Source organism: Juglans regia, chromosome 8 (genome assembly GCF_001411555.2).
Source record: "Juglans regia cultivar Chandler chromosome 8, Walnut 2.0, whole genome shotgun sequence".
NCBI classification, from domain to species: Eukaryota; Viridiplantae; Streptophyta; class Magnoliopsida; order Fagales; family Juglandaceae; genus Juglans; species Juglans regia.
The window spans coordinates 25,651,115-25,722,570 of record NC_049908.1 but is presented as its reverse complement, the minus strand read 5'-3'; the positions used below and the strand labels follow the sequence as shown (position 1 = coordinate 25,722,570).

The window sequence follows — 71,456 nt, the reverse complement described above, 5'->3', positions numbered from 1 at the left end:
ACAAATCTAAGGTAGAACTCCGTAATATATAGGCCTACTTAGAAATGAAACACCTAAATTCATAATAACTGCTCGAAAATCACTTACCAGGGCAAATACAAGAAGCAAGAGTATCTGTGGAATGCTGATTTCCACACAACTACCAGCTTGTGGAAACCCATAGCTAAAAAAGGCTAGACCTACTGCAGCAACAGTTGGTGCGACCACAATTGGGTTAATCAACCTGCAACGTATTCTTATTTATATGAATAATTTGGGAGCTTTTCTTTTCCAAATTTTCTATTTACTTCGATCACATGGAATCATTAGAACTATGAATGTACTGAGATATTTGCCAAATTGCCCATGTGAAAAGGAAGTTGAACATGATAGAAACTACATCTTAAAAGGTGTATTACGTTCTCATTAGTGGAGTATGACAGAACTCAAGAGTGGCAGAACTGATGCAATCAAGAAAGTGGATTTTTTTTCACAATACTTTTTAAAAATGTTTTTAAACAAGCATCAAATTTTGGGACAGTGACAACGAAGATGCCCTTTGATTTACCTTAAAAGAAGGGACATCAAACCACTGAACCCCAAAATGCTCTGAAATATTGAACCAACAATTATTGCCCCTTGCAGTTCCCTCATTATGTGCCTGAATTTCTGCAGTAAATGATACATTGAAACTAAAGGATGACTGGCATCCAACTGGAAAACATAGACATCCATTAATCTGATTCTTTGACTTGCAAATAAGCTTGCTATTATAAGAAAAAAAAAATATCATCAATGTATTTACAACATGCTTCAACAGAAAAATCATCTCGCTGATGCCTAGTTATTCATATCCAACTAGAAAGGTTTTCATCATCACGAGTGCCCTGGACATTTTTGTCCTAAACCTCGTGGGAAGTAAAAATGTCTTATAAACGCCAAACTTTTATCTGGAATTAAAAATGATCAGGGTGTTCCTTGCAAAGCTATAAAAGCTTACAGCTGATTGAATGAAACGTTTAATGGTTCGTATGAACTTACATTTTCTGTAAGATTTCGATACTCCCGAGCATTCATGACTACTAACGCCGGGGCCAGATATACAAATGAGCTCCCTTGAACTAAAGGAAGTCGGGTTCCAAAGTAGGAGTGTAGTATTGTAGTAATACCAGAAACCAGCAGCATCGTTGAAATCACAGTAGCAGTATCCTTCTGTCATGGTTTATGCATACATAAGTACCATCGACCTATTAAATTGAGGAATAGACATTAAAGGAACATAACATGCTTACATCCGTTCCGCCCATGGCCGGTACAATTATCAAGGGGATGAATATTAGTGAACCAGCCAAAGATAAATAGTGCTGCAGGCCATAATATACCGACGGTGCTGCAATTAAATAACCGGATTAGAAGCAGAAAATGGTACTCAATTCTAGCAAGTCACTCCAGAAGGATTCAAGTACCCCAACTCAAGTCTTCCAAAGATGTCAAACGGAAGAGAACAGTTTTCTGGCTACATAAAGAAGAATACACACTCACGCGCGCACACATACACGGATATATATATATATATATATAGAGAGAGAGAGAGAGAGAGAGAGAGAGAGAGTCCATTAGCCTTACTCCAAAACTTCGTTGTAATCTATATACAACCATTTCATCCCAAAAGAAACACATCAAGTTAGTGAAAATACGAACCAAAACCAGGATTCTCTCTGATCCCATAATTCATTCCCGAAAGCCTTTGCCACCCTCCTTGAGAAAATTCTTCACCATAAGGAACATCGATTTTCTCATCTCTTTCAGATACACCATCCTCTTTCTTTGGCTCAGCCGCTGGAGCAACTTCCGGGACTTCGTTTCTGTGCCCATTCCCATTCCCATTCGCAATTCCATGCGCATTCCCATGCCGACTCCCACTTGCATTCAGACCAACTTTCCTCTCATCGACTTTAGTCTCGTCCCTAGTCCTCCTCCTCTGATTTTCATTCTTCCCAGTTCCATCCCTCTCATTCTTCACCACAGGTTCGATTTCAATCCCTCGGCTGGGCCTGGTCCGGCCCAGAACCGGATCGATCTCTATTTTCGGCGACGTCCCGCCGTTTCCAGAGTCAAGGCCGTTCTCCAAATCAAACAAAGCACTATCATTCTTTTCACTGGCACTAGTCTCAGTGCCCCCAGAATAACCAGAGACAAAGCCAGTCCTCTTGGCCCAAGATCTCAGTTCATTGGGGTTGTGATCGATTCTTGGCACAAACGGCTCCACCTTTGGATTTGGAAGCACAGAGCCAAGTCTAGTCGTACCACCACCCTTCACTCTCTCGACCTTACCAAGGGAGTCTGAGCTCGACCCAGGTTTCATTTGAATTATTCCTCAAATGGTACCAGCTTTCCAGGAAAATCAACCAGGAGCAAAGAATTAAACCCACTTCGTCCCTTACAAGAGAACAGAGCTAAAACATAAAAAAGAAATTAAAAAACAGGGAAAAAAAAGTTCTTTGAAAGAGTGAAAGAGACAGATCAGAGTAGAAGCAAAGCAAACACAGGGGATTGGATAGCGAAGGTGTCAATGAGAGAGGAGCATTATTACATTTTATGATTTGGCAACTGCCAACGGCAGCTGGTGGGAGGGGAATTGTGAGAGTGAATGAGAGTAACTTCTTGAGGTATCTTTTCAATATTTTCTCGTCTTTTTCACCTTACAACCGTTCGCCATTCCAGAATTTTATGTTTATCCTCTTTCTTAAAGTCTTTTATCCTTATATTTTATTTTCCGTACTCCTTGGAGTCTTCTGAGTGGAAATGTATAGAAAGGGCTTTCTTCCATTTTAAGATGATCTCGTGGCAGATAGCGAGTGTGTGTGCATGAAAAGTGGAAAAGACAATCGATTAGGGGTTAGGTAGGGAGAGGATTGCATGGATAGTACACGTTATCATAATAATACCATGAAAGTTTATAAATCATGGAACCCAAGAGAAATGACAGAGGAAAAATAGATTGATGTTACAAATAGTAATGTGCTATGTAAGTATTAAGTCTTTTTTTTTTGTTAAGAGTGAAATTTTTTATATAAATATTATATTTATTTATATTAAGATATAAAATAAATAATAAAATTTATATATTTTCATTAATTTTAAATTTTAAAATAAATAGAAATGTTACATAATATTAGAGTAGATGTCCTGAATTTAAATCTTAACTCTATATTACATCAAATTTAATTAAATATTCAACGTATTAGACTTACTCGTTAAAAAAAAATCTATTCCACACATAAAAAAATATTAAAATATAAAATAAATAATAAAATTTATAACTAGAATTATATATTTAAAAAAGTCTTCAGTTAGTTTGACTCTGGGCTGTTTAGCTTAAAAAAATTGAAGTGAACTATTATTTAATAGCATTGTTGGATCAGGGCTCATGCAAATTATTCTGGTCAAGACTAGTGAGAAATAGATAAGATGGTTGGCGGGCAGTTTTTTTTTTTTTTTTGTGTGTAAGTACTAGTATATATTAAGCTGAGAGAGAAGTACGTAGCTTTCAATATTTAGGAGGTTGTTCTGTACATTTAGTAGGAAAATCACATTTCCACCTCCATGTCCCTACTCTCTTTGTGCGACTCCCATGGTTTACCAACTTGATTTACCTCCCTCGACTCGGATTCACATGATGTTTCACATTTCTTGCCTCAAGCGAAAACTTAGGAACCAAATCCAACCAATTCCTACACTTCCACCGGTGGACAAAAATGGAAAAATACAATCGAAACCAGAGCTCATAGTGGACAAACGCCTCATTTGTCGGAAAAATTGACTGGTAACAAAAGTGCTAGTCAAGTGGTTAGGGACAACCTCGGATGACAATATTTGGAAGACTCTTTGGAAAATGAAGGATCACAATGACTCATGTAAAATACATTTTTCTGTAAAATATAAAGAAAGTTGATCAAAAGACCATTCCAATTAATTTTGTATTTTATATTTTTCTCCGCTGCTTTTGTTTACCGGTATTTCATTTCAGCCCCTATCTTCCTCGAAGTGAAGCTGTTCCTCATCGAGTCCATCACCAAAAGCAAGCATTGCTTCAAGTTGTTCTCTCTCCGATTCAAGCATTCCATTGTCCCTACGATTGAGGTAAAGATTTTGAGAATTTTTCCTTCATTGATGCGGTTCTAAGTAGAACTAGGGTATTTGTGCAATCTTCTCTTTCAATCTCTCTATTCTGGACTCTATTCTCTCTCAAATCTAAGATTTTCTAGCATATCTCATAAGTAAGAGGTGCTTCCACATCATTAAATGAAAATCCTAGTTCCCACCATCAACATAATTAAAAACATCGTTTAGTTTAAGTAGCCTTTATCTTAAGGGGCCAGGAAGAGAGTTTGAATAAATTGCATATGTTTCTAGAAATACCCCGGGAAAAGAACAATGACTTCTCCATTGTAGGTGAAACAGCCAATAATTAAAAAAAAAAAAAATGTAGATTACTGTGTTGGGTAACTTTGGAAAATTATAGAAAATATTTCAGAATTAAAAAACCTATTTTTCATCATACTTTCAGCCACCAAATAATTGTTTGGGCTTTGAAGGAAAGGTCCGTATGTCTGGTAACATTAGTGACATCAAAGGATGGAGTTCTTCACACACTAACACACACATCTCTTATTGGATTGAAGTTTTTCAAATTTTTGCATCTCATAATACAAAGTAATGAAATGCAATTGATAAGGAAAATAAAGATATTACAAATGCAACAATGACAAAAATCTTAAGGTTTATATTTCTCTTTTGTTGAGTTTGTGTTGATACTTTGGTGATGCGTAGATATCAATATGGATATGGTTCAGTAGCAGTATAATTGAATGATATATGCAATCCATTAATGTCATGAAGACAATCATCTTTAGGTTGCGTTTGGATTTTGAGTTGAACTCAGTTGAATTGAGTTCTTTATGAATAGTAGTGAGTTGAGTAGTAAATAGAGTCATGTCCATCTAAACTAAGTTTAAAGTGTTTTTTGATATTAAGATGAGTTTAATACTTTTTATAGGAAATTGAAAAAGGTTGTGAATCCCACGTATAAAAATGTTTTAAGTTGAAAAAGGTTATGAGTCTCATGTGTAAGAAGGTTTTGAGTTGTGATGAGTTTAGTAATTTGATAGTTGGGTGTTTAGATGTTAGACTCAGTTTAAAATTAGACTGAACTCAACTGAATTTGAAAACCAAACGCAACTAGCATTCAAAGAATATTATGATGGCTTCGTATCTTGTTGCTACTGTTAGAACTTTGTAGTAAGTCATCTAGAAAATTGTTGCATAATTTATTATTTATTTTGAAGATTGCAATTGCATTTGTGTTTCTAACATATATCCAGCTTTGAAATCTAAAGTCAAAGGAAAAAAAGGCCAGAAAGGAAACCCAGAAAGCTTCTGCAAAGCCTTCAGGGTCTGCTAGTGCAACTAGTGGCATCCCTGCTAGTGCATACAATCCACTGTTGAGAACATTCCATAATTTTGAAGTTCCTCCAACATCCTCTGCTTCGCCTCTTCAAACTAATAGCCATTTCCAAAATATAGATGAGATAGATGAGCATCTTGAGGCTCACTTGTAGCTGGGATTGAGTATAAGCGTTGTACTGGCTATCTGATCATGTCAAGAAAGATTGAATCACTTGCTCAATAGATTGTGCAAATGGGATTTCCACACGAGTTGGCGACAATGGCCCTCGTAACGAATGAAGGAAAAGTATAGCAGTGAGTTAATTGGCTGTTTGAAGGTGGTGAAGAAGCAGAAAATCACTTGGATCAAAACCTTGTAATAGTGATTTGGCATTTAAATTTGGATTAATCTGAAATATGACATAATTATATAACATTATATACGAAAAGATATTGTGAATATCAAAAGATATAAAAATATTGTAAATTTATTGATAATTAGAATAAATATTTGAAATGAATAAAAAATGTTAAAAATAAATATTTAAATGATATAAAAAAAATAGATAAATTGATATATGATCTATTATAAAAATTAATATATAAAATAAAAAAAAAAAATTTTAATAATATATTTTAAAAAATAAGATAAATGCACTAATACTCTTACCTTTTAAGATGACCTCATGGTAGATAGCATGAGTGTGTGTGCATGAAAAGTGGAAAAGACAATCGATTAGGGGTTAGGTAGGGAGAGGACTTGTGGTTAGCACAAGTTATGATAATAATACCATGAAATTTATCAATCATGGGTCCCAAGAGAATTGACAGAGGAAACATAGATTAATGCTGCAAGCAGTAATGTGTTAGGTAAGTATTGTGCTTTTTTTTTTTAAAAGGAGTGTGGTTGATTATTAAAAAATTTAATTTTTTTATATAAATTTTATATTTATTGGTGTTATGAATTTATATATTTTTATCAGTTTAAATTAAGAAATAGATAAAATGGTTGGTGGGTAATTTTATTGCATGTGTAAGTACTGTATATATTAAGCTGAGAGAGAAGTATGTAGCTTTCAATATTTAGGAGGCTATTCATTTGTGTACATTTAGTAGAAAAATCACATTTCCACCTCCATGTCCTTGCTCTCTCTATGTGACTCCATGTGGTTTACCGACTTGATTTACTTCCCTTGGTTAGGATTCACTTGGTGTTTCACGTTTCTTACCTCAAGCGAAAACTTGAGAACCAAATTCAGCCCAATTCCTACACTTCTACCGGTGGACAAAAATGGAAAAATACAATCGGAACCAAAGCTCATAGTGGACAAACGCCTCATTAGCCGAGAAAACCGACTGGTAATGGAAGTGCTAGTCAAGTGGTCAGGGACAACCTTGATGACAATACTTGGGAGACTCTTTGGAAGATGAAGGAATTTTACCCACACCTTGTGGGCAAGGTTCTTTAAGAAAAAGGGATTGTTATGTTCCTGATCGAGACAATGTCGTTTGGGAGGAAGATAGTGGGGACTTAAGTGAACAAAGCGTTTTGGATGTAGAATTGAGGAATAAAAGGGCAGCTTAAAACACGGTCGTTTTGGATGGGACTTCCAGAAGCAATAGATCAGCAGTTTGTTATACCAGAATCCCTTAACGTTGGTCTGAGGACTAATAGAATTTTCATTCTATCTTTCCTTTCGGTTATTGTGATTTATGCTAGTTTTTTCTTTATCTTTTTGGTAATTGAAGGGAATTGTTTTTTTCCTAAAATATAAGTACTAGAAAAATAAGTGAAAAGGTTATGAAAAAAATCTAGTAGAACTTTGAACATTGGAGGTAGGATTGCCTCAAATCAATCACAATCATATGACGGTATATTTTCTATTCTTCTCTTTTGTGATTCTCTGAAATTACGAAACCATTATTTTCATTGTCACTGGAAAGTTGCTTACACAACCATTATTCTCTTTTGTGATTCCCTGTCTTCATTTTCCACAAGACATAGTCCTCTATTGTGTATCTCCGTTGTTGAGTCCTGGTCTTGAAGTGGTTTGTTTTTTCTTATTCCCGTCGTTGATTTGTGAAAAATCTGAAATGAGAAAAAATACTTGAAAAGAGAGGCATACCAACTAGGAAGATTACCAATAATATGTGTGCCTTTATCAGCGAACCAGACAAAGGAAAAAAGCATCAACAATAAACTTTTGACTATCTTATATATGGAGATGGTTTTGCCCTACTGAGTTTCCACCCAATTTGTGTAAAGTTGAAGAAACTTTTGACACTACTATAGACTGATGCCATCCAAATTATGTAAAGTTGCAGCTTTTGATCTTTAATTTTTTTCTTTAATTTTAATTTTTAAAGACCACCCTTGGGAGAGAAGGTGAGGTTCTGGGGTGAGAGAGGGTAACAGAAGAATGGGAGAGAGGGTCAGACAAGAGAAAACCTGTGTTGTGCGTCATTGGCTGAGAGGGTCACGGCTTCGAGGGTAACAGTTCATGGGTCTTGGACTCTTAGGCCTTATTTTGTTTCAAATGGCAGGGGCAACCTCGATGAAGGGAAGCTGCACTGAAGAACGGAAGTGAGGAAGTGGGCTATGGGCTTAGGCTTCCAAGCAGGGCTACTGGACTGGAGACCAAGTCCGTTTTAGTTACTACAATGGGCTTAGGACCCAATAGTATAATGATGTAAAGGGCTTCTTTTTATTTCTTTATTGTGCTTATGTTAGTTGTTTAAACCATGGTTGGTCCACGAGGCTCAATAGTTGGGAAGCCTTGATCTTTTAGGGAATTCCTACATATAGTTGTGGGGAGCATACTATTTGTTTTGTCCAGAAACTAATAGAATTTTTATTTTCGAATTTATCATTCTTCTTTCTCTCTCTTATTGTGGAGGTTCTCACATTCGAAGTGAGATTATTTATTTAATCCTTAGGGGTGTATTACATTGGCATGTCCGTCGAGGGTCTTGGGAGAAAATGTGAGGTTTTGGGGTTGCGAGTCTTGTGGGAGAAAGGGTCAAACAAGAGAAATCATGTGTTGTGCGGTTTAGTTTCGGTCAAAAAAGACGACTACGTGGCATCCTCCTATGGGAAGGTGTTATTTGAAATTTAATACCACATCCTATGGAAGGATTTTCTCTTAATACTTATTGAATTTCTATCTCAATTTATTAGATTTTTCTTTTGTTAATTTAAATTTTTGTAATTTTAATAGTTGACACGACTTGAATTTAATTATATATATAAAGAAAAATAATTTGTACAATGTTAAAATAGACAAGTTTCGTGTAAGTTTTTGTAAAAATGTAGACTCAATCTTAAAAAAATATATATAAAAAAACTATTTTTAATTAATGAGATCTATTTTTTATAAAGAATTTGTACAGAACTTATCTATTTAAGAGTTGTACCTAGCATTACTCATATATAAAATTATAAATATGGATAACATTTTGCTTATTTATACACAATCCCAATCACTTTCGAAAAAGTGATGTCTCCTCATAATAGGATTAGAGTGAAATAATATTTTCTGCTAGTAAAGCTTCCTTCATTACTTTGGGACTTCTGATTTATTTGTTGAGTCAAGGTTGAGATTAACATGATTTGGTTAAGAAAAAGATTCATTACTTTAATTTTATTTTAAAAAAATCTCATTAACAATTCATTAAATCTAGTTGAAATGGTCCCTTTTGATTTTAATCACTACTTCTCCATTAACCCCACTTGATTGCCTCAAATATGAAGGATGAAGAAAGCAATCGTGTTCAAAAAAGAAAAAAGTAATTCAATCACAATCGTCGATTTGATTTTAACTACATTATCAACATCTAGATAGAGGGAGGGGAAAGAGAAGCCTTTTTGTCTTGATTATCTCTTCCCTCCTTTATTATTAGGGTAACATTATAGCTATCAAGAATTTTCACTAAAGAATCCTTTCGATAAGGTCATTTCAACTCTCTCTCTCTTTTTTTTTTTTTTTTTTTGTATATTTTTGTATATTTTTAAATATTTTTTTATAAAAAAATTATAATATCATTAAAAAATACTTTCTTAATTATTAATTAAAAAAATTATATTAAAAAAATATTTCGGGACGACCCCTCGATGGCCCAAGCATTTTCCTTATTATTATGCCCATTTTACCCCATTATTATTTTTTTATAAATTTTTTTTCAATTTCTGTCCCCAACACAACTTTTCATAAGCTAATACACCAAGATTATACAGGTTTTGTTATCTTCCACATAGCATTTAAAAGCCCACCAAACTTGATGATGAACAAATTAATTAGGACATGCTTTATTATTAATTATATTTCAATATCGATTATATTTTCTTGTCATCCCTTTAACCAGCTGCAATTATGCGGGTCTTTTATGGAATAGTATTCTTCTGTTATCATTTTGTATTAATAAAGTTTTGTTCTCAATAAAAAATAATAGGTGATTTTTCATAAGCTTACATTTCATTCTAGTATTTAAGTCAGTTTATACAAGTTTTATATAAAATCTAGATATTTGTAACACATTAAGTATATAACACTATTTCATAAGCCCATATTTCATTCTGGTTTGTAAGTTAGTTTATACAAATTTCATATAAAATTTAAATATTTGTATCATATTAAGTATATAATACTACAATTAAAAACTCAAATAAATTTTTTCTTGTTCTTGAAATCTAAAAGAGAAAACTTCTCAACTACTTTTTTTTTTTTTTTTTATACAAAATGTCAACCTTAATGATTCTTCTAGTGTTTATTTCACTTCGAGTTTTATATTAAGAAGCTTCATATCGTATAGTCAATAACTAATTAATTTGGGATCCATATTAACAAGTTTATAATTCTCATAAATTTAATTCTAGTTTTCAATTTTGTTTTTAAATTTAACCATCAAGTTGAAAGAATTGTCGGGAAAAAAACTAATTTTGAAGTATTCACGTCATAGAAAACACATGATATATAGAAATTAAATATGATTTTAGGCCATATAGGAAAAAATGAGAGAGAGATATTTCTATTTATATAGAGATTTTAAAAAATTTTAGAGAGCACTTGAGGATTATAATTTTTTTGGGGGCCAATTTCTATGTATATAGAATTTTGAGAAAACAAAAATAGCATATGAGCAAGTGAGATAAGACCACTGAACACCTCAGCACAAAGAATAAATATGTATGGGGGATAAGGGGTCCCCCTGTCTAAGACTCCATGTAGGTTGGAACTTTTGTTGTGGTTCACCGTTCACTAAAATTAAGTAAGAAACAGAAGTGACACATTCCATAATCAAACTTATCTATCTCTGCCCAAAGCCCATTTTTTCTATTACTAGCTTGAGAAAATCTCATTTAACCCTATCATAAGTCTTGCTCATATCAAGTTTCACCACCTTAAAACCCTCTTTCCCTTTTAAAGAAGAATTATAGTATAGATTGTTTCATAGGTAGCCAACACATTATCAATAATGAAACAACCATGAATGAAAGTACTCTGATGAGTAGAAACAATCTGTGGGAGTATAAGTTTGAGTCTATTTGCTAAAACTTTGAATATGATCTTATAGACTACATTATACAAGTTTGATTGATAGAGGTTAGAGAAGTACCACAATTCAAAAATTCTAGCACCATTTTACACACCTTAGCTCCAATAGTTTCCCAATGAACTTGGAAAAAGGAGGCAGAATAACCATCCGGACTTGGTGATTTATAGGAGACATCAGAAAAAGAGCCTGCTTAACATCATTATCTGTGTAAGGCTTGAACAAAATAGAATTCATATCAGCTGTCACCGTCTCTTCCAAAGTTGATAAACAAGCACAAGCACTCTTAGGATTTGATGAAGTAAAAAGAGTAGAGAAGTATTGGGTAAAAGCAGCTTTGATGTCATTTTCATCTTGCAAAAGCCTCCCAGATATTGTTTCAATTTCCTTTATAAAATTAGTTCTTCTCCTTTGGTTAACATATGAATGATAAAACTGTGTTTCTATCACCAAATCTAAGCCAATTAACCTTAGCTCTCTGCTTCCACCTAATGTCATCCTTCTCCAATAATAGATTCATCTCTAACTGCAGTACCCTCAATTCATTCCAAGATTCCTTACAACATACATTCTGAAGAGCCTCCATCCTTGCTTCTACTTGCTGCAGGTTGTTCCTTTTGTTAACCATTCTATTTTTACTCCACCCTTGCAAAGCTACTCTACAGTTTTGCAATGAATTCTTAAGATCTGCCAACTTATCAGGAGATGATATACCAGTACCCCAACCACGTTTAATAACTTCCTTACAATTAGCATCCATGTACCAACTAGCCTCAAATCTCCATAATTTCCTTCGAAAAGGAGAAGCTTGACCATGACCTGAGAAGGACATAAAATAGGAGCATGATATGAACAAGAATTTGGTAGAATCTGTGCAGGAAATCTTCCAAATAAGTTAAGCCACTCTTTGTTAGCAAGGCTTCTAGCCAACCTCTCCCATGTAAAATTATCATCCATTCTATTATTTCACTATGTAAATTTAGAGTCCTGATAACCCATATCACACAAACCACTATCCAATAAAGAATGCTTAAAACCCTCCATTTATTTCATAGATCTGTTGGCTCCACCTTTCTTCTTAGAGAATGACAAGATTTCATTAAAATCACCAAGTCTCAACCCTCCATTCTATTATTAGCAATAGAATGGCCATCAAAACTAGTAAAAAACCAATTAGGGCTGGTGTTGTGATGTGCAACTTAAACATGAATATGTCGTAGATCATAAATTAATCAAACTGACATCAACAATATCATCTCAAAATAATGTTAAACCACCACCAAGTCCCACACTATCAACAATACTCAACAAATTATTATAACCCAATTTCACTTTCAGTGGCTGAATACGACTATAGGCAATTTGTTTTGAGAAAACATCTCATCTCATCTCATCTTATCTCATCATTACAACTTTCTCAACTTCCAATACAAAATAAAATAAACAATTCAACTTTTTCAAATCCCAAAACAAAAATAATATTAAAAAATATACTCTAACAATATTTTATTCAACTTTTTAACTTTAATCTCATCTTATCTCAACTCATCTCTGAAAACAAACGAGGCCTAGTTTCCATAAAAATACAATAGATTTGACTTATATATCTTTGTCAAATGGCAAAAGGCTAGGAACCGTTCGAGAGTTGTCAATCCCTTGACAGTTCCAACTTATAAAATTCATTTTTGACGACGGGAAAATGAGAGGTTAGAAGTACCAAACTTCTTATCACAAGATTTTTTAATAAATCCTTTGGAAACAACAGCACTATTTGAAGAGGACTTGTTCTTCCTCGCAACACAAATTGTGGATTTGAATTAGAACCTTGACGTGGGGAGATCCGAGCCTTCCATATTTCCAATACATAAACATAGAAAAACACACATACAAATATAATAATTTTTGAAAATTCTAAGAAAACTTAATGCCAAGTATTCGTGGTTTTGGTGACCATTCTCTATTTATAAGCTCACATCATGCATTTTTAACTTAAATGACTATATATAAACTTAAACAATCTGAGGTGTTATGTGAATAAAATATTAATCAAATTGAAATCTTAGTAGTTTTAAAATATTTCACAATAAAATTATAAATTAAAGAAAAATAAAATAAAATAAATTATAATAATTAATAATTATTTTTTCCACGAGTAGCGATGGTAGGTAGTATAATAGTATTGGTGATATGGCGTCCATAACTCTCTCATGGAATCTGAGTTGAAGCTGCCACTCAAAACCAGTCTCTATCATCGGAAGACACTTCCTTCTATTGGGGCTGCAACTGTATTTTTCTATTCAATCCTTATATCACATGTAATCCAGCGATTGATTCACTCGGATTTCACATTTGTTTGTGTCTTTTGTCCCTTTCCTTTGACCCTTGACTCCTTCGTCTTTCCTGCTCTTTCCTGCTTTCTTTTATTCTTCTTTTTTCTCTTCAGATTGGATTCTGTAGAGGGTTAGAAAGAGAATGGCTTCGTTGACGCTGAATTTGTTGAAGGACGAGCTCCCCGTGGAGCAGGAATCTCTGGTTTTGTCTGGGGAGGTCAAGACCGGTCTCGTTCTAGTCGACCTCGTTAATGGCTTCTGCACCGTCGGTGCTGGCAATATGGTAATTTTCACACCCACCACCAGTCCTATTCTTAATGACCTCCATAGATCGTGTATGCGTTTTAGGCTCGTTTGCTTTTACTCGGTTTTACGATGAAGAAAACTGAAACGTTCGTTTTTGGATTTTCTTGTCTTGTCTTGATCCTCTCTTTCTTTTCTTTTTTCTTTTTTTTTTTTTGTGCTTTTTTTCTTTTCTTTTCCCTGCTGCCTTCAAGCTTGTGTTATGAATCTTGGGGTTTATGTTTCAGGTGGGTTGGGTCTTTTCTATTGGAAGAACGTAATCCAGGTTTACCCCAACAACAGATCAACAGAATAATACATAGGAAACAATCTTATTTCACCAAAGAAAAAATTTGTGTTTTTATCTTGATATGGTTTTACATGCTTAATGCTTGATTAGTAGAAGGGATGACTGTGAAAATATGCTCTTACTAATGGATCGGCAAATATTCCTACATGGTTTTCGCATTTAACATTTTGTTGTTATTTTGGCGATTCCTATCTAGTCGCATGGGATTGTAATAAAGATACCATATGGTTGTACGGCATTTTACTTTTTTATAGGCTCCAAGACAACCTGATAAGCAAATTTCTGGGATGGTTGATGAGTCGGTGAGACTTGCCAGAGGGTTCTGTGAGAATAAATGGCCTGTTTTTGCTTTCCTTGACTCGCACCACCCAGATATTCCTGAACATCCGTATCCTCTTCATTGTATAGCTGGAACAGATGAAGCAAAACTGGTCCCCGGTACTTGATTTTCTTTCTTATTGTTATCTTTCTCGCATCAGCTATGACATGTTTTTTAGCACTTGCACTTGAACGATTTATGAATTTATTTATTTCAGTAACTAATGAAGGATTTTATTAATGAAGAATAACAGGCATAGCCCAAGTACACTAGATGTGTACGGGAGATACACCTATGCTTGATGAACAACTGTAACAATAAACTCATGGACACTGGCTGTCAAAATATATCCCTATTGACCATTGAAACAGAGTGTTGAAAGCTATAATTTCCTTGCTAAGGGCCTTTGCACCCCCAAGATTAGCTGAGACTTTGTTCCTGGACACTTGGTGCCAATAAAAAAAGAAAGCTCTAATTCATCCATTGTTCGCGATCTTCAAAACTCCTATAATTTGTTTACCTCCAAAGGCACCACAATAAACAAATGGGAGTCATTTTCCAAATTGCTGCGATTTGTGGATTGCCTTGAATTCTAAGCATCACCCATGTCCCACCTTATCAAAAAATTCATTCCATAGTGTCCTAGCTATCTTGCAGAAGTAGATGATCAACAGTTTCCCCACTCCTTTTGCACACTCAACACCAGTTCGTTATGATAATCCAGCACTTCCTTAGGTTATCAATGTTTAGAATCTACCCTAAGGATCTTTTCCATACAACAAAAACAAAGCTGCTTTTAGAGGTGCCTTGTCTTCCGTATACTCCTCTGAGGAAAAGAATTTGTATCTTGAGTAGTAAGAGCCGGATAATATGAACAGATGGTGGACTTTCTTTTTCTCATTGGTGTCCAAAACACCTTGTCTACTTTCCAATCTGTGCTGCTCTGGAAAAACTGACGTTACATTGAGCTATTAGATTTATGAATTTACTTCTCTCATTTTGATTTTCTCTATGATTTGCAGCCCTGCAATGGTTAGAGAATGAACCATTTGCAACGCTCAAGTGCAAAGACTGCATTGATGGCTTTGTTGGCTCAATTGAAAAAGATGGATCCAATTTGTTTGTAGATTGGGTAAAAAATAATCAAATAAAAAAGGTAATCATTTTCATGCACCAAAAGCGAGTGTTCTTTTGATGTGTCATTTTAATAATTATTAAAGGAAATTTGTGGTGTATATATGAACTTCAGTATTTTGAATAAGTACTGCAGCACTCAATCTGATTCGGGAAACTTTTTCTTGTTCATGGAGATTTTGGTGGTAGGGATATGCACGGATATATGTGTGCTCGATTTTGTGTGCACAACATTGTCTGCTAGAAATCGTGGTTTCCTTGCACCTTTGGAGGATGTGATCGTGTATTCCCATGGATGTGCTACTTTTGATCTTCCTGTTCATATTGCCAAAACTCTAAAAGATGCTATAGCTCATCCACAGGTAATTTGAATCATAACATTATAGGTTGTCTCTAAATTTTTTAAAATCCTTCTTTATGTAGAAATTTGTGTGTGGAAGGCCTTGTTACTTGATCTTGAAACCAACTTTTATTCTTCTGGGCCCAATAATGTCCATATGTTTGGTAAAACACTTCCAAAAAAGGCCAATAAAACCCGTATATTTTTTGTAAAGGAAATCAATTGTAATGTAATGCCTTGGATTAAATACAGGGGAATGGTGAATTAGGTCTTCACATTGTCTGGGAGGGAGAAACTCTTGCAGTTAATTATTCTAAGGGCTCTGATTGTGTCATTGGCTATTGCTTTTAGAATCCCAAATGTGGTTTGGACTTCTGTTATAATTGCTATTAGAGCCAATCTAGCCAAAAGTGGGAAACATGAGTCATGCCACCTACATTGCAATTGTCTGATGAGGACGTCAGATATTTAAAGAGGGGAGAGATTGTAATATCTCGTATATAGTATTGAAGGGTGATGAATGGGATCTCCATATTGACTGGGAGGGAGAACTCTTGCAGTTTATAATGATTCCAAAGACCATCAATTAAATCATATTGCCATTGACTAGTCCTATTGGAGTATAAGCCAGCCCATATGCTTGCCTCTTCTTCATTTTGTTTTTATTTACATTGTGGTTTTGTTTGTCATGGCAGGAGCTAATGCATCACGTAGGCCTTTATATTGCCAAGGGAAGGGGAGCCAAGGTAGTGTCAGAGGTAACATTTGGTGCACCAAAAGAGCCATGATCTTAATGGTTTGAGATTCAAGCTTTCTCATATGCAGTGAGTGAAAAATGTAGTGAAAATGGAGATGCTTTAGGTATATATGTTAATTTGTAATCATGCTATAATGTCACCATCTCAGTAGTATTATTATTATCAAAAAAATAAAAATATTTATCATTATAGAATAAAAGTTAATATATCTAATTAAATTACTTATTTGATTCAGAATTGAAATTACCAAATGAATAATGATATATTAATTTACTATATTTTATTTAAAATTATTAGTCTTTTAGTTTTTCTTGTACTTGTTTTGGAATTTTAGTTTTGGAATACTATATGAATAATTCGCCTCGTTCACTTTCACATAACTTTTTATCTCATCTAATCATTACAATTTTTTCAAATTTTTACATAAAATAAAATAAATAATTCAACTTTTTCAAATCTCGAAACAAAAATAATATTAAAAAAATATATTCTAATAGTATTTTATTCAACTTTTAACTTTTATCTCAACTTATCTCATCTCATTTGCGAAAACAAACGAGACCTAGTCTATTTTTTCACTCAGATAAAACTGTTAAGGTTTTAAGATATGCTAACTTGGCCTTGTTTGTTTTCACAGATGAGTTGAGACTAAAGTTAAAAGTTAAATAAAAGTTGTTAGAATATTTTTTTTTAATATTATTTTTATTTTGGAATTTGAAAAAGTTGAATTGTTTATTTTATTTTGTATTGGAATTTGAGAAAGTTATAATAATTAGATGAGATAAATTGAGAGGAGTTGTGAAAACAAACGAGGCAATTACATAAATAATTTTTCATTTAATAAATTTAGTATTGTTCTTTTGCAAAGCACAGGCTTAGGACTAAGGTTATATGATAGATAATGCACGATAACATGTCTATGTTAATCTTATGAGATTTTGACTCCTAAAAAGAATGTGAAGAAAAATCGATGCCATATGTATGAACTCCGAACTTGCACTTTTAAAATTAGCGGGAAAACTGTTGAACCTGAAGACATTTTGACTCCTAAAAGCTGTTGAAACTGTTGCATCTACATCAAGTTTATGAAAGAAAACTGCGGATTTCTTTTTCCAACTTGGCGATTAAAAGAAATAAAGAGACATATTTCATGCTCTTGGAGAGTTGAAGAACTCTTAAATTTTCCTGCAATCAATCCTTTATTTCATGTACTTGAACATATTTCATGCTCTTGGTTAGTTGAAGCTCTTAAATTTTCCTGCAATCAATCCTTAGCATCTTTCTTAAAAGCCAAACACAAACTTAAGAGGAAATTCCATGCCGTTTTGATAGTAAGAAACTACGAACATCTGAAATACATAGCAAATGTACTTTTACAGGTTCAAACCCAAAACTAGAACAAAGGAAATCCTTTATCTATTGTCAAAATAATGATAAAGAAAAGAAAAGAAAAGAAAAGAGTTCTGCAAGGGCATAAAAATGGATATGAGCAAAGGAGTTAGAACAATTTACATGTTGTGTCCTGGCCTTTGACCATGAAACTTCCTATCCATTGCTGGGCTCATGCAGAAAAAGATTGATGGCTTTTGTTTCTTTGGTTTTCCACCAAAGATAAATGAGCGCAAAGGAACGCGGGTGTGACTCTGTGTGTGTCTCAGCTGCGGATTCTGCTGCTTCTTCGATCCGGAAAGCATGAATTCCTCGTTCAATTTTATCAGTGTCTTCTCAACTTCAATTTGGAGTGTTGTCACGTGATCTAAACCTGCTTGTAATTCATCTGCAACCTTGTTATTCTCTTGTATCATGTTCAAAACCTCACCTTGGAACTTTGCAGCCTGATAGCTTGTAAACTTGAATTCGTCTTCTTCAGCACTCTCCTTTAATGCTGTCATTATTTCTTCTTGGATGTTGCACAAAGAGGTGAATCTGATCTGTAATTCATCTTTCAGTAATGCGCCTTGCTCTAGCCAGACAGTCAGTTCAGTCTGTATTTCTCTAAGGTGCTTGTAGATTGGCCTTGCATCTGACTTCAGAGAATGTTTTGCAGAACTACTTCCCTCTAGCGTTTTAGTTTTGTCCACAAGCTTCACTATCTCACCCTGTAAATCCTTGACTCCATTTTCGAATTTCTGTATCTGATGGAATGCGGTGCTGAACTTTAACCAAAAACCCAAGTTTTCCTCAAGCAGTTCATCAATGCTCATTCGGAGTTTTTCTTCAATTGCCGACATTGTTTCAGGTTGGACAAGTAGAATTGCCTGGATGTCGTCTTTCTCTGTAGCCTGTGTTATAAAGGTCTCAGTTCCTGCTTTAGATTCAAATTTTAGTTGATCCAATAAATTAGAGGTCTGCTGGAGTTTTGAATCTTCAGAGTCTCTCAAATCCTTGCTTTCATCCAAGCATTTCATCAGCAGGTTTATTTTCTGACGTAATGATTTGTTCTCTTCATCCTTCATCGCATTAGCACTCTTCAGTTCTTTTAGCTGTACCGACATGTCAAAATTGCCATCCCAAGTTTTCTTCTCAATTTCAGAAAGCTTTTTCTTGACATCCTTGTAATTGCGGAGACTTGTGGTGTACTGACTCAGTAGAACTTTTTCTCTATCCTCCAATCCATTCAAGAACAATTGCTTCCAGTCTGGCTCATCTTCTTGAACTGGTTTCTGTTCCTTTGGTTCAACATTGGGAAGATGATTCACAGTCTGTAATGATTCCTGTTCCTTTGGTTCAACATTGAGAAGATGATCCACTGTCTGTAATGAAGTGTGACTATCATCTTTGTCCAGTGATATCAGGATCTGACCTTTCTCTGATGAACTGTCAGGATCATGATTTGGCTGGGATTGACAACAATCTGCATTTACAACAGAAGTATTGAGTTCATTGTTAGCTTTTGCAATATCCTTGCCAGGATTCGATGTATCACTTTGTTCTGTCAACTTGTTTTGTGATATGATTTCTGCTGTAGATCCCTCTTCCTTTTGAAATGGACATGTAATGCCAAGCTCTTCATCTGCCTTCAAATCTGGCAGTTTCTTCGAACCATCATCACGATTCAATGCGTCCTCTTGTGCTTCAAACTCTTCTGACAACTTGGCTTTACCAAGAGATTCCTCTTCTGTTTGTGGTTGACCTGCAAGCTCAGGCGCTTCACCTGCCTTTAAATTCTGCAGTTTCATCGAACCCTCATCACGATTCAATGCATCTTCTTGTACTTTGAATTCTTCTGGCAATTTGGCTTCGCAGAGAGATTCCATTTCTATTTGTGATTGAGCTGCAAGCTCAAGCTCCTCATCTGCCTTTAAATTTTGTAGTTTCTTCGAACCCTCATCAGGATTCAATGCATCTTCTTCTACTTTGAACTCTTCTGGTAATTTGGCTTTACCGAGAGATTCCTTTTCTCTTTGTGATTGAGCTGCAAGCTTAAGTTCCTCATCTGGATTCTCGCTTTGCAGCTTCTCAGACAGGTGATCAAGATTACAACGTGCCTCAGTGAAATGTGTTTGGAGATTGTTATTCTTGTTTTCAAGACTCTGGCTTAGATCCTGTGCTTCATGAAACTTTTCCTCCATTTCTTTTATCTTGTTGCTCAAATTGTTTGATCCATCGATCAGATTTGCCTTGTCATCTTCCAATGTTCGAATCTGTGCTTGAAGCTCATCTGTCTCTGATCTCAATCTATTTACAAGAGCAGTCTGTGATGTAACCGCAGTTTCTAAGCTAATCACTTTATTTACAATCTCATCTATCTTCTCCACCATCTCTGTCACAGTAAGAGATGCATTGGACCCAACCTCAAACTGTTCCTTGATCTTCTCACGTAACAATTCCAGATCTTGTCTCTCTTGTGTCATGCCGCCGACTTGTTGGTCTATCTCCGGCATATTCTTAGATCTATCTCCGGTATATGGTTTTTCTTGACTGACCTGATTATAATGAAACTCACTCTTGAGATGTTCAAACTTCTCCCTGGCATCCTTAATCTTGTGGGACTCAACTCTTGCTTCATCAGCCGATCTCTCCTGTTTCTCCTGCAACTGGATTAATGTGTCTTGGCATGATTTTAAAGCTGCTGCTGCCATCAATCTTCGAGCCTCATCATCTTCAATGACCATGCCCTCACTGAATTCCTCTTGCAAATTAAAAACTCTCTCTTGCATTTCCTTAATTTGCTTCTCAATTTCCCAGTATTTTCCAAGCCCATTCTCATAAGAGCTCTTTACAAACTCTTTCTCAGTTTGCAGTGCCAGAATTTCTTTCTGAAGCTTGCCAATCTCTTCGAGCGCGTCGGGTTTGCTCAAACCAGATTTGACAACTGCAGTAGTAGCTGTAGTTTTGGCTGTCGTCTTGGGTTGGAATTTCTTCCTAGGTGATGTTATGGCATTCTTAAAATCCTTGGTTGGAACATTTGGAACCATCGGAATTTTTGATTTTAGGGCTTCCGTACGCTTTCTTGGTAATTTAGGTGTGCCTTCTTCGTCTTCTTCATCCATTGCGAATTGGACCTGTTCTGGGAAAACAGAAGCAATGGTGGTGTTGGCATTTTGTAGCTCTGTTGAAATGTGATCATACCGTTCAGCTAAAGCTCGATAAGCTCGGTATGATTCTTCCACAAAGTGAATGAGCTCTGGCCTCTTTTTGTAGTACATTTCTGCTCTCCTGGCAAAGGAGTCTCCATCCTCTTCGATCAGTTTAAGCACGCTGTGCACCTTTTCCTCCATATCTGCAACTCCCATAAAAATTTACTATCTTATCAAACACATACATCCATATCAGCCATTATTGTAACCAAAACAAGGCTCCCATACTCGGAAAAAGGGTCCGATTGTTCTCATTTCATGATAAGAACACTAGAAAGATATACATACATATATATATATATATATATATATTATGAGAAATACTTTGGGATTTCAGAACAAGGGTTTTACCCTTCAAGCTTCAATGGTAAAAACTCATAAATGAAAGACACCATATCCGCAAATCTTATATCACGCCAAGAATACAAAGCCATCGTTGCAAGACTTTCCATATGAAGTTCTTCCCAGTATAGAATATTAACGTTGCTTAGCCTTAAATCTCTCTCATTTAAACGAATTTTTTACGTTGTAAATGTTTCATTCCTTTTATTTCTTACAACTTGAAAGCCTATATCATAAGTAGAACAGATAACAGCACTCTGTTTTCAAGGGAGAGAATAAAACAAAATAACAGAGTCGATTTTTCTGAGTTATGCCGTAAGATTGAGGCAGGAGTTTGAGATCCAGATTGATTTAGAGCTGAGTGAGGCAAGCAAAACTTCAATTCAAATCTTATGGTTAGAAACTCAACTTTTACAATATGTTCCTGATTACCCAAAAACAAAAAGGGAAAGCCTTTAACTCAATCCCAGACCAACAAAATTGAAGAATGCAAAGAAACCAACGCCATATTTAAATCGTTTCTGAGATGAACCTTTGATTTCGAAACATCTCGATTGCAACTAACAGATTAAAAGGAAAAAGAAAGGAAGAAAGAAGATAACATGTTGAAAATTGAGTATGGCAGTAACATCAGATTGAAACAAAAAAACAAAAAAACAAAAAAAAAAGGGGTGATACTTAAGAAGAATCCTTATCACTTTGGTATCAATTGTATAAAAGAATTCAATGCCCAGCCTGCATTGCAATATGAGAACCTGACCAAAGCCCAGTATGGTTGGTTTACGAAAGAGAATGAAGGTAAAAAAAAAAAAAAAAAAAAAATACCTTGAAGGTTTTGCTCCAGCCATTTTGATTGCTTGGTCCTGATGTGGCTTGCCCACCACCATGAATATGCATTGCTCGCAGCTCTCTGCAGCATATTTATTATTTCTCTTTACGTTTCCTGGATCTTCTCGATTCTATATCTCTTTAAACCAAATGGATGAAACTATCTCCTTCTGATCTCTCTCTCTCTCTGTCTCTGTGTGTGTGTCTGTGTGTCTCTCTCTCTATACAAGGAGAGAAGACATGGAAGCCATCAGGGTGCTTTGGAGGAATAAACAAAAGAAGGTATCAAAGACCAAAGACAAAGAAACAATGAGTTTTGAGAAAGAACGTGTGTGTACAACCAAACCAAAGAATATGCTAAAGACCTTTCTCTGAAGTTTGTGGGATGGGGAGTAAACTTCGGCTCGAATTTTTTCCTTTGAATCCTTCTTCTCCAAAAAGATTCGAGAAAAGGCTCCAAGGTCAACCAATGAGTCACTCCCACGTGGCATGTCCTGGACTTGCCAGGTTGGCACTGTCTGAATGAAGGGCATCTCTTCTTTTTCAGTTTTGCTTTCTACCCAACTTTATTCCTGAAATCGTTTTTTTCCCTTCCCCCACTCTTTTTGGTGTTAATTTCTGTGCAAAAGTTGTCCAAGCAACCCATCAGATCACCGGCCACACATATCTTAAAGTGCTTTTACATAAGAGTCGGTTAGTCTGCCGTCCAGAATAATTTGCTTTTTTTTTTTTTAATTTTTTTTTTTAAATTTTTTTATTTACATGTTTTAATAGATTTAAATATTTTTAAAAAAATAAAAAAATATACCAATACACTTAAAATTATTTTCTTAATTACTAATTAAAAAAAATAAAAAATTCATCAAGCGGTACATTTGAGCGGTATGTTACGAACGACAAAGTAGTATTTTTCTTTACAGAATATCAAACTTTGACAAATATTGTTGGCCATGTACAAAGTTTGGGGTTGCGAATTTATAGGTTAATTTTGTATCATTTTCTAGTGAGATGATAACATCTAAGATCGTTTTACATAAAATTATCTCGTTTGGATTCGAAACTCACATCAATTCATCTCATCTCATTATTAGAATTTTTTTAAATTTTCATATAAAATATAATAAATAATTTAATTTTTTCAAATCTCAAAATAATAATAATATTAAAAATAATATTCTAACAATATTTTATTCAACTCATCTCTGAATCTAAATGAAGATCATAGAATTGTCTCAGATTTTCAAAAAAATCTGAGACAATTCTAAAAAATCGATTATTATCTAATGAACCGTAGATGAACTCATAATTCATATGCTCGGTAACTTTCTAGTTCTAAGTATAAAAGAGTTTTGTTACTTATAAGCTCTATGTATCAACATACCGTTACATATCATTTGTTGTGAGATCTGTTATAATTATAGAAAAATTAAAACACCAATACATTTTTTTTTTTATCAGTGAGCGACCCATTTCAATAGTATGTTTGATGCATTGAAAAACAGGCTTCCAAAAGAATAACTTTTTTTTCACATATTCAAAACATGTACTTTAGGTTGCCAATTGCTATTTAAAGACAAATCATATAAAAGGGGAGCTTGTTCAGCTGGTGCTCTCTAACCTACACATCATTAATAGGGACCATATTCCAAAATTTTTATGGTTAGGTTGGGTGATATCATTACTAGATATTATTAGTAATTTCGTCAGAGAATCGTACCCCATGTCATTCAACGAATAATGTTATATATAGTCGTGAAATGTGTAAACATTGTACAGTCATTTTGAAAAAAAGTAGGGTCTACTATTAAAAAATTAATTTCTTTTCATGTGGATTTCATATTTATTCACTTTTTTCAAAGCAACTGCACGACACTTATACACTCACGACTGTAAATATCATTTCTCGTCATCCAACTTCATCTCTCATACTGCACTCTTTCCTGATCATCAGAAATCTTCAATGATTGTTCTCTAGTGCTTTGTTTGGCTCTAGGGAATCGATTACAAGAAATAAAGAAAGTTTTTCAGTTTGATTAATCTTTCTTGAAATGGTCTTCCATGATCGTGATGGGAAGAAACAACATCGTTAAATTAATGTTTCATCCAAATCTTCTCTATCAGATCTTACCATTTCATGTTCTTTGAGTTTTTCTTTTCTTTTCTTTTCTTTCGCATCAAAATCATTGAACAGCAGAAAAAAAAATGTTAAAAAATAGCAATTCTGATCTCACCCAGATATCTTGAATTCAACAAGTGAGAGATTTTGGAATCTTCTAAACAAGAGATTTAAAAATTCAACAATTATTACTAAAATTATTCTATTATCAAGTCATTGTATAGAACAGATCATCCACGTCACTTAAATAGTAAAATTTAATTTGTAAAATTTAAATTTAAAATTTATTTTTAAAATCAAATTCTGTCACGTAAACATTTTATTTAGTATATTTTACGCACCGACTTAAAAATAAAAATTTTCTTATTCTTGTTGTTGTTGTTGTTGTTATTAGATCTTTAGGGGTATGTTTGTCAAATGAGAGTACTTCAAGTACTCTCACTACTATTCTTTACTTTATTATTACTTTTTACCTACTTTTCTACTATTAATTACTTTTCACCTACTTTTTACTACTATTTAATAATTTATTATTACTTTTTCATTATTATTCATAAACATTCTCAATACTTCTCACTACCCAAACGTATCCTAAGCATTGAGTTGCTACAAATGACAAGAGTTCTCAACAACGTGGAATATCGACAAAACATATTCATAGCAAATAGTAGAAAAGCTTGGGTTATTGTCACGTTGACAAAGACTCATTTGGTTACTTCTACTTGGCAAATCGCAGAAAGCGCATGGATTAAGATCATTGACAAAGACAACAGAGCGTGAGAGAGTGCACGCATTGTGGGGTGAGAGCCAAGGACGACGGACCACCAAGCATTCTGCAACTTAGATGAGGACGAAAGGTCACGAACCCCATCAGCATCATGCATGGTTTCCTTTCGTGGCCTCAAAAGAACCTTCTGTTAATCAAACCAACTTTAGTTTTGGCACACAAACCGTAAAGACCGCATGCCAACGCTGGACGAAAGACGAAACGACCTTATCCATTGCGCATATTAAACATCTACCAACTGCCCATTGATGCGGTTCTATTGCAGACTCCTTAACCACACACATTTGACAACTCTGTGTCCCCCATCCAATTTGCATTGCTTTACAATGAGAAGTTGGGGAAAATTATTCAGACTCGTCCGTCAAAAAAGCAAAGAACATGAAACTATGTCCACCAGAAACCTAAAGCACCAAACTTACTGAGAGATAAGACCTGGCCAAGCTCAAGAAGTGAGTTCTCCTGCTTTATTAACATCTCGTTTGGATATTGAGTTGAGTTGAATTCATTATAAATAATAATAAATTGAGATGGTAGAATGAGTTTTATAGAGCCCATCTAAAATGATTTTAGATGTGTTTAGATATTGAGATGAGTTTAGATCTATTTATAGGAAGTTGAAAAATGTTATGGATCCTATATATAAAGATGTGTTGAGTTGAGATAAATTTAATAAATTGAGAATCGAGTGTTTAGACATTAAACTCAACTTAAATTAGATTAAATTGACTTGATCTCAGTTCAGTCTAAGAGCATTAGTATTGGATTTTGCATATGCAAATGTAAAATTTGCATAATATAATATGATTTTACATTTGACTATTCTACTCAAAACTTATTCTCACATTGGATTATCTATATATTAGTTAAAATAATAATAAAATGTTCTCAATTTAATAATATTTTTGAGTAATGCTAGAGAGAAGTCACTATAGCAGTGCACACTTGCACTCACTGCGTGACTATTTATAGTTGATTGTTCCCAACACTCACTTGAAAAGATGTGTAATCTAGATAATATCACATCATATGTGTAAAATAGATACTCTCAATAGTAACTTCTATCTATATTTATTCTTTACAATATTAATTTTTTTGTTATGTCTCAATACTTGGTCATTTACTTGGTTTGATGCACTTTGTATAGAGGCTAGACTGGAAAAGCAACTAATTCACATTGAAAAAAACGAGAAAAGAGAGAGAGAAAGAAAATAATAAACAAACATTTAATTGAGCTACAGTATCAAGTCAAATATGACCGAAGGAGTTGAATCACTGTAGCTAAAAGTCATTTGATTTTACACTTAAATAATCCAATGCAGCCCCTTTTCATATTTTATTAGCCATTTGAGCTTTTGCATTTACAATTGGATATTCCAATGCGAATGCTCTTAGATATTAGTATGGTGAAAAGAAAAAAAAACACCATCATATACAGAAAGAGAGTATAAAGAGAGATCAACAGTCTGGCCCTAGATTGACTTGAAAGGAGCTGAATTGTTCACAGTACTGGTGAGCTATAGCATAGCCGTATTCCCATATTCACAAAAGCATATCTACAGTAACAAAAATCCATCATGTTTCAGATTTCCCCTCCCACCCTAACAAAATGAGTACGACCAACAGAACATGACATGTGCCTGAAAGCATCCGTTGATGTCTTTCCCCAGTCCACAAATGGTTCTTCTGTTTGCGGCTTAACTGGGATCGTTTAAGTCAAGTTCAATTGCCTTTAATCTGCCTTCCTACTCAACAGATCTTTTATGTTGGAATTTTTCCTCCACAGTTCATGGTACAGTAGAAGGGTCATTCTGAGAATGATCAGCCATTTCTAGATCACGAATTTCGGAAGAGAGAGAGCAACTGTGTCATACCCTCTGCATAATCAAACGAAATTTCAGAAATAAACTTATCATGGAGGCAGATACTTATTGCAAGCAATGCAATCACATTAAACAAACGGGCAAAATAGATGTTTTAGCAACTAAGTTAGATGTGTACCATTCGTAAAACTGGAAGACTTGCAAGAAGTTAAGAACCACAATCAGCTTATTCGACAAGCATAAAAAAAATGCATGAAATCTTTAAACCAACTTAACAACAATTAGACAGGAACCCTGCTTTAAAGTTTAATCAAAACTTCTCCTTACATCTGCCAATGGATGGATGCATGAATTCAGTGTCATAAAGGTTTATCCAGTAATGTGCGGCCAGAGTCCTGGACGAGATAACCACTTGTAGCAACGCTCTTACCTATAGAGCTATAAGAAGTGTTGAGAGATTGTATTAAGTGAATCATGTAATCTCTAACTTCTGGTTAACAATCCAATACGTGTTGTTCTTCACTACACCAGTTGATGGATGTCTCCAGAGGTTACAGTTATCTAGTTCCAAGACAAACATTTCACCACTCATTGGATACGTACTCTTGTTTTGATGCCATAGGTTTAAAATGAGTCAAGTGTGCTATTTAAAACAGGGGAAGGGTCCATTTTAATCTCTAATTGGAGTTCATATTAGTGCACCATACAAACACAACAAAGTAGAAGAAAAGCGGCAAAAAATTAAGCAAAAGTAATAGCTCTTACCAGGAGAGAACTCGTTTGAGAGGTTCTTGATGGCACTGAAAACATGGTTATTTGAGCCCTCCATCATCTTCTTGCAACCAGGTCTGTAGCTAGGAACCAGCACTGCTAAACCATCATCACTCTCAAAATCAGGTCCAAGAGGCTCAAACCATCCAATGGACCAGTCTGGGTCGTCGGATTCAGACCCTGACAGACAGACACCATCGGAAGGCACCAACTCCGCATCGAACTCCCTATCAATTTTCCTCTCTTCCCTACTTTGCCATTTCCTCTTAACCTTCCTTTGCGACGAGGCTATCTTCGTTCCCTTCACAGAAGGAAACTTCACCGTCTCAGTCTCCCTCGTACCAAAACCCCACTCAAATGAAGAATTCAGGGAAGACCCATTTGAGACAGGTTCTTTCTCTTTCCCAGCCCACAACCGCCACGAAAAGCGGGTGAAAGAGACTGCCATAGTTTGAGCCCAGCAATCGTTAGAAAGCCTTTTTCTTTTATAAATTAACGAGCTCTTTGATGACAAAGATTTGCTGGAAAATAAGGAGAAACCACAGACAACTGGGAATAATTGGAAGTGGTGCCTGCCTGTTGCAGTAACCACTACGTTAGGTAAGGATCAAATTCCTCAGTAGAGAGACAATAAAACCCATTAATCTCGATCGTTGATATAGAAAAGCCAAAGCTTCACAAAACTAGAAGCATGATAAAATGGGCGCAGAAGTTTCCTTCTTCTCCCTTTAAACACAATAATTTTCACCAGAATCGAACAGTCATATTGAAAAGCACGAAGGGGAAAAGAATCAACTCTCTGGACTTAAGTCTCGCTAGAAACCAAAAAAAAAAAAAAAATTGATGAATCAACTGAGCTCTCTTTGATGACAAAGCTTCGTGGGACAATGAAGACAGAGTCACTGAGACGTTGGAAGCAAAAGAATTGGAAGTGGTGCCTGCGAGTTGCAGTGATCACAATATTAAGTAATGATCGAATTCCTGATAGATACAGATGAAAGAAGGAAGAAATTTAATCCAATCCAAAACACCCATCAATCTCGATCGTCAATTTTAGAAGAACCAAAGAAAGCTTCACAAAATCAAAAGCATGATTAAATGGGTGCAAAAGTTTCCATCCTTTTTTACCAGAATTGAAGATTCATATGAAAAACACAAAAACAAAAAGAACCCCAGTTCACTGAATTTAGCCTAGATCATGACCCTTCCTCCAATCATCTCAGCAAAAAATTCCATAAATGGAAACCCCCATGAAAATGAAGCTCTGAGTCAATCAATCTCCAAAAATATCAAAATGGACCAAACCAAAACTACCTTGCCTACCCCCTAAAAAATAAATGAAGTACTTTGATGAACGAAATAATATGACGCCGAAGTCTTGGGACTAGTCGGACAAGGTTTTATATTTGAACTCTGGTTTTCACTGTAAAAGTGTCCGGCCCACCACCAAAAAACACAGGGTAACAGTCAGTTCTGAAGACGACCTTGAGGACAACAAAGTTACAAAACCCCTCACCGGAAAATCCTGGTCCTTCTACCGGGAAAAAAGGAATTTTTTGGCTATATCAGACGGTAAATTACCGTGAAAATAGAAGAAAAAAATATCGTCGGAGAGGGTTGAAAAAACTAAAGATCGCTGAGATGACAGACACAAAAAAAAGGGGTTCGAAACCCTAAAACGAACACTCTCCCTCGTCTCTCTCTCTCTCCCCCTCTCCGCCAACACTGCAAAAACCAACTGAAAAGAACTCTCTCTCTCCATATATATAAATATATATATATATTTATTTATATATTCCGCAGCTTATAAGAAGACATCAGTTGTCGTATTTGCTTGTCTGTTTTATCCTTACGTTATTTTTAACTTCCGGAAGCCAACGGTTAAGATCGAGCAACAGTTAGTGACTACCTAAAGTCTGGCAAAATTTTAACAAATCTACTAGAGCTCTCCAATAGCGGTTGTAAAATATAAATATTATAAATATTAAAATATATGATGTATAAAGAAATATTTTAAATATATGATAGGTAGAGAATATAATATTTGAAATAAATAAAAAAAATTAAAAAATATAATATTTAAATAATATAAAAAAAATAGATAAATTGATGAATAATATATTGTAAAAGTCAATATATAAAATAAAAAAATTAGATTTAATTATGTATTTTAAAGGATTGGATAAAAAAGACATTATAGGTGCTCTAAATTTAGCTAGTTACTCTTATAACAACATCAAATAGTAAACACTTTGAATCTTTTACTTTTATATTAAAATATTAATTTTAATATTTTCATTTATTTTAATTTTAATTATAATTGTTATTCTATTAAAATAACCATCTCACTACTAGTGCTCTAATATATGAATATCATAAATGCTAAATCCACACATGGGAATTTCTGACAGGGTTTTTTTTTTTAACTTAATAATTAAGGCTCTATTTATATTCAGAAATAAATTGAGATGATATGAGTTGATTTTAGATAAATTAATAAAATATTGTTAAAATATTATTTTTTAATGTTATTATTGTTTTAGAATTTTAAAAAATTAAATTATTTATTATATTTTATGTAAAAATTTAGAAAAATTATAATGATGACTGATGAGATGAAATGGGTTGAAATAAGTTGAGGTGAGTTTCGAATTTAAACGAGGCCCAAAGATATATTTTTTAATAATTTTGTAATTTTTTTTAAATATTTAAAAATATTAAAAATATATATATAAATTAAAAAAACAAAACAAAACAAAAATTGCACTGTTGGTATCGCCGTCGCATGTGTGGCTGTGGAGCCACTCTTTGTATATATATCCGATGTCGTTAGGTCATAAGTGGGGATCGCTACCGTCCAAATCTGCTAGCGTGGCCATCTCTTGCCCAATCATTGCTTGTATGTGCGGCTCACGCGTGTGGATTAGATGTGCTATCTTCCACTTATTTCTAATTGCGTTTACGCATGCTGCCCATGATCCTTTTAATAAAGTTTGTTGTTGTTGTTTATTTATTTTAATTTAATTGATTTTTTTTAGAAATAAAATTAAACATCGGCCTCGGTAATAAATTTTGTATTTCTATTTTAAAAAATCAAACGTCAATGGATAATTTAGGAATGGGCAGCGAGGCCCGTCTGCCCCGCCCGCATCTAGCACCCAAAATAGGGGCTAAGGTGGAATAGAGTTGACCCCATCATGTCCTGGCTTTATATAATATAAATATTTATATATATAAAAAAACCAGGTATGAAACGACATTGTTTCATGCCGGCATGTCGAGATTTTTTTTTTACCTAATAACAAATGACAAAACGGTGTTGTTTCATCATTTGTTAAGATCTCCTTGCGAGCCATTTCTCTCACTCTGAATCTCTCTCTCTAAGTCTCGCTCCCTCTCTACATCTCACCATCTCCGATTCTCCAATCTCCATCGCGGTCGAAGAACTCTCAAATTACGTTGTCGCCATCTTCATCTTCGTTATCATAGCCTTCCGTCTTCATCTCGTCGAAAGTAAGAATCTAGGTTAAATTTTTTTTTTTTTTTGTGATTTATAGAATGGAGATTGGAGAAAGGATGAAGTTTAATCAGAGATAGATGATGTGATTTTATGAATTGTGTGCTGTAGAGATTTGATTGTTCATGTGGTTTGAATGATTGATGATTGATGATCTGTGTGTGAGAATCTGTCCCCATTTTGATTTTTTTGGATTTGTATTATGTAATGTATTTTGAATTTTGATGATTGAATACATGATAGTGAATCATTGATAGTGAATTTGTGGCTAATTAATTGGGATTGGAACCCTAAATCAATTTAGGGTTATAATTTGAAAACCTAAATTAATTTAGGGTATTTTAAATTTTTGTTTCATGTTTATAACTTTATAATTTTAATTTGTTTTATTTTTAACTTATTAATATTGCATGTTTATAACTTATTAACTTTTATGATTTTAATTTTTAGTCTCACAACAGTCAACACAACTCACTACTCAGTGACCTCACCGTCATGGTGCCACCCCAAATTGATCAAATTGAAATGTTATGATTCTGTTAATTTACAATTAATTGTAATGTTGTTACAATAATTAATAGTATAATTTATAATATTTATTATTTTTAGATGAGTTTATAATATTGCAATAGTTTATTAATTCTCTTAATTTGAATAATTGTAATAACTTAGTACTTTAGTGATAATTATTAGTTAATACTTAATAGTATTTGTTGAAACTTAGGGATGGCCCCGCCCCGTAGGGGCAGATAGCACCCCTAGGTAATCCTATATCTCCTCATAAAAATTTTATCATAAGTCGGTTTTGAGGATACATAAATTGTTGATGTGTCAGGATTTAAATTATATAAAAAAAAATTATGAATTTAAATTTTATAAATTATATCGTGTCATGTTAATGTGTGTTCTCTATATGGACTTGTGATTAGAATTCATCTTTCTAATTATTAAATTTTACATAAAAATTAATGAATGATCTTTGAAAGAATAATAATATCCTTATTCTTACAAAAATTTTGTTTTGACTTTTAATATTCTAATCACATCATTGTATTTTAAGTAGTTTTTTATTTAAATAATTAAAATAAAAAGTCATTTAATTAATAAGAAATTTATTTTGTATTAATTATTATTCACTCTCACATTTCACAGTTATAGTTTTTTCATAAGATATAAAATTATTTTTTTATAAAATATGAGATGTAAAATATAGAATGATGAATAGTAACTGATAAGAAGAGTTTTTCAATTAATAAACTCAAATTAGAGAGTAGCAATATTGCTATTGGATTACACATGAGATCATGTTACTTTGCTTTTGCATTACTACTGATCAATTACTGTTTATAATTTTCTTTTTTGTTTTTTTAACTCTTGAAGATCTTTATGAATACTACTCATGAGTTGTTCAAAAACATCTTGGCAATGTGAAAAAAGTTGAAAAAAAAAAGAAAAAAAAATGGATATTAGGACTGGTTTGGATCATAGTGAGATGACATGAGATAGTTTTAAATGAGTTGAATATAATATTCTTTTTTAATAATATTATTATTTTAAAATTTAAAAAAGTTGAATTGTTTATTATATTTTATATAGAAATTTATAAAAATTATAATGATAAGATGAGATAAGATGAAACCGTTTTTGTATCCAATCAGGACCTAACAATTAAACGGATATAAATAAAGTAAAAAATGGTACATAACTCAATTGAATTTAAAAACAAAAAGAGAAAAAAATGGTAGATTTCGTCGAGAATAACATCTTTCTTTTCAAAATCTTTGACGAGAAGAATAATCAACATTGCTTGAAGCATAAGGAAGAGGAAGAAGAGAATATTAGGAGAGGGGTGAGAGACAAACGTACGTGCATGTCCAGACACCACACAGATTTATGTGGAAAAAATCCGAAGTGCAAGAGATTTTCCGCATCGATCCTTCTTTTCCTTTTATTCAAATTTTCCCTTTTGAAGATCCTTTTACGTTTGCTTTCATCTCTTTTTGCATGGAATAATATATATATATATATATATATATATCTTTAATTATGCTTTTGGTGGAATGCTTTTTGAGGAAATAAGCATGAACATGCAACCATCACAAATATATATTATTATGTTCTATGACCCCACATATTGCACTAACTCACATGAGAGAATAGAAATAAAAATAATGCTTTCTCAAAACAAAAAATAAAAACATGTAAATAATATGTTGGAAAATGGCACTATAATTATAAAAAATATATATTAATAATTACTTGTAATTTTCGGGTAAAAGACTTGTTTGTTTTTGTAGATAAAATGAGACGAGATTGATTGAAATTAAAGTTAAAAGTTGAATAAAATATTGTTAGAATATATTTTTTTTACTATTATTTTTGTTTTGAGATTTGAAAAGTTGAATTGTTTTTTTTTTTTTTTTGTATGAAAATTTGAAAAAGTTGTAATGATTAAACGAGATGAGATAGTTGATAGGAGTTGTGAAAACAAATTACAAGGCCTAAAAGTAGATGATATGGAACACCTGAATTAAAGAAAATATGAAAAATTATTCGAAATTTGATACTATCATATATATAGTATGATAACATGAATTTAAGTTCAATGTTAATACAAGTCCCAAAAAATATCGATTATTAATTTTTTTTTTATTCTTTGGATTTCAAATCTTTATAAAGTATTATTTTTCTTTATAATTTTTCAATAAGTATCCTCCATCATATTTTCGTTTTACTTAACAGAAGTATGACATGGAAAGTGACTCCACATTGCAAAAAGATAATCTTTAGATGTTTTAAGAAGTTAAAAAAAATCATTAGAGACCAATAAATTAGGAAGAAAGCCATAGAAGTTGATCTAATGCCATGAAAGAAGATAGAATGAATTGTTGATGTAAAAACAATATGTTGGCATATTCCTATAACAAAACTTAGTTCAATTGAGTTATAAATATGTTGGGTAAAGTCTAGATTGAAGCAAATACACTAGATAGATTTCATGAGATCAACCTAATGAGAATAAAACAGGCCTAACAAGTAGACTCAAATCTCTACAACAACATGCTTAACAAAAATCTCCAAATTTTATGGTTTTTTTTTTTTTCTTTTTGAAATAGAAACTGATTTTATTCATAAATTTTCAGTCATTACAAAGAATTTCATTAAGAACCAAATTCAAAATAGCCTCTGGTCCTTCCTCCATTCAACAAGTCATTCCTTCCCTAGTTAGTGCCAATTGATGTGCTACACCATTACCTTCCCTTTTTATAAACTGGATCTGCCAATTTGGTCTTGTTTTAAAGACCCTCTTTGCATCCTCTATCACTTGGCCATATGAACTCCAGTTTTCACCACCTGTTTGTACCGCATCAATCACCACTTTTGCATCCCTTTCAAATATGACTTTATTAAACCCCATATCTTCACACAGGTCAATTGATTTTCTCAAAGCCAAACTTTCTCCTACAGCTGGTTAAGTCTTCATGTTAATTTGCTCAGAATAAGAGACCATAATTTCTCCTTTTCTATTCCTGACTATGATGCCCAGCCTTACTCTTTTATTTTCTTCATCAGTTGCTGCATCAAAATTGACCTTAAGAAATTCCCCCTTTGGTTTTTTCCATACCTATTTCTGTCTTCTGGTTTCTACTCTATTATTTTTCCCCTCTTCCTTTCATTGAACTTGCCGGTACTCTTTAAGACTTGCTAAAGCCTTTTTAACCACTTGTGCTATACAAAAATGTTATCAAAGACCACTTTATTTCTTTTATGCCAAATGCTTCTCATAATAGCAGCAATTTCCTCTTGCTTCTCTACCTCCAATTCTTGACTTAATTTATTCCACAACTCCATGAAGTCATCACCTGCCACTAACCATTTATGCACTGCACTGCCTCCTCTGCCCATACATCATTCACAGATGGACACTTCTATAGTGCATGCATTATTGATTCTTCTTCCCTTTGGCATATTGGACAATTGAAGTCTTCCACAATCTTCCTTTTATAAAGTAATGCTTTTGTAGGTAAAGCATCAGTTCCTGCCCCACAAAGGAAATGTTTTGTGGCTCCAGAAATATTCATTCCACATATCTTCTTCCATCTCATATCTGTTTGTACTGTTCTCGAGCTCTCCCCTTGATCACTGTTCTTCTGTCTTGATCTAGATGATAAGCACTGCATAGATAGAATTTGTCATCTTTGCTATAATTCCATATTATCTTGTGTGCCGCACCTCTGTTACTAATTGGTAAACTGCATATCAGGTCAGCTTCCTCTCTATTAAAGTTTTTTCTGATCAGATCTTCATTCCATATCTTCAACTCCTTTATGATTAACTCACTCACATGTGCTTCCACTCTCAGGGTAGTAACTGGAGATTGAACACAATATGTTGTAGGTTTAGGCAACCATTTATGTTTTCATATTTTTGTCTTTTCTCCATTTCCTACCTTCAAAATAGACCTTGTTGCAGCAAATCTCAAGCCATCCATATTCCATACACTTCTTGATATTAATGATGGTGAGTTACCCAGCTTAGCTTCTAATATGTTCTCACCACTGAAATATTTTCCTTTATAAACTCTAGCAACTAAAGAGGTAGAATCTTGTAAGAACCTCCAGCTGTGTTTAGCTAAAAGAGTCATATTAAGACTTTTTATATCTCTGAAACTCAAGCCACCTCTACTCTTTGCACCCCCCATGCAGGACCAGCTCTTCCAATGGATGCCATGCTTATCTAAGTGATTCCCCCACCAGAAATTTGGCAACATTACTGATATCTCATGACACAATTTCTTTGGGAGTTTGGAAACAGACATAGTGTAAGTAGGAATGGCTTGAAGCACAGTCTTGATCAATACCTCTTTTCCTGCCTTGGACAAGTAACTGTTCTTCCAACAATTTATCTTCCTCCATATGCGATCTTTTATGCACCTGAAGCTGTTATACTTGGATTTTCCAAATATTGATGGTAAACTCAAATATTTTTCATAGCTCCCACTTACTACTACTCCTGCTTTTGTTTTAATTTGCTCTTATATTGTTGTTCTAGTATTTGTGCTGAAGAAAATGGATGTCTTGTGCCTATTCATTTTTTGATCAAAAGCCTTTTCATACACCCCCAAAATGGACTGCAAGTTGTTCCACTCTCCAATACTTGCTCTACAAAACATAACACAATCATCTGGAAAAAACAAATGGTTTATTCTTGGTCCTCTTCTTGCCACCTTTACCCCTCTAATCAGCCCCACCTACTCTGAGTGATTCATTAAAAAACTCAATTCCTCAGCACATAAGATGAAAAGATTTTTTTGATAAGTAAGAGATAACTTTTATTGATATGAATGAAATAGGCAAATCCTGTGTACACAGGAAGTATACAAGAGTATTAAGAGTATACAAGAGTAAAAAGATAAGGAGACAAAGGATCTCCTCGCCTCAATCCACATTTAGGAGTATTATTTCACCTGAATTTCCATTGACAATTACTGAGTGACTCACTGTTCTTACACATTTCATTACTAATTTAACCCATTTCTGATTGAATCCTAACATCCCCATCAAAGCCTCCAAGTAATCCCACACTACACGATAATATGCTTATGACATGTCCAATTTCATAGCCATGGCCTATATTCCCCTGAGCCCCTTTTTGTTTTGTCTTCATAGTGTGTAACACTTCATAAGCCACCATTATATTATCCAATATTAATCTACCTAGAATAAAAGCACTCTGGGAGCATGATATTATATCAGGCAACACTTTTTTAAGCCTGTCTGAAATAGTCTTTGAAATTATCTTATAGAATACATTACAAAGGCTAATTGGTCTAAATTCCTGAACTACCTCAGGGTTATTGCTCGATGTAACGACGGCATTAGCAGTAGCGAGATTGTGCGGGATCAACAATTGAAGCCCAATTTTGGACTTTGGAGCATTTCCAATGAATGCTGGAAAATATAGTTTTCTTTAAAATATGAAGAATGTTGATCAAAATAAAGATTCAATGTATGTTGTAAATCATTTTTATTTTTCATGTAGCTACAACAATCCCACTATATCTAGAGACTATTGTTCATACATGTAAAATATTTTTAATTATTTTTCTCCTCTCTGAATTCTTTTTTTCCCTTTATTCTAATTTCGTTTCAGCCCTTGTGTGGCATTGGCCATGGTCATATCTACTTATCTATTTGCATTTTTATGTTGGAAAATCCACCAAAATGTATTGAAAAATGGAACTGGGTTTCTCAATTTTCTCTGTTTTTTCTAAGTAACTTAAAATTGGATATAATTTTTTCTCTATTTTTTTTATATATTTTGAATCAATGTCAATTTTAGTTTGATTTATAAATTTGGATTAATCTAAAATATGACATATTTATATGACATGACATATGGAGAGATATTGCAAATATCAAAAGATATGAGGATACCATTGATAGTAAGAGGAAATATTTGAAATTAAAAAATAATATTTAAATAATAATTGATAGTAAGAGGAAATATTTGAAATTAAAAAATAATGTTTAAATAATATAAAGTAAAAATAGATAAGTTATATATGATATATTGTAAAAGTCAGAATGTAAAATAAAAAAAGTGGATTTTGGTTTTTTATAAGTAATTTAAAATTGGACATAATTTTTTCTCTATTTTTTTTTTTATATTTTGAATCAATGTCAATTTTAGTTTGATTTATAAATTTGGATTAATCTAAAATATAACATAATTATATGACATGATATATGGAGAGATATTGTAAATATAAAAAAATATAAGGATACCATTGATAGTCAGAGGAAATATTTGAAATTAAAAAAATATTAAAAAGAATCTTTAAATAATATAAAGTAAAAATAGATACTATGCATGATATATTGTAAAAGTCAGAATATAAAATAAAAAAAGTGAGTTTTGATAATGTATTCTAAAGAACAGGATAAAGAATCCATTGTGAATGCTCTAAATCAACCCGATGGCCTAAATAATGCATTTATACATTATTAAACACAATTTTTAGGATTGAGAGAGAGGCCACAGTAGCTCATATATTCATTAAGAGAAAACCTTATGCAGTTTTAGAGTGTGTAAAGCTTTGTGCACTCATTTTGAAAAAAATAGATAAATATAGAATCCATATGAAAAATTAATTTTTTAATAGTAGATCCCACGTTTTTACAAAGAGAGTGGACGGGACTTGCACACTATAAGACTGTATCTAACATTACTCTTAAATTTTTTAAATTTTCTTACTCTTCGGTCTATTTTTAGTTCTGTTTCCCTTTAATCCTCTGTTTTTCGTAATAAGCTGTGAAAAAGTGGGAGAGAAGAAATCAAACAGAGGATTAAAAATGGTCCCTAAAGATCAGATGAGGGTAGTTATCAGTTGACCCAAAGGTCATTGGCCCAAGCAGCTTTCAACCTTCTTCTTTCCAATTTCCTTTTCTACCATTTTCTTATATCAAATTATCAATAACACAAAGTTTCAAAGAATAACTTATTAAAACAAATTTCTTCCCATAATCTATTCAGCTATGAGTGGAGAGTGCTACTACAGACTTCATCTTTATCTTCTTATAACTCTTGAACTTTTATTTCTTTAATGATAGTTTATCTAAGGGTTATTTCGAGGAATAATGATAAGATAGTGAATGATATAATGATATGATACTATTGTGTGTGTGTGTGTGTGTATATATATATATATATATATATATATATATATAGAGAGAGAGAGAGAGAGAGAGAGAGAGAGAGAGAGAGTTTTGTTATGTACAAATAAGTTTGCGTACCAATCTGCGTACTAATGTTGTTGCCTTCATATTCTAAATTCAAATTAGTACTCTTTTCAATAAAATCTACTTTTTGACCAATCATATTAAATGTGTGAACGTATTAGTGCGCATAATCGCTTATAATTAGATTTTTTCAAATATGTCGGTATCTTTTGAAAAATACTTTAAAGGGCTGGAAAAACTCTAAGGCTCCGTTTGTATAAAGAAATGATTTCATCTCATTTTATCTCATCATTATAATTTTTTCAAATTATCACAACAAAATCTAATAAACAATTCAACTTTTTGAATCTCAAAACAATAATGATATTAAATAAATAAGATTCTAATAATATTTTATTCAATTTTCATCTAAAATCATATAATCTCTTAAAATCGTCCCTACAGCAACAACATCAAAATCCCAAAATAGAGCCCCATCAAAATTCAATTTAACTTTACCCTTATGGTGGAGATTTCCACATAAGGACCTTTTCTTTCCTCACAAATGCCTGAGAGTGTTTAATAAAATTGAAACTTGTTACATACTCAATACAATTATCAACAACTTCCTGAAATGAATGCGTTGCATTCTTAAATAAACAAATATTTCTATATTTCCAAACACCCCAAGCAATAATAAGAAAAAATAGAGAAAAGAAAGAAGGGTAAAGACATTTCAACAACCCATCAGAAACCACACCATTTTTAATAAGAGTAATTCTACATACAATCGTGAAGTATATAACCGTCATATAATCATTTTGTAAAAGTGTGAGGTCTATTATTAAAAAATTAATTTTTTTTCATATAAGTCTTATATTTTATTTATTTTTTTAAAAATAATTACATGATAATTGTACAATTCACAATTTTAAATATATTTTCTCTTTTAATAAATTCATTTTTATTTAGCTCTCAAAATTCTCAGACTTGGGTAGATAGAGACAAATTCGGGGATGGGCTGGATTGAGAGCCCCAGCCCAACCAATACCTCGATCCCTAACGGCTAGTTTTTTCTGTTTTTGTTCTAAAGTTTATTAAAGATGATGGATGGCCGAAGAATCCAAGACTAACGTCGTCAATGACTAGCATTATCTCGCAGTCAAAACTCCCGTCAAAGACACTCAATTTCAAATCCAAAACTAAAAGCCCACTCTCTCTTAACGGCTCCTTCTGAAACTAACTTTTAACTTCTGCCCCCCCTCCTCTCTCTCTCTCTTTCTCTCTCAACTTTTGCAGCGAAATTAGTTCTCTGTGCTTGACTCTTTTTGTTGGCTGGCTGATTTTCTTTGGTACGGAGAGAGATTCTGTGGTTTTGGCTCCCTTCACATGCGGTTGGTATAAAGGATTTGTCTTTGGCTCGGGTTCCGCCATTTTTGGGGTCGGACGTCTTCTGCCACTCCGCCGTTCTGTGTTGTATGTGCTTCTTTCCTTTCGGGTTTGTGTATATGCTGTGTCTTCTTGTATTTTTTCCGTGGCTGCGGTATCTGGGTTTATATTTGTCGTTACTGATTTCATGGTGGAATTTTAATTTCAGATTTCTTGCGTTTTTTGCCTCTTCTTTCTCCTTTGCCATCATAGGGAGTTATAGGTTTATGCAGATACTCTGTAGTTGCTGTTTAGTCCGTTTACGCGTCATGTGTGCTTGATTCTTTCTTTTTACATATTTTTATTCGTTTCATTTGATTGCTGAGGTTGGTAAATTGCTCATTCAGTGATTTCCCCCCTGAAATTTGTTGCTAAAATTGTTAAAAAAATTATTCCCCTGATAAAGGCATGCATGAAATGCAATTGGTATTGGTTTGGGATGATAGGTATAGGTGGATGTTTACTGAAAGCCTCAAGGGGTGTTTGATTTCAGGTGACATGGTTAACATAGGTTTAGGGTATACGAATTACAATTATGAAAAGCAAGGACAAAAATGATGACAATTTAGGTTGGGAAACAGTAATGCAAGAAGAAAAATAGAAAGAAATTGGGGTAGGGTGAGGGTAGTGGCCGAAGAAATTTTGGACAGTGTCAATTCGAAAGCCGTTTGGGATCAACCGACTATGTAGGAAAAATGGACTCTATTGACCACTATAGTTATTGTTCTATTTTTTGCATGCTTATTTGCTATATCCATCGAAAGTTGTTCTTCCTACAAAGGTGCTCACGTAACACAGCCTTAGAACTTATTCGTCGACAAAAATCAATCCCAAATTTAAAACTTAAATAGCACTTTTTACTTAAAAAAGAAGAAGAAGAAGAGAAATAGCACTTCAGGTGGAACCTTTCTGATTTAGAGATAGCATTACAATTCTCTAATCAGAGGTAAAAAAAAAGAAACTAACTTTCTGTTTATACACCCAATATAATCATGGGATTTGCTCCAATAATTCTGTTGCACATAGAAAACATCTAATCAGAAAAAAAAAAGGCTGGAAAGCAATTCTCTTTGAATTGCTCTCTGTTTTCTCTCTGCATTATTTTTTATACCGTTTTTATTTTGTCATTGATGATGATGATGGTGCACTGGGGATACATAAACCGCTAATAATTCTGTGTGCAGGAAAATATTGAAGTTTATTAGAGCACTTTTGGTTCCCCGATATAAAATTTTATTTACAGAGTAATGAAAGATAAACATTGCATCCTTTGCATTTTGTTGTGGGTTTGGTTTTGGTGTCTTTCCAGTTGATCTGCTTTTATGATGGTGCATCTTAATAATCATGATAAAAACAGCAATATCAGGGTTTCGTTCTTGCCAATTGCATTTATTTTCCGTTGTTTACCTGCTCTCTCTGTTTCACCGTCTGTCCATCTATCCAACCGTTTCCTTTGAATATTTTGCAACGGTTGAATTTTGTTAAATGATTCTGTGGTATCTTTTTTTATAGCTGAATAATGTTTCCCATTTTCAGACAGGTTTCTGCTGTGGAATTTTCCCCTGGATTTTCCTGTGCATTTTCGATTTAACTGTCCAGGTTTGATTCCCTTCTTTTCATGTTCATTTTTCACATATCATTTTATTTATGGATTACAAATAAATGTAGCATATATTGTTTCATTTTTTCCCCGTTGTGGTTTAGATGTCTCCCACGCCTTTTCTTTTCCTTATTGTCCTTTTCAGACGTGAAACAAAATCATGGATGTTGATGCTTGAGTCTTTTTCTGATTCCGAAATTTGGTGTTTGTGTGGTCTCTCTTGGTCATCTTTTTAGGTGTACCATTTTACATTTATTTGTCTCCTGCATTTTCTTCTCTTATCTGCTGCCCTTTGTGTTGTTCTTTAGTTGATATATGTTTAACTTAGCTAACTTTTGAAATGTCAATCTGCATAATTTTACTTGAATCTATTTGTGTTTTAAATGGACTTTGTTGTTTTCCATTAGAGGTGTAGAACCGGATCCGGATCCGGATTTTAAAAACCGGACGGTTATCCGGCCGTAAAAGCCCCAAAAAAATCCGGGTGATAACCGGATGTAAACCCGGATATCCGGGTTTATTCCCTTTTTTTTGAAAAAAAAGACTTTTCAAAAATGTTTTTATGGTACTATTTTTTTAAAATTTGGATAACATGTTTAATACCCCGATTTTCTTAAAAAAATATTTTAAACAGTTTTTAAAAGGTTTTTTTTTTTAAATCTTTTTAACAATTCAAAAGGCCTTTTTTTAATAGGCCTTTATGTTTTTTTATTTTCTTATATAAAATAAATAATAATACATCAACACACACAATACATACGTACTACATATTATATTGTTGTTTGCATCACAATGCAAAACATCAATTTACAAAGAATAAAATAAATAATAATACATCACAACAATATCAAGATGTTATTAATGTTGATCTTCTCCATCCATTAATATTATTGTAGTACGAATGTACCATGCATGCATGATTTTTATATTAATGTTGATCTTGTCCCTTGCATTTCATGCACAATGAAAAAAGACATTTATTTTTCTTTTTTGCTTTTGAATCCAAAAGAGAGGAAAAAATCTTAAAATAACTCCTAGTTTTGTAATTAGAATAATATAATTATGGAATGATATATCAAAGCTTAAATTCGATTGATCCTTATGTGCTCCATAGAATATAATTTTTGTTTATTATTTTTATTTTGAAATTTAAAAAAATTAAAAGTTTTTTGTGTTTTCTTTTTTAAATAATAACCGGTTACATAACCGGATCCGTAACTAGGTCCGTACTGGATCCGGTTTCATCTTATCCGCCTAGGTCCAATCCTACAGATAACCGCCTGGATTCACTTGGATTTCTGAGTTCCGGACCAGACTGGAAAAAAGTCGGGCCCGGTTGCACACCCCTATTTTCCATAGTTGAGAACATGGTCCAAATTAAATTACTGTTCAGATTTAAGGATGGACTCATAAAATTATGAAAGAACTAAATAATCAAATCTTTCAGTTTGGATGTTGAATTAGACTAGTCAAAAATATATATTTTGTAGGTTGAACATGAAATATTGGATGAAGAACAAATTCTAGGTTTTTAATGTATTTTTTATTTTTCGTTTCTTATTCTTGATTGGGAAGCTTTTGTTTCTTTGATTGGTATATAGGGAGATTTTGGGGATTTATAATATTAAGCAAGGTGTAATAGCATCTTCTGGTAGTCAAATTCTCTTGCACCGTTACAATCAATTTTACATTAATATAATGTTCTTTTCTATATCATCCTAATGTTTGGTTTTAGACATTGAGTTAATTATAAAGTTATTATAAGTTGCCAATATGGGGAGCTGTGCGTGCCTTGCTAATTCTATTCCAGCTAAGTAGTATGATAAACTTGAGGAGGAATTTATTACTTTGAAGATGCAATACCATTTTGGGAACTGCAGAATAAACTTTAGGAGAGATTGTTACATAACAGATATTCTTGTCATATGAATGCCAATTAGAAGATTCAGTGATTTATTTGAACCTTTAATGACTTATGAAAACTTTGGTATTGCCGGTATTCTGATCCATTTTTAACTTATTTTGGTAGTTTCGTATTTTGGTTGCAAACAGGCATATATCTGATCTTGGTGTTTGGGAGGAAAGAAAATGGAAAAGGTTTATGAAGAGCTAGATGAAACTAAAACTGAGCTTGAGAAGCTCAGGACAGACTACAAAACCAAAGCAGAATTATGTGAGAACTTGAAGAAGGCACACAATGAACAGTTGATCAAAAGCCAGGAAGCAAGTATGAAAATTGAGAAGCAATCTCAAGAACTAAATTTAAAGGCAGAAGAAATCTCTGTGGCAAAGCAAATGTGTGAGGAACTTACACAGAGTTTGAATGAAAAAGAGTCTATCGTTAAACATCTGACTGCTGCAAATGATAAGCTTCGAGTAGATTGTGATGAGAAGTCCTGTAAATGGGAAAAAGAAAATAGAGATTTGGTGTTTGCTTTAGTTGAGGCCAATCAGAAGGTTATTAATCAAGAGCAAAATATTCGCGCGTATACAGAAGAGATTGAAGGCCTCAAGGAATGTCTATCAGTTTTACAGAAGAAGTATTTGGAAGCAGAGATAAGAGCTAAAGCATCAAAAGAACTTAGAGAAAGAGATGATATTTTACTTAATTTAGAGGAGGAGAAGAGGAAGCTTGAAGATCAGATAAAATGGAAAAAGGAGCAATTTGCACATCTAGAAGAAGCACATGAAAAGCTACGAAATCAATTCAAGGCCACTAAGAAGGACTGGGAGCAGGAGAGATCTACATTGGTTGAAGAGATTTGTTCGCTACAGACCAGCTTAGATTGTCATACCAGAATCTCAGAAGATCTGAAAAACAGGTTACAAATGTGCAACCAAGCCCTGAATCATGAACAAAGCCGGAGAAAGTCTTTGGAAGTTCACGTTTCTGAGTTACAGACACAGTCTGAGAATGCTTTTGCAGGATGCCAAGATGCGACATCGCTAATGGAGTGCTTGACTGCTCAGAGGGACGAAGAAATTTCAGCTCTAAAGAGCTCATTGGGCACAAAGGAGAAAATTAGGAAGGAAATGGAATATCAAGCTGGGAAACTAGAGCAAGAAAACCAAGAGTTGCGCATATCCCTGAGAGAACTTCAGGAAGCTGGAATACAAGAATCAGGAGCTTCATCTTCTCTGGATAAGCTGCGAAACAAGATCAAACATATGGAGCAGATGCATAGAGAGTCTAGCGCAAATCTTAGTGCTAAAGAAGCTGATTGGAGGTCTCAACTGGAAAAGATGGCAGGAGACTTGAATGACTGTCAATCTGAGTTGGAGAATAAAGATGCTGCAATACAAGAACTTATGATGGAGTTGGAAAGTGTTCATTCTTTAGCGATGCAATTGAAGTTGCAAAATGAAGAGATTTCCGTGATGTTACTGGTGTTGAAACTAGGAATTTCTGAGGCTCAATTGAAGCTTGCAAATGACAAGGCTGAAATGGATGTGCAAGACAAAGAGAAAGAGAGGAATGTTTCTCTGTTGATTAAGCAGCTGGAGATGAAGAATGCTGCTTTGGTTGGAGCCCAAGCAGATATCATTGAAGAACGTGAGAAGGCAGAATATTTATCAAGGAGGATTGAGTCCTTGGATATCCTTGATGAGGAGCGGCTTTTAATGCAGAAAGAACTGGAGATGAAGAATGCTGCTTTGGTTGGAGCCCAGACAGATACCATAGAAGAACGGGAGAAGGCAGAATCTTTATCAAGGAGGATTGAGTCCTTGGATATCCTTGATGAGGAGCAACTTTTCATGCAGAAAGAACTTCAGAGATACAAGGAGATGCTTGAAGAATCATCCAGGTGTCAACTTCACTTGGAAGATAAAGTTCTGCAGACAAAAAGCAGCTTAAAGGAGAAACTTGTACAAGTTTGTTATGCCTTAGAGAGAGCAAATGCAGACTATGTTGATCAAATCTGTGAAAACAATGAAATTGAATTTGAATTGCATATATGGAGATCAATTGCCGAACGTTTAAAAGTTGATCTTGAAGAAAGTCATGCAGTGCGGAAAGAGCTAGAAGCTTCTCTTCTCTCACAAGTAGATGTGGGAGAAACGATCAAGCAAGAGAAAATTGGCCTTATCCAGATGTTGGAAGAGAGAGACAGAAGAATTGATGATCTTCAGCAACGGATTGTTTTACTGGACCAAGAGCTGCTTAACACAAGGAAAACAGAAGCTGCCTGTTCTTCAGGAATGAAGAGAGCACTTTCCTTCGAGTCAGAAAAAGCAAGCCTTTACCAGACTATGAGAGAAAAGGACGAGATTTTAGAGCAACTTGAGAAAGAGGTTGAATGGCTGGAGAAAGAATCATTGAGAAGAGAACTTGAAAGTGCTGTGCTTTCACAAATTGTCACAGAGAGAACATTAGAGCATGAGAAAGAGAAGCTTGTCCTCCTTATAGAAGATAAAAACCAAAGAATAGATGATCTCATGCAGCTTATGAAGTCTTCGGAACAAAAGTTTAATAGCTCATTAATCTCTTTTTCTTCACAGCTTGCTGAGAAGCAGGAAGAGATTAATCTGGTCCATGATGCTTGGGAGAGGATTACTGCAGCTGAGATTCTGGCCGCACTTGAAGTTGAAGAGAAGAAGTTGATGATAGTGGAACTCGAGGATGATATCCGTACTATAGAGCAGAAATTGGAATTACATGAAAAATCCGTGGGATACTCACAACAGCAGGCACAAGAAATTGAAGCAGAACTTGCAACTAAACAATTAGAAATAAAGAACTTGATGATTCAAATGGAGACAAAGCTGAGAATTTCAGATGCCATAGTTAACGAGCTGAAGAGTGAGAAAAGAAGCTTACATGAAGATGTAGTGAAATTATTGTCAGATAGGGAACACTTGTTGGGTTTCATTGCAAGCTTGGGTGATGGGATCAGTGAGTTCTCCACTGCAGACTCGCAACTGATGGGTGTTTTGAGCAGGCTGGTGCAGTCTTTTGACAATAATAATAATGGCTCAGGGATGGTTTTGAAGGAGGATGATGAGCTCTATCAGTCTGTAAAAGAGAACTTGAATATCCATCATTCACCTGTGACAAAGAAATATTTAGCCATTTCAGAGGCAAGATCACCATTTAGAGAGCGCAACAACTAGCTGTAAACACAAGCCACGTGTAGTTTAGTTTGTACAATCCAGAATATTGCTTCCTCGCACACATGTTTTTCAGGTTTTCAGTGTGTGGATTTCTTCTAGTTTGTATATGACTGATTTATGGACAAACATTTGCCACTGATTCATATTAATTTGTTTGATGGGTCAAGAATGAAAGGTTTCTATAGCTTGAAACTCTGACCTCTTACTAACAAAAGTTGCTTTTGCTTTGCATTTTATGTTTACTAGTTTGAACTGCAACTGTTAGCTACTTGAGGGGGTAGGCTTTTTCACATTGCATCACTTCAGGCTCCCTAAGTGGCCTAAAGTTTACTCATTATTAGTGACCTCAGGCAGTCAATGTTAGAGAAGTTTCTCAAGGAGAGTGAAATGAGATGGCAAAGTTATGTTGCTTGGAATTAATAATCTTTCTTTAATCCTTTCATCAGGAAAAAGAATTAGAGAATTGATAGTTTCAATCATAGAGTGTACAAGCACCACATACTCTTCTTGGAAAAAAATGTGTAAGTATGAGACTCACATAGACTCACATGGAAAAATTAATTTTTTAATGATGAACTACACATTTTTCAAAGGAGTGCGCGACGCTTGCACAAATCATGTATGTATCTAGCATTACTCAAAAGGGTTATATCATTCAGAGTGGATGCATCTTTGAGCTTGCACTAAGATCTCATTATTAGGGTTAGGACTGAGCAAAAATTCAAAAATCTGACTCCAAATCTGAATTCTACTCGGATCCAATTCTGCTCCAACTCGAACAAAACAAAGTCAGAGTTAGAGTTTTTTTTTTTTTTTTTTTGTCAGTCAGTCAGAGTCAGAGTTGAAGGTGTCACTAGACCTACCCCAAATCTGATCTGATCCGACTCCAACTTTGCCATCCGAATCGGACTCTAACTCCGACTTTGAATCCGACTCCAATATTGTACATATGTTATAAAAATATGAATTTATTTATATATTTATCATATATACTAGAATATTTATTTAGTTATATAACTAGAACTTATATAGTTAAATTCAATAATATATTATTATAAAATAATCTACTTAAACTATAATGTAAATAAACTAATAATAGTCTAGTATATATAAACATGACGATAGTATAACTACCATACAAATAAGCCTAGTATAATAAGTTAATAACCCAAATACAAATTTACTAAAGTATAATAACATGTAATTAGACACTATAGTATAAGTCTAGTATAGAAATAAGTTATCAATAACTTAGACACTAATATAATATAATAACATGTAATACTATAATATAATAACATGTAATTTGACATTATAATATAAGTTTAGTATAGAAATAAGTATAAATATAATAAGTTAATAACGCTTAATACAATAGTATAATAATATATAAATAGACACTAAAAATAATATGTAATATTATAATATGATAAAATATAATTAGACACTATAGTATAAGCCTAATACAAAAATAAGTTAGATAATTAGGGAAATCCGACTCCGACTATGTCGGTGCTCACCCTTAATTAGGGTTGAACAGGTGCTTATCTTATTATTTGGGTTGAATGTGTGGAAGGTCACTTACCAATCTCATCTTTAAGCTTGCACTAAAATCGTTGGACAGTTGACAACAGTTCGACAATTTTTCTCTATCTTCATTGCCATCATTTTTATCTTATTATGAGCTTTCGGAACAAAAAGATTGACTCCTCCATGCATGCATGGACGAAGCATTGTAATTTTTACTTTGGACAATGCTAAAGTCACCCAGAAGGATGATTTCTGTATCGTACAGATTGTACAAATTCCACTTTTATTTTTTATGTATTTTTCTTTTCAAATATTTTTTAAACTTCTTTAAACATTTTGTTAAAAAAAATTCACTAACGCATTGAAAAATATTTATTTATCTATTAACTTAAAAAATAGAGAATATAGCTTCTCTAGGTAGGAGAAGCAATTTTCTTTTACTTTTGTCTTAATTTGTTGGATTTGAATTTTAAAATAATATTATTTTTTGATGAAATTGTAAACGAATTGTGAAGTAGTGGTTGGGTATCAATCCTCGATAACTTCGAATTTGAATTTTTAAAAGTATGAAAGAAAAAGGAGAAATAATAGAGCCACCAATTTTTGTACAAATTTTTTGTATCAAATTTTTTTAATTTTTTTTACTTAATAATTAAGAAAGTATTTTTTTAATAAATTTAATAAATTTTAATTTATTTTTAAAAATATTTAAAGTGATTTAAAAAATATTTGTAAAAAAAAAAAAAATACACTATTCAATACTCATTCGATACCAAATTTTCGATAGGAGTAACACAGCTCAAAGAAAAATTAGAAATAAAAGCCCATTATTAACATTCCATTGGTATATAAAGAGAGCCCATCAACAAAAGAATAGACAAGAATTAGCCACCATACAAAATGTGGCAAGGTCCTCTCCTCTTGAAGGGTGAGGTGTATCGCTTTGTCTTTTGACAAAGCTACTCTCTCTTAGGTGCAAGTTCATAAAGTTTTGTTTTTTATAATGGAGGATGATGTTACAACACGTTGGGGGACTTTGAAGCTTACAGAGGAAGAACAACAGGAACTACTACTATCCCAAGAAAGAGGTTCTTTCTTCCCAACTTAGGGGTAGCCATTGTCTCCTTACTCTCATTCTAAATGACAGGAATGGAAACCATGAAGCTTTTAAAAGCACCATGGCTAATGTGTGGAACAAATCAGGCTGGCTAACATTCAAAGATCTAAGCACCAACAAATTCCTACTAGAGTTTCAATTACTGTTTGACAAGGAAAAGGTCTTACAGGGGAGGCCTTGGTCTTTTGATCGTCACTTTATCTGTCTAAAGGATTTCAATGGGGAGCTATCTTACAGGGGAGGCCTTGGTCTTTTGATTGTCACTTGATTTGCCTTTCACAGCCATGAATGAGTAGATGGGGAGAATGATAGGTGTAGGCATAGGAATCGTGCTCACAGTGGAAGTAGATGACCAGGGTTGCGGCTGGTGGAGCTAAGAATTAGAATGGAAGTGAACATCACAAAGCCTTTGTTAAGAGGCAAAATGATCAACTTGGGAGGCAAGCAATGTTGGACTCATTTCAAATATGAAAGACTCCCAAACCTCTGCTTCAAGTGTGGTTTATTGAAACATACAAATGGGAAGTGTCCAAACTCCAACCTAATTTCTCAGTCTCAAGAGCAATATGGACAATGGTTGAGAGCACCATTTGCCCCTCTTTACTCTTCTATCTTGAGAAAGCATGGGATGTTCACCAAAGTTCCCATCTCAGGGACCTCTTTCCCGGGATCAATCAGAGGAGGTAGGTGGTTGGAATTATGTTGGTGAAAAGTCAAGGCCAGTAGAGGACACAATGGCTATTTTCTAGGTATAAAAGCACTTTGAGAGCTAGATATAGAGTACGTTTGGGTAATGAGAAGTGTTGAGAATGTTTGTGAATAGTTATGAGTAGAGATTGAAGTGAGTTTGTAGGTCCCATTGAGAGTATTTTGAGTTGTTTGGATGTGTGTAGTATGTTGAGTTGTTGACTTTTGAGTATGTAGTTGAAAAATGTGTAGGTCCCATGAATATTATAATGATTTTATTTTTAGTTATAAATATTATAATGATTTTATTATAGTGATTTTTTAATATTAATAAATATTGTAGTGATTTTATTTTACTTTTATATATAATAATGATAAATATTATAATGATTTTATTTTTAATTTATATATAATAGTGATAAATATTATAATAATTTTATTTATATATATATAATAGTGATAAATATTATAGTAATGTTATTTTTTATTTATATATTATAGTGATTTTATTTTTTATTTATATATAATAGTGATTTTATTTTTTATTTATATATTTTAATGATTTTATTTTTTATTTATATATAATAGAGATAAATATTATAAAGATTTTATTTTTTATTTATATATTATAGTGATTTTATTTTTTATTTATATATTATAATGATTTTATTTTTTATTTATATTTAATAGTGATTTTATTTTTTTATTTATATATTATAGTGATTTTATTTTTTATTTATATATTATAGTGATTTTATTTTTTATTTATATATTATAGTGATTTTATTTTTTATTTATATATTATAGCGATTTTATTTTTTATTTATATATTATAGTGATAAATATTTTTTATTTATATATTATAGTGATTTTATTTTTTATTTATATATTATAGTGATAAATATTTTTTATTTATATATTATAGTGATTTTATTTTTTATTTATATATTATAGTGATTTTATTTTTTATTTATATATTATAGCGATTTTATTTTTTATTTATATATTATGGTGATAAATATTTTTTATTTATATATTATAGTAATTTTATTTTTTATTTATATATTATAGTGATAAATATTTTTTATTTATATATTATAGTGATTTTATTTTTTATTTATATATTATAGCGATTTTATTTTTTATTTATATATTATAGCGATTTTATTTTTTATTTATATATTATAGTGATAAATATTTTTTATTTATATATTATAGCGATTTTATTTTTTATTTATATATTATAGCGATTTTATTTTTTATTTATATATAATAGTGATAAATATTTTTTATTTGTATATTATAGTGATTTTATTTTTTATTTATATATTATAGTGATTTTATTTTTTATTTATATATTATAGCGATTTTATTTTTTATTTATATATTATTGTGATTTTATTTTTTATTTATATATTATTGTGATTTTATTTTTTATTTATATATTATAATGATTTTATTTTTTATTTATATATTATAGCGATTTTCTTTTTTATTTATATATAATAGTGATGAATATTTTTTATTTATATATTATAATGATTTTTTTTTTATATTTAATAGTGATAAATATTATAATAATTTTATTTTTTATTTATATATAATAGTGATAAGTATTATAGAATGTTTGTGAATAGTTATGAGTAGAGATTGAAGTGGGTTTGTGGGTCCCATTGAAAGTATTTTAAATTGTTTGGCATGTGAAGTATTTTCAAAAGTACGAGAATACTTAGAAAGTGTTGAAGATACTCTAGTATCCAAACATAGCCATAATCTCAGGTAGCACTAACTTGAGCCAATTAGCCAGTACTTTTGATATCAATTTTTAAATTACATTACAAAGACTAATAGGCATATACTCTGTCACTTTCTCAATTTTTTTTTGTTTTGTTTTTGGAATCAAAGAAATAAATGTATGATTGAGAGAGCAAGGAAACATACCACTATTCAGGGCTTGCAACACATCATGAGTGACTGATCTACTAACAATGTGCCAGTACTTTTGGAAGAAAATTGGCACTATTCCATCGGGTCCAGGAGCTTTGGTTGGGTTCATTTGGTGCAAGGTTTCCACCACTTCAGCCTCAATGTTTTTTTTGTGAGTTCCCTATCCATCTCCTAAAAGATTCTTCGTTTGAGAGCAGATAAGAAATCTATATCACCTCTTTTTGTGTTAGCAGTGAATAAGTCTTGATAATTTTGTAGAATAATTCTATCTCTTTCATCTCCCTCCTTCCATGTCCCTTCTCCATCCTTCAGTCTTGCAATATGGTTCTTCTTTCTCATTCGAGAGGCTTTACTGTGGAAAATTTTGGTATTTTGATCACCTGCCTTTAACCACAAGGTCTTAGTTCTCTGTCTCTATAAAATTTCATCTCTTTCTATCCAACAATGTAAATTATCTCTAGCTTTCTTATGTTCATCCATTCTCAGGTGTTGGGGATCACTATTCTATAGCTCTTGAAGGTTGGCTCTTGCTTGTTATATCTTAGTTTGGACTCTCCCAAAAGAATGTTTATTCCATTTCATGAGATTCTCACTGCATACAAAAATTTTACTCATCACATCTCCCATGTTAGCATGCATAGGTATTCTATTCCATGCAGTTGCAATAACTTTTTCACAATCTTCTGCTTCAATCCACATATCTTCGAATCTAAAAGGTCTTCCCCCTTCTCTTGCATGTATTGCTTTATACTTGCATAATAATTATTACATGCTTCGAGTGAGTTGTTGAACCATATGTTACTTTAGCATAGGGAAACATATCACACCACTCATTATTGGCTAGAAATTTGTCCAGCCTCTCGCACATATTATTGTCCCTTTCTCTATTGTTCTACCAGGTGAATGTTGTCCCTTCATATCCCATATCAAGCAACTCACAATCATTCATAATCTATTTGAATTCCTCCATCTGTCTTTTTGGTCTTTATCTATCACCTCTCTTTTCAGTTCTACTCAGGATCTCGTTAAAGTCTCCAAACACTAGCCATGCTTGTCTACCTTCCCCTTTCATTGACCTTATTAACTCCTAGGTTTGGTTTCTTATAGTTGTCTCGGGATGTCTATAAATCCCATTTAACTGCCATTCGCTATTAACACTCTTAGCCTCTTTCACCCTTGCATTAGTAAGGTATTTAGAGAAATTGAAGATAGTTAAATACACCTCCTTCTTCCACGTTAGAGTTAGACTTCCACTCCGCCCTTCACAGTCAACAACTAAACAACAGTCAAAGTCTAACTAAAATTTCAAGGTCTCCATCCTTCTCACTACCAATTTAGTTTCTTGTAAGAACAAAATAACAAGAACTTCCTTCGATTTATTCTTGATTAAATCACAAAGGGCTTTAATTCCACATGGGTTCTCAAGCCCATGAGAATTCCAACTTATGATTTTCATTGTTCCCGGCGAGGTTGGGGTCCAGCCTCCACTGATCTCTCAACTTGGTATTCCTCCTCAAATGCATCCACCCTTTTCTGTTTTGGTTTTTTTAGCTTAGTTTCTGAGTTGAAGTCTTTATTCTTTGTCTTCCTCTTCTATGTATGATTCATCTTCTCCTTCAGCTGACTCTTCATACCATACCTTTTTTGTTGTTGCCATTTCCTCCCTTCAGGTGATCTATTCTTCTCAATGAACTGGGCTATTAGGCCTTCCTCGTGGGCCTCTTCCATCTCAACATGTTGGGCTTCATTGGACTCCTCTTCTCTCTACCTGGGGCCCAGTTACCTTTATTTGATTCTCAGCTAACGGTTGAGTTCCATTTCAGTCTGCATCCATAACTTGTGATTTTTCCTTTCGTAGCTTTATTTAAGGATAGTTCACCATTAAGGTAGCACAATTGGTCTTCTTTCCTTTTTTCCTCAGTACATTCCTTTTCGGTTTCCGTTTAAACTCCTTTTCCATTTTGGGAATTTCCTTTAGTTTCGAACTGATTTTTTCCATTTCCAATCTCCTGATTGTTTCACCCATATTTTCAGCCACATATCGCCCAATTCGCCAATCAGGATTCTAGGGTCGAATCATTTATGGATTCCGACCGGTATTCCCCTTCTGGTCACAGTGGTTTCGTCCCCTTCTCGATGCACCGCCTTCTCGCATCCACTAACCGAAAGGAAGGCAATCTTCATTGAAAGAATAGTTATTGTTTTGCCAACTACTGCAATCTTTGTGATTATGTCATAATCTGCCACAAGCATAATAGAAAATGGGGAGTCTCTCATAGATAAATCTGACCCAACATAATCCATGTTGTCAAAGGTTAATGCATTTTCCCCTCATTAGAGGTTTGGTGATGTTTAGGTGAACCCTTACTTTGAGAAAATCACCACAGACCACTCCCACCTTCAAAACATCAATCTCTTCCACACTCCCAATGTTGTCTCCAGTCAATCTCCTCACATTTTTGTTCATCACATGTAGTGGAAGATCATAGAATCTGATCCAAAACGAAGCTTCTGCAATTGTGATTTTCTTTATTTATAACTCCCCTTCAAAATCTTTCATTAGAACTAGGTGTTTGTCAAAGGACCATGACCCTTCTCTCTTCACCCTCTCTTTCTCAGTGCAATCTTCAGATTCGACAAGTATCAATTGAGAACCTAGATCTTTAAAATACATTTTCTTCACTGGATGCCAAATCTTCCTCATTTTTTGTTTGAAAGTCTCTCTATTATAATGTTTACTCGTTAACAGGGAAACAATTATACATTTTTCCCCATTGTCTATCAAATGTTTGAACAGATTGGTATCAAAAAAGATCTCTTCCTGTTATTGCTCAAAGAGGGAAAGTTTTCTACATGAGGATGATAGAGATATTGAAAAATTGTACACATATTTTGTACCGATTTGTTTATTATTTTTATTTTACTTAATTGTTGAGGAAGCATTGTTTAATGATTTTATATTTTTTTATTTTTAAAAATGTTTAAAAGAATTTAAAAAATATTTAAAGAATAAAAAGAAAAAAAATTTACCTTGTCCGGTAGTCATTGACTCATTCATACCAAATTTTTTTCCATTATTGTCATAGCTCAAACGACAGAACTATATTTAGTTAGGGTTCCATGGCCCTCCTAAATTTTTTTAAAACACAAACTATTCCTTGAAGTTTTTTTCATAATGCTATGTAAATATAAAATGGCCCCCCCTAAAAATTTATATTTTTCATATGCTCTATAAAAGTTTTTAAAATTTCTATATACATAAAAACGCGCGCCTCTCTAATTTTTCCTTTATTTAGTCCTAAAATTTTGTATAATTCCTACATATTATCTATTTCTATGATGCGGCCCGTCAAGATTATATTGAAACTAAGTTTATAAGAAATAATTACCTTATTAATATGGATTACAATTTTTTTTATTATACAATATTAAGCTTCTTGATATAGAATACAAAGAGATAAATAAAAGAAAAATCATTTAGTGCTGATGATTTATATGAAGAACAATTTATAAGTTTTATCCTCTAGACTTCATTGAGCAAGATTTTTTTTTTAAGATCTCAATTGTAGTATTATTATATACTTAATATGACACTAAAATATCGAGATTTTACATGAAACTTAATAAAATAGAATGAAAGTTGAGCTTCTAAAATTTCACTTGATGGTTTCAGTGAAGAAATAAATTTTAAATATTTCATTATAAAAATAATAATAGATGAGTTTTTTTATTTTATGAAACATTGTGGTTAGAAATCTGAAAACATATCTTAAGTTATATTTTAAGAATTTTATTTTTACATGTATACATCAAATTATTGAGATTTAATTTTTATATATAATTCATGCCGTTATAATTTTACATGAAATTAAGATTAAGATTTGTCTTTTTTTTTATTTTATAGAAAGGTGTCACGCATTAAAAAAGTTGGCCCCCTCAGTAAAATTCTTGGTTTTGCCGTTGCATAGCTCCACTGTTTCTTTTCCATAGCTCCTCTATATAGCTGCATAGAATGGAGTTTTTTCCATTTTGAGAGTAGGACAACTAGGGGTGACAATATGTGACACAACCCGTGAACCCAACACGAATATAATACGAAATTTGCGAGTTTGAGTTTGATGTTAACGAGTTTGGGTCAAAACGGGTTAACTCATTAAGACATGATTGCTTAATGGGTTGATAACATGTCAACTCGCTTGGACCCTTTAACAATCCGTTTTGACCCGTTTAGGGAGTCAAAATTATCCTTATAACCTCAAACCTAAAAATTAAAAAAAAACCCTAATCGAGAGACTCTCATGCTCAATCTTAAATTCTCACATACTCACGACGTCCCCTCACTCTCAAGCTCTCCTAGCTCCCTCATGCTCCCTCTCTCTCATCTCCCTGTCTCAATGTCGTTGGTCACCGGTTGCCCCCAGCAAGCCTCTCATGATTGTCTTCGTTCACCCATAGCAAGCCTCTCATGATCGTCATCGTCGGTCTCACTGTCTCTCTTGGTCTGCCTTTCTCTCAAGCAGATGACATCCCAATATCTCAAGCGGTGAAGCATCTATCTCTCAGTGTCTAATGATCTTCCACCAATCTCTCTCTCTCCCCCCTATGGCCTCTTAGCTTCTTCTGAACTTCTTAGCCAGTCAAGTATCCTCTGATAAATGAAGCTTTCCGTGGTGGTTTGAGGATGCTCATCAAAAAAAGCTTTGAAGGTGTGGTTTTTCCGGTGATGTTTTATAGTTAACATCAGAATATTCTTTTACTGTATTTTTTTTTCCTTCTCTTTGAATTTTAATGTTGTCCTTGAGAAGAAAAATTTGTTGTTTTTGTTTTAGTGGCAGTGCTCCGTTTAGTGACTGAGAAAATGTAGAAAATAATTAGATAATTTAGGGCTTTCGGATATTCAAGTTTCCCCTTCATGGGATCTTCAAGAAACCCATTATTTTTACTTTTGTTTCACAATACATCTTGTTTCATTGAGTTCATGTCTTGGACTCTGCTTTCAATTAGATGTGTTATCTGCATGAGCTTTTGTTGGTTAGTATATTGTTGCAGTTCACGTATTGCTCACATCTCTTAAATTCCAGGTATTTTGGAGGAATTAGACTTGGAGCTGGTGGACTGGTCAGGGCTTATGGCTTATGGAGGAGTTGCATCAGAATGCTTGAGAAATGCCCCAACTTGTCTTTTGAAATCTAAGATATTAGATTCTAATTTTTATATAAAATTATGTTAATTGGGTCAAATAAATTATTTGGGTCAGTTCAATCTATTAGCATAATACAAGTTGAAACATGTTGAAATAGGTAGTGTCGTATCAATCTATTTTATAATTAATTAATAATAGGTTAAAACGTGTCGTATCGTATCACTCAATTATTTTAATAGATCATATTAAGATTTAAAATTCTGACACATTTAATTTAATAGTTCATGTTCGTATTGACTTAAGTTTCGTTTTGATTGAGAGATAAGATGAAATGAGATGATTTTTTATGAATTGAATAAAATTATATTTTAATATTATTATTATTTTAAAATTTAAAAAAATTAATTAATTAATTATATTTTATATAAAAATTTAAAAAAATTATAATAATAAGATAAATTAAAATAACTTCTTAACAGCTTTATATAATATAATATAATATATATACTTTGACGCGTAATAAACATAAAACGACAAATTAACACGATTCGCCACCGCCTAATAAAGATTACACCGCTATTTCTGCATAGCTTCTCTATATTCTTCTCCATTATCGTCACTTTGGAAAGAAACATTGTCTACGTAAACAAAGTCCCAGAATGTTTATCCGAGAAAAAGGACTAAAATCCTGTACAAAAACAGGGAAAGAAGCCTCTACGACAGCAGACCTCTCGGGACGACTTCGTACAACAGCGGTGCTACTCTGTCGTTAAAAGCGTACAGCTGTTTTATAATAATAACACGAACCCCCAAAAGTGAAAAAAACAAAAAACACGTGGGACAATGTAGGTGTTAAGTATCATAAATGATATCAATGAGCTCTACCCTCCAACGTTAATGGACAAGTCATTTGGTCAACCATTTATGTCTTCAATTACAATTACAGATGAACAAAACAATCAAATCTTCGTACCACTCAACTAAACTCATAATCCGAATTTATCTTATTTTATATAATTATTATAATAAAATAAAATTAATAATTTAATTTTTTTAATTTTAAAAATAAAAATAATATTAAAAATATATATGTTAATAATATTTTATTTAATTTTTAACTTTAATCTTAACTCAACTCATCTCATCTTATCTATTTTATTTGCATTCAAAATCCATCTTAATTCATTTCATCTCATCATTATAATTTTTTAAAATTTTCACATAAAATATAATAAACAATTCAACTTTTCTAAATCTCAAAACAATTTTTTTTTTTTAATTTTTACAAAATATATAATAAATAATTCAATTTTTATTTTATTATTTACAATTCATTTTAATACATCTTAATTCATTTCTGAATCCAAACTCAACATAAGTATGCAAATTGGAATTGGAATTTAGCTCCGTTCATTTATTAATATAAATTTATGATTAATTGTTAAGCAAAAATAATTTTTATAAAATTCGAATCGATTTATAAAAATTTTATAATTTATTATTTTAAATTTTGGGACCAAAATATCTAGAATGTTTTTTTTTTTAATAGCAAAAATATATTAAACTTGGGAAAAATATATATAGAAGGAAAAATCATGTTACGGGATGTTGGGTAGCGAAATCAGCAGGGCTTCTTCTACTTAGAGCATTAATATTGATCTATATATAAGCATATATAAAATGACTTCTTTTACATAATCATTTTATCATTCAAGTAAAATTTTTATATTGACTTATGTATATTTAAGAGAAAATAATAATAAATTATTATTATTTTATTATTATTAACTTTTTGATAAAATCAATTTTTATATATATATATTTTACAATTAACATCAACTACATATATTTGACATTAATAATACAAATGTAATAATAAAAATAAAATTTTTTTATATATTATATTAAAAATATAATAAATTAAAAAATATATATAATATATTATAATAATAAAATAAATATGCAAGTAAATGTGTGTTGTGTTGTTGAAAGAGAGAGAAAAAGAAATGATTGTGAGAAAAAAAATGAGACGAGAGAGAAATAATGATTAAAATATATTTTGAAGAGTGAATAATAATTATTTAAATTTAAATAAATATTATTTATAACTATCTAAATATTTAGATATATATAAATTAATATAAAAAATTTTAAAATTATATTATATAAATATGATTTTACACGTACAGATGCATAATCTAACGTGAATGGTCTTAAAAGTCGCCGTCGCTATTTCGATTTGTTGAGCGTTGGGAGTTGGATGCCTTTTTCCGAGTTGTTTCAGTCAGATCCCCCCCCCGTACTCCTTTTGGTTGAGCGACTCTCACCTGCACCTCTTAACACAATCAAGACTCTCTCTAGCCCTTAGTTGGATTCATCAAAACCTAATCAAATATAAAATATAGTTTTAAAATATAGTTTATTTATTTTTTTAAATACAATTGTATTGGATTAACCAAAAAATTAAATGAAAAACTTTGAGATATAGTAAAATATTTTTTCCTCCATATATTAGGTTGTGTTTGGATGTTGAAGTGAATTGAGTTGAGTTGAGTTGAGTTGAGATGATAAAATATTGTTAGAATATTATTTTTTAATATTATTATTATTTTAGGATTTGAAAAAGTTGAATTGTTTATTATATTTTATATTGAAATTTGAAAAAGTTGTAATGATGAGTTGAGATGAATTGAGATTAGTTTAAAATCCAAACGAAGCCTTAAGTGTTATTATTCACCAACCAAATGTATTTTTTTATTCCAGTTTAATCTCACAATCGTCTTTATTTTTCGTGTGCATGTACCAATACAGATAAACAAGTACTTGGCATATAGTGATGAAATGAGAGTCATTGAATCTGGCAAGTAATAGGAAAAATATTTGCATCTGTCCCACACCGGCACACACTCAACCTATTGAGTGTAAAAAAAAAAAAAAAAAAAAGTGATGTGAAGTGTGTGCCGGTGTGAGGCTGATGCATAGCATTTCCTCAAGTAATAACTATAGTAAACAAGTAATACATGATGAGGCTACAAAAGTACGATATAGACATTTAGGTTGAGAAAAAAAATAATTGAAAAAAAATTATTCCAGTATCAAATTAAATTATTAATGTACATATAGTTAATGTAATTATAAAATATGATAAAAAAATTAAAAATATTATTATTTTAAAAAATTTATATTATTATTTTGATAAATTAATTCGACGTGAGGTTATGGATAGAGAGGTTTTATATTTATGAAAAAAATGTATTTTTCATCAAATTTTAAAGATGATTTTGATGAAGTTAATGCTAATATCCTTTTCATTTTTTACATCACATATTAAATTTATTTTTATTTATTTTTTAATTTAAATTTTTTAAAATTAATTGAACTTTTCTATTTATAATCCATGTACTATAAATTCAATAAAAAGAATTAAAAAATTACATATAATTAATAGAATTTTTCTTATATATACAGGGGCGTGTTAAGAGTAACTCCATCGAGCTCCTGTTTCTTCAATGGCTGGGTTTCTGTCGCTCCTCCGTCGCGTATACCTTACTCTCTACAACTGGACCGTCTTCTTCGGATGGTTCCCGCCTCAGCTCTCTCTCTCTTCCCCCTCTTTTTGTACCCACAAAATGCCCCCCATGAAACTAATTCTGTATCATTTATCTATTTCAGGCTTCAAGTGTTTTACCTTGCTGTGAAGACGGTCAGGGAGTCCGGCCATGAACAGGTTTACAACGCTGTTGAACGCCCGCTTCAGTTCGCTCAAACCGCTGCTCTCTTGGAGGTACTAATTCCACCACCGTTTGGCTTCCAAAAGTTTGAAAATTCCCTTCCCCAGTTTCTCCCCTTAAAAAAAATTTAAGAGAATTCATCCATGTCCCCCAAAGATTTTGAAAATCCTCCTCATTGACCAATCTCCCAAAATATGAGATGATTTTCATTGCCCACAAAGAAAAATTATAGCCATATTTAACAAAACCATTTTTCTTTATGTAAAAAGAATAAAAAGCTTTTAATGGAACTGATCTTCCCTTTTCTGTTGTTTGACAGATAATTCATGGTCTAGTGGGTGAGCAGTCTTTTATTTTTTATTTCTTAAATTCCAGGATTCGAAAATGTTCTGTTTTGAACAAGAAATAATATTTTCTGTTTTCTTTGTTAAAACGAAAGGTCTGGTTAGATCTCCGATCTCAGCAACACTGCCACAGATAAGTTCGAGGTTGTATTTGACATGGGGCATCTTGTGGAGTTTCCCTCAGGTTTCAACCAATGCTATTCTTATGTAATACCAAGCTATCGGTTTGTTGTAAGTTTAACAGAATGAAGCTCATGATTGCAGACACAGGGTCACGTACTTGTGACCTCCCTGGTGATCAGCTGGTCCATCACAGAGGCAAGTGTTCCCATCATTTTTCAGTTTTACCTGCTATTTACGCCAACTGCATTTTCAGTTCCCCTTTTTCTTGCTTTTATTTGTGTGGGATTAGTCGTAATGCGGTACAGATTGCATGATCACCACGTATATGAAAAAATTTCTGAGCCTAGTGCCCTCTATGTATATTTCTGAATTTGGATTTCTTTCGGTGCTCATAAAAACTTATCTTATCTCAACATTTCATTACTATTTACAAATTATTTTTCTACTATTCACATATTTCTTATCTCATCTCAACATTCAAAGAGTCCATAATCTCTTTTATTCTCAATAATGTTAAGTGGGACCGCGTTGGTTTTCTGAGTGAATGGTTTGGTTTATCGTACACTTCCATTATTTCCAATACTATTTAATGTTCATTACTCCAATATTTCTAACACATTAATTTTTATTAGACCTTGGTTGCTTTTTATGGTTAAAAAGTTTAGCAATTAATATTACTTTCAGCAAAAATCCGCTTCATTTATTTAACAGAACTTGAGATGGCATACTGAGCACTGGCACTTATTAGCCAAATGCCTGCTCATCTTCAATATTTGAAGAAATAGAGATGAAATCATCTGCATTGGAGTAGTCAAATACTAGTGGCTTCAACTATGAGCTACAGTATTTCTTTAGTGTTTTTTCATATTTGAAGATGTACTATTCATCTTCAAAAGTAATATTTTATTCTAAAATATCAGACCCAACTACTTGAATATTTTCCACGTTTTATTCTAAGATGTGTTTGTTGAATAATTAGGTTGAGGAAAAAAATTAGTTGGAAAACAATAATTTAAATAATATTTAGTAATTATTAATTAACATATGACTAGTGTAGGAAAAAAAATTTAAAATAATATTATTAAAATAATAATATTATATTATTATTTTGACTAATCCAATGTGGGTTTTTGACTTGAATGGTTTTGAATTTATGGAAAATATGTACTTTTAGTTAAATTTTAGAGATGACGACTTTGATGAAACCAATTCTAATGCTCTTAAGGGAAACATCACGGACAAAGAGATTGCTCATTACACTGAAACAATGTCAAGTAGTATGATGCAGTACTTATTATTTGAAGTAACATATTAATTCCCTAGAGAAGAAATTACATTGATTAAGTTTGTAAAGAACAATTTTTCTTGCTTAAATTTTGTTCTTGTAGATGAATGTGCGAGATGTCAATCCCTTTTGAGTGTCATGGTATGCTTTTAAAACAGAATAAAAGAGAGAAGAAGCAGGGCTTTTATTTTAGTTCTGAACTTTTGTTGATACGTCCTGGAGCCTGATATAAGTTATAATTGTATCGATTTATCTTTATTGGAGAATATAGTTTACAAAAGAGTTCTTCCCAAAAATTGAATAGCATGGGAAAAATATACTGTAAATCATTTTTAAGCCAAATTTTTTCTTCTTCTGCAGATTATCCGGTATTCTTTCTTTGGGATGAAAGAGTTGCTTGGTTTTGCACCTTCATGGCTCTTGTGGCTCAGGTATAGTCTCTGTAATTTGTGGCCACTAGTGGAATGAAAATGGTGGGTTTCCTTCATTTGAGTTATATATGCAATGCAGGTATAGCACCTTTTTGTTGTTGTATCCAACTGGCATCACCAGTGAAGTTGGTCTGATATATGTTGCCCTGCCGTACATTAAGGTAACAATGTTAATGATGCTGGAAATCATGATTTCATTTGTTAATACGCATAAGTAGCATAAGGATCACCTGATGTCTACACCAAATTTAATGCTGATGTGCACATTAAAGTGAAGTTGCTATAGTGGAGCTATGTTAGTGGCATACTTAAGACGCCATAGAGATCAGTAACTGTGGTAAAATTCCTGAAACTGTTAATTGTCTTTATAATAATCTTGCATCTCTCTCTCTCTCTCCGGCCGCCCTAAAGGTCGTTGATGAGAGTATTGCTCGGATGCAGTGTACATTCTGCAGATTCGACAATGTGATTGATTTGTTCAAAATTTCTTGATAAGCATTGAACTAGTTTATATTTACTGAATTCAACACATATCTGTCATCCGTTTTCAAAGGTAGGGTATACACAAGAAAAGAAAGTGGTCATATATGTGAGCCTGTAGTAGCCAAAGTTGGTTACTGTTTAATACGCCTCTTCTCTCTCTGCTCACAACACCTTGAAATGTGGCGCTTTGGAAAGCATTTCATTTCAACAAATGCCTTGGCGGTTTTATGAATTTACTTTGTTAAAAATGAGTTTGCTGAGAAACTGAGGTGTTTACAGGCATCTGAAAAGTATTGTATAAGGATGCCAAACAAATGGAACTTCTCTTTCGATTACTTCTATATGGCAATCGTGGTCCTTGCAACCTATGTCCCAGGTTTGAACTTTGCATTCTTCTATGAAAAGATAATACTTCAGTTTTTTAGTTGGCCATTACTTACATGTTTCAAGACTTCTATTGATAAAATGGCATGACAACGGTGCAGGCAGTCCTCACATGTACAGCTATATGCTTGGGCAGAGGAAGAAGGCTCTCTCCAAATCCAAGAAAGAGTAGAATGGCAGCAATGTTCTTTAATTTTATTCTCAATGTATTTCTGAACTCTTTGGGTGGCAAATATAATTCTATTGTTAAAACTGGTTTTCGGTCAGAATATAGTTATTCAAGTGCTATTCATTAGGGCTTGTTTGTAAAAAGTTCCCGCCTCAAAATTCTCATTTTATCTCATCTAATCTTCTTCTCAAATATTACTAAAACATAAACACTTTCAAATTAATCATTACAACTTTTTCAAATAAAAAATAAAAAATCAATTCATTTTTTTTTAAATTTTAAAATAAAAATAATATTAAAAATAATATTTTAACAATATTTTAATTTTATAATATTTTATTTAATTTTTTTTTATCTTTTCCTAAAACTCAAAAAATATTCAATTTAAATTAACTTATTACTATTTACAAATTATCATATTTCTATTTACAAAATTCTCTTCTCATTTTTCAACCCTTCAAAGTCTACTAATCACCCCTGATGTTAATTAAAACTTAAAAGGTCTATAAATATGAGAGAGTAGTGATGGATTATACAATATAAAAGTCTTGGAAAACTTTTAAGAAATAGTTCACTTATTTTATCCAATCTCAACATCTAAACATCACTAATACAAATATTTTATAATTTTTAATTTTCATTTTGTTATCTAATCTTACCTAATCATTAAAATTTTTTCAAACTTTTAAACAAAACATAAAAACAATTCAAGATTTTTATATATAAAAATAAATATAATATTAACCATTATATTCTAATAATATTTTAATTTTATAATATTTTAATTAATTTTTTTTATTTTTTAAAACTTTATAAAAAATTTTAAGTCAAATAATTTTATTACTATTTATAAATCATTTCACTATTTATAAATTCTTTTTATTTTTTATTTTTATCACATATCAGCATTCAAAGGATGTCTTATAATATCTTTTATCCTCAATAATAATGTTAAGTGGGACCAAGTTGGTTTTCGGAGTGAATGGTTTGGTTTATCGTACACTTCCGATCTTTCAAATACTATTTAATGTTCATTACTCCAATGTTTCTAACACATTAATTTTTATTAGACCTTTGTTGCTTTCTAAGGTTAAAAAGTTTAGCAATTAATATTACTTTCAGCAAAAATCCGCTTCATTTATTTAACAGAACTTGAGATGTCATACTTAGGGAAACATCACGGACAAAGAGATTGCTCATTGCACTTAAACAATGTCAAGTAGTATGATGCAGTACTTGACTTATTTTTTGAGTAATTTTTTTTTTTAAAGAAATGACCCTTATGATATGAATTATTTAAAAATACAATTTTCCATTAAGTTTTTATTCCATCGTCTTACAAGTTTCTCTATATGCATCTTCAAAATCACATCTTTTAAATATTGATTTTGCATATAAAAAAAAACTCACGCATTGAATTATGCATTTTTAAATCAAATGATAATAAAATATTACTTTTTTTTTTTATTTTTTATTTGTTTCCTAAAATTATTTTTTTATATATATTTTACAATTAGCATCCACTTTATATTATCAACTTAATACAAATTTTATTTATCAAAATCATCTTAATATAAATTCTATAAAATTGATTTTAATGGGTAGGGGAGAGAAAAAAATAGTAAAATAATATTTGAAGAATGAATAGTGCTTCTTCAGTAATTATGTTGTTTGTTTTTTTTTTTTCTTTTCGTTTTCGTTTTTGTTTTTTTTTAAAGGAGAACCACACCTCCGACTAGGGCTGTACAGAAACCGAACCGACTGACCGTGTCAGGAATTGGCCGGAACTAGTGGAGAACTGGTCGGCGTGCAGTGAAAATGTCAAGAAATCGACGTTCATCAGTTTGGTCTCGGTTTGAAGCTGGATCGGACCGCTGAACCGATGGATTTAATAAAATCTTTTTTTTTAATATACCCTTATCGAAACGATGCCGTTCCACTTAAGTTTATGTGGGACGGCGTCGTTGTAGTTAATAAGTATTACAACATGTACGAGAAACGACGCCGTTTGGCATTAAACCAAACGGTGTCGTTTTATTAAGGACGTAAGAAAAAAATAATAAGTTTGAAAAGACGCCGTTCCACTTAAACTTAAGTGGAACGACGTCGTTTCGATAAGGGTTTTCTTCTTCCCCAATCCCCTTCTTCTTGAATTCGATTCTGCAAGTCTCTCTCTCTCTCTCTCTCTCTCACACTCATTATTCTCTTAGTAGAACCACCGAGAACTGACGCCAACCGAGAACTGCCTCGATCGGTGTCCTCCTCCCCATCGACCGGTTACGGTCGGCGCCTCCCCCATTTTTCTAGACATCGGTCGGCGTCGATTTTCACCCCTTCCTCCGACAACTTTATTAGAAAACCTTATTTTTGGTGGAAGAAAACCATAAAAAATAAAAACTGTGCTAAAACAAAGAGCAATCGAAAACTAAAAACGAATTTGTGGCAAGCCTAATTTCTCCAACTTCAGGCACCCTCTTAACATCCGTGGAATATCAACATAATTGGTCCAATTATTCTTGCAGCCCTCCACTCCTAATTTTGCAAGAAAATCCACCGACGAGTTTCCTTCATGGAAGATATGATAAACATTAAAATCCAATCCCGTCAGCAATAATTGAATCTCTTCTCAAAAATCTTCAAGATACCAAACAGTGCATCTTTTATTCCAAAACCACTTTATAACCAACAAAGAGTCCATCTCTATATCTATACGAAAGAGACTGAAGGATTTTACAATCTGTAAGCCATGTAATAAAAGAATTAGAAAAATTGTACTTATAATTTGTACATCACATACTAGACAATTTTTTTTCCTTACTAAATATGTAGTGTATGGATGATGAGTAAAAAAATTCAGTTAATTTAATTGAAATAAAAAAGAATTAAAACATATTTAATGTGTGATGTAGGATAATGTGTAGCAAAGCCCAAATAATTATTTAGGTGCCATCAAGCTATATTAGGGTTGCTCCAACATCCAGCTGGCTACTCACGAGCTTTCGGTGGAGTCTTTAGGTTCATATATTCAAATTGCGGCCGACTCCGTACCAATACCATCACTACATGGCCCCATGTGCCAGTATAGTCACTAGTGTAAGGAAAAGTAGTTTGCCTATTCTTAGGCATTGTATTGATTTAAATAGAGATTACAAGGATGATAGATTTGAAATAGACAACTAAACTACAACTATACATTTGTTATAAAAGGAAATATAATCTGCTATACATGGGAACTGTCGGTTACAGAGAGTGCTGAAGGAGAGAATCACGTTGGTTATGAAATGTGCTGAAGGAGAGAATCACGGTATTGTATATGTGCAGATATCTTGTCATTCTCCCTCAAGCTCAAGGTGGTACTAGGCCAATGAAGAGCTTGTGATGATTTGGGAGGAATTTAGCAGTAGAGAGTGGCTTGGTAAACACATCAACAACCTGATCATGACTTGGAACATGAACTAAGGAAATTCTTTTATGAGCAACTTACTCTCTAATGAAATGAATGTCAATCTCGATGTGCTTTGTGCGCTGATGAGATACAGGATATTTGGCCATGTTAATAGCACTGAGATTTTCACAATGTAACGTGGGTTGAGGGAGATGATAACCGAGACTCTTTAGAAGGTGCATGAACCACATCAGTTCAACTATAGTTGCCGCTAAGGCTCGATATTCTGCCTTGGCCGTTGAGCGAGAGACGATGGTCTGTTTCTTGGCTCCCCAAGATAACAAATTATTACCCATGTAAATGTCGATGATCATCTATGGATCCTACCCAGTCTGCATCACAATAACCTTGAGAGGGTTTTTGAAAAGTGAAGACCAAGATGTAGAGTACCCTTCAAGTAGCGGAAAATTCGCTTGACAGAAACAAAGTGAGGTTCACGTGGGCATTGCATGAACTGGCAAACAAGATTGACAACGTAGGCTATATCGGGACATGTCAATGTAAGATACTGCAAGGAGCCTACAAGCTATCGATAAAGAGTGGGATAAAAACAGGGTCACCTTGAGGACCACTTAATTGAGTACCTGTGGCCAAGGGAGTGGGGGATGGTTTAGCACCATCAAGACTAAATTTTTGAGAGAGTGAAAGCAGATATCTTGTTTGAGTAAGAGTGATAGTGGACTTATCACGGGTTACTTGAAGACCCAAGAAGTAATGTAGATCACCCAAATCGTTCATGTGAAAAGTTGAAGACAAGTGAGCAATAATGCTGTGAATGGACTTTAAAGAGCTTCTAGTGATGATAATATCATCCACATAAATTAATAGTATGAGAAATTCTGAGGAAGATCGTTTGAAGAAGAGAGATGAGTCCTATGGACAGTGATTAAAACTTATTTGTTGAATATAAGTGCTGAACTTGGTGTACCATGCCCTTGGTGCTTGCTTGAGTCTATATAAGGCTTTGTGAAGGTGACACACATAGTTTTTGTGAAGTGGATCTTCAAAACCATGTGGTTGATATAGGAAAACACGTTCTTGAAGATCGCCATGTAGGAAGGCATTATTGATGTCGAGTTGTTTAAGTGGCTAGCCATGAGATAATGCTAATGTAAGAATGAGTTGAATAGTCACTAGCTTAACTATAGGACTGAAAATTTCATCATAGTCAAGCCCCTAAAGTTATGTAAAGCCACGAGTTACAAGACGAGCTTTGTAACGATCTATGGAACCATCAACTCGAGTTTTTATACAAAAGACCCATTAAGAGGTGACTACATTCATATCTGCTTGTCTGGGTACCAGAGTCCATGTGTGATTGTCATGAAGAGCACATATTTTTGCTTGCATAGCTTGCTGCCACTTACGATCCTTAAGAGCTTGTTTGTAAGTTGAGTTCAGAATAAGTTGCCAAGTCTGCAACAAAGCAGGTAGGAATTGAATACTTGGAGGAGAATAGCACTTTGAGTTGACGTGTACCATCTTGAGTACGTGTAATCATTTAAAGAGTGTGAGCCATGGGAGGCCTAGCAAGTGATGAAGAAGCCTAAGCAATTAAATTAGTGTGCAAGACTGGAGGTGTATCAATTTGAGAAGGGAGACCTTGGCTGTGAATAAAGTTTGATGATGTTGGAGTAGAGAGATGATGACTGAGCTATGATGCAGCAGATTTAAGGCTTTGGGATAATTGGCGTAATCTGAAAAGAGATAAATCAAAATAAGATTTTTTATTTTGCTGCAAGAAGGGAAAAGTCAGCTCATCAAATCTAACATGTTTAGAGATAGAGATCTGACCAGTGATGATATCCAAACAACGATATCCTTTGTTCATAAGGAGATTTCTTGTGTAAAACAAATATGGGTAACCGATTTATAAGATAGACAACAGTATGAAATGTAGCAGTCCAGAATTGTGAGAGGACTGATGAGTGAGCCACTAAGGTTAGACCGGTTTCAACCACATGGACGTGTCGTCTTTCGACAATGCCATTCTGCTCAGGTGTCCCCGAGACAAGATAATCTGTGAAGAATTCCATGAGAAGAGAAATAATCTTTCAAGGTGTGATTAACAAATTCACCTCCACCATCACTTTGTAAAATTTTTACTTTTGCATTAAATCGATTTTCCATGAGTTTAATGAATGTAGGGAAGATAACGACTACATCTGATTTTTTGATCATTGGAAAGAGCCAAATGTAATGAGAGAATTCATCTATAATACTCAAATAGAACCTAAAACCATCAAGGAAGGGATAGGTGCTGGTCCCCATATGTCTGTATGAAGAGTATGTAAAAAGCTGGATGCATAGTTTTGCCTTGAAGAAAATGGTAGTTTTGAGGATTTGCTCATAACACGACTTTCACAGGAATTTAAATTTTTATTGATGTGTGTGGTAAACAATGAGACAAAGACTGTAAAATCTTAAAATGAGGGTGGCGAAGTCTTGCATGCCATAGATTGATAGACACTTTGTTGGTCAGAAGTGCAACATGTATGGATGGTCTCCATTTTGATGTGATTGGGTACAAGCCATCAGAGACAATTCCTTTAAGCATCACTTGCTTCTTCTTCAAGTCCTTAACAAGAAAATCCCATGGACAAAACAAGAAATAGTAGTTATGGTCTTGGGTGAACTGAGAAATAGATAAAAGGTTCTTCTTAATGACAGGGACAATAAGCACATTTTGTAGAGTAAGATCAGTGGAGAGAACAAGGAAATTACCAAATGTGGAGATAGGTAACCCCGTACCATTACCAACCATAACCAAATCTTGGTCAGAATAAGGATGAGTACCTTGAGCATCTATTATGGTTGAGGTCACGTGATGGTTGGCTCTCGTGTCAGGGTACCGTGGTTCCTCAGTACTATCACCAATTTGCAGGGCAACAAATGCTTTGTACTGCTAAACTTCTTCATCGGATGCACAACATACATCATCTTTATGATTGGGGCCTCCACATCGAAAACATGTGATTCTTGTAGATCCATGACCTTTGCCACCTCTAGTGGAGTTTTGTTGAGAATGACCACCATAAAAGTTTGCTTGAGATTGAGGGGCATTGTTCATACCCTTTGATCGTGGCTGAGATTGATTTGGGTGGGGTTATTGCGCCCTCGACCCCCTTTTGAACTTGAACTTGGATGATGGCGATTTGTATAGAGAGCAATTGTAGAGGATGCAGCATGGGCAACACTAATATGAAGTTTAAAGTCCCTAAGTTTTCCAGTAACACTTTCAAGTGGAGGAAATGTGTCTCTAGCATTGATAGCAGCAACAATGGAATCAAATTTGAAACCAAGTCCTTTGAGTATACAAATGATGAAATCGTCATCATCAATGAGTTTACCAGCACCTCAAGAGAGGAGGAACCTTTTGTGAGAGATTGAAGTTCACTTTTCATTTGCTGATTTTGATCTATGGTATGAGTGCCATAGAGAGTTTCCAAAACCATCCATGCATCATGAGGAGATTCACTGTTGATCACCTGTGACAAAGGTGCATCAGATAGGGAACTATTGAGCCAACCTAAATGAGTTGATCAATGCGTAGCCAACGTGCTGT

General features: G+C 33.0%; 6 protein-coding genes and 1 long non-coding RNA gene across 11 annotated transcripts in view; 4 read left to right on the top strand and 3 right to left on the bottom strand.

The window, feature by feature from the left end:
• LOC109004793 (nucleobase-ascorbate transporter 11-like) overlaps nt 1–2,672 on the bottom strand; it is a 7,149-nt gene extending 4,477 nt beyond the window's left edge. For both annotated transcript variants that reach the window (XM_035693594.1, XM_035693595.1), the window contains exons 1-5: nt 1,681–2,672; nt 1,272–1,369; nt 1,021–1,191; nt 548–648; nt 88–223 (exon numbers count right to left, since the gene is read on the bottom strand). In XM_035693594.1, the coding sequence (XP_035549487.1) occupies nt 88–223; nt 548–648; nt 1,021–1,191; nt 1,272–1,369; nt 1,681–2,344 (1,170 nt within the window). In that variant the 5' untranslated portion in view covers nt 2,345–2,672. The remainder of the gene's footprint in view (nt 1–87; nt 224–547; nt 649–1,020; nt 1,192–1,271; nt 1,370–1,680) is intronic.
• A 10,503-nt stretch (nt 2,673–13,175) lies between these two features.
• LOC109006463 (nicotinamidase 1-like) lies at nt 13,176–16,740 on the top strand. 2 transcript variants are annotated; one of them, XM_018985748.2, is made up of 6 exons: nt 13,176–13,292; nt 13,421–13,590; nt 14,154–14,337; nt 15,241–15,374; nt 15,529–15,714; nt 16,388–16,684. In XM_018985748.2, the coding sequence occupies exons 2-6, from the start codon at nt 13,450–13,452 to the stop codon at nt 16,478–16,480; spliced, it is 738 nt and encodes a 245-aa protein (XP_018841293.1). In that variant the 5' UTR covers nt 13,176–13,292; nt 13,421–13,449; the 3' UTR covers nt 16,481–16,684. The 2 variants fall into 2 exon arrangements, with proteins under 2 accessions (XP_018841293.1, XP_018841294.1); XM_018985749.2 differs by having other exon boundaries at nt 13,179–13,262; nt 16,388–16,740.
• Nucleotides 16,741–17,740: 1,000 nt separating this feature from the next.
• Nucleotides 17,741–22,583, bottom strand: LOC118349311 (kinase-interacting protein 1-like). Its single transcript, XM_035693593.1, has 2 exons — nt 22,198–22,583; nt 17,741–21,173 (listed from the first exon to the last, which is right to left on the bottom strand). The coding sequence occupies exons 1-2, from the start codon at nt 22,289–22,291 to the stop codon at nt 17,959–17,961; spliced, it is 3,309 nt and encodes a 1,102-aa protein (XP_035549486.1). The 5' UTR covers nt 22,292–22,583; the 3' UTR covers nt 17,741–17,958.
• A 3,826-nt stretch (nt 22,584–26,409) lies between these two features.
• LOC109006462 lies at nt 26,410–29,433 on the bottom strand. The gene is made up of 2 exons (XM_018985747.2): nt 27,689–29,433; nt 26,410–26,977 (listed from the first exon to the last, which is right to left on the bottom strand). Exons 1-2 carry the CDS (start codon nt 28,140–28,142, stop codon nt 26,937–26,939), a joined length of 495 nt encoding a protein of 164 aa, XP_018841292.1. The 5' UTR covers nt 28,143–29,433; the 3' UTR covers nt 26,410–26,936.
• A 5,890-nt stretch (nt 29,434–35,323) lies between these two features.
• LOC109006461 lies at nt 35,324–37,383 on the top strand. 2 transcript variants are annotated; one of them, XR_004802285.1, is made up of 3 exons: nt 35,324–35,475; nt 35,918–36,182; nt 37,064–37,383. It is a non-coding gene; the product is annotated as an uncharacterized LOC109006461 (long non-coding RNA). The 2 variants fall into 2 exon arrangements; XR_004802284.1 differs by lacking the exon at nt 35,324–35,475 and adding an exon at nt 35,590–35,732 and having other exon boundaries at nt 37,064–37,272.
• Nucleotides 37,384–40,197: 2,814 nt separating this feature from the next.
• LOC109005347 (uncharacterized protein At4g38062-like) lies at nt 40,198–47,246 on the top strand. Of its 2 annotated transcripts, none has more exons than XM_035693592.1 (3): nt 40,198–40,408; nt 41,901–41,959; nt 44,013–47,246. In XM_035693592.1, exon 3 carries the CDS (start codon nt 44,049–44,051, stop codon nt 47,070–47,072), a length of 3,024 nt encoding a protein of 1,007 aa, XP_035549485.1. In that variant the 5' UTR covers nt 40,198–40,408; nt 41,901–41,959; nt 44,013–44,048; the 3' UTR covers nt 47,073–47,246. The 2 variants fall into 2 exon arrangements, with proteins under 2 accessions (XP_035549485.1, XP_018839792.2); XM_018984247.2 differs by having other exon boundaries at nt 41,897–41,959.
• A 13,729-nt stretch (nt 47,247–60,975) lies between these two features.
• On the top strand, nt 60,976–64,529 carry LOC109005346 (very-long-chain (3R)-3-hydroxyacyl-CoA dehydratase PASTICCINO 2A-like). The gene is made up of 9 exons (XM_018984246.2): nt 60,976–61,076; nt 61,169–61,280; nt 61,547–61,565; nt 61,667–61,755; nt 61,836–61,889; nt 63,340–63,410; nt 63,490–63,571; nt 64,173–64,269; nt 64,379–64,529. The coding sequence occupies exons 1-9, from the start codon at nt 61,006–61,008 to the stop codon at nt 64,447–64,449; spliced, it is 666 nt and encodes a 221-aa protein (XP_018839791.1). The 5' UTR covers nt 60,976–61,005; the 3' UTR covers nt 64,450–64,529.
• The last annotated feature ends 6,927 nt before the right edge of the window (nt 64,530–71,456 follow it).

Coding starts and splice junctions, on each gene's coding strand:
- LOC109006463 (XM_018985749.2), top strand. CDS start 13,450: ATGGCTTCGTTGACGCTGAATTTGTTGAAGGACGAGCTCCCCGTGGAG. Junction 15,375..15,528: donor AAAATAATCAAATAAAAAAG/GTAATCATTTTC, acceptor TTGTTCATGGAG/ATTTTGGTGGTAGGGATATG. Junction 15,715..16,387: donor ATGCTATAGCTCATCCACAG/GTAATTTGAATC, acceptor TTGTCATGGCAG/GAGCTAATGCATCACGTAGG.
- LOC118349311 (XM_035693593.1), bottom strand. CDS start 22,291: ATGCTGCAGAGAGCTGCGAGCAATGCATATTCATGGTGGTGGGCAAGC. Junction 21,174..22,197: donor GCTGGAGCAAAACCTTCAAG/GTATTTTTTTTT, acceptor TGGGAGTTGCAG/ATATGGAGGAAAAGGTGCAC.
- LOC109006462 (XM_018985747.2), bottom strand. CDS start 28,142: ATGGCAGTCTCTTTCACCCGCTTTTCGTGGCGGTTGTGGGCTGGGAAA. Junction 26,978..27,688: donor CTCAAACGAGTTCTCTCCTG/GTAAGAGCTATT, acceptor TTGATTATGCAG/AGGGTATGACACAGTTGCTC.
- LOC109005347 (XM_035693592.1), top strand. CDS start 44,049: ATGGAAAAGGTTTATGAAGAGCTAGATGAAACTAAAACTGAGCTTGAG.
- LOC109005346 (XM_018984246.2), top strand. CDS start 61,006: ATGGCTGGGTTTCTGTCGCTCCTCCGTCGCGTATACCTTACTCTCTAC. Junction 61,890..63,339: donor TCAGCTGGTCCATCACAGAG/GCAAGTGTTCCC, acceptor CTTCTTCTGCAG/ATTATCCGGTATTCTTTCTT. Junction 63,572..64,172: donor TTGCCCTGCCGTACATTAAG/GTAACAATGTTA, acceptor AGGTGTTTACAG/GCATCTGAAAAGTATTGTAT.